Consider the following 72,089-nt stretch of genomic DNA (forward strand, 5'->3'; position numbering starts at 1 on the left):
AGTATCAGACAGGGGGGTGCACATGCCAGATGAAGGGGAAACTCGTTGGCTGCAGATGGACTAAAAAAAAACGTCTTTTTATATTATACTCAGTATTGTTTTTTGCTAGGTCAGAAACAGTCATATTAAAACACACCACATGGTGGTCTGATAGCTCAAGCCTATCAATAATCCTGTCAACAGTGATGCATTTAGCACACACTCTTAATCCAGAGCGACTTAAGCAGTAAGCAAGGTAAACACGAGGTAATACATTAAATGCATAGAAATAGTAATCTAGTATCATAGGTAAACCAACTAGAAAGTACTGTTCCTGAAGAAACAGTGTGGGATCGCTAAGAATGTTGATGGTATTGAGTACTGATATTGTTAGTAGAGTTGAAAGGTTTAAAGTTCTAAAAGTTTGAAAAGTTTTAAAGGTTCTAAAGGTTCTAAAGGTTTGAAAGGTGTGAAAGGTTTGAAAGGTTCTAAAGGTTTAAGAGGTTCTAAAGGTTTAAGAGGTTCTAAAGGTTTAAGAGGTTCCAAAGGTTTGAAAGGTTTGAAAGGTCTGAAAGGTCTGAAAGGTTCTAAAGGTTTGAAAGGTTTGAAAGGTTTGAAAGGTTCTAAAGGTTCAAAAGGTTCAAAAGGTTTTAAAGGTCTACGGTTCTAAAGGTTTTTCGGTGTTGACTAGTGTAAAATGTAGTTTTCTAGGGTAAACTGTGGTTGCTAGGGTCTGATAGCCGGTTGCTAGGTTCTAATAGGTGGTTGCTAGGGTCTAATTGGTGGTTGCTAGGGTAAAACACGTGGTTGCTAGGGTCTAATAAGCGGTTGCTAGGGTCCAATAGGGGGTTGCTAAGGTCTAATATGCAGTCTATGTGGTCTAATATGCGGTTACTATGGTAAAACAGGTGGTTGCTAGGGTAAAACGGTGGTCGCTAGGGTCTAATCGGTGGTTGCTAGGGTATAATAGGTGGTTGCTATGGTCTAATATGGTGTTGCTAGGGTCTAATAAGCAGTTGCTAGGCTCCACTGTAGCTAAATAGGATTTCCCCATTGAAATGAATGGGATTTTTTGCAGTAAAAAGTGAAATATCTCTAAAAGTACAAATTATTTCAAAAATTCAAATGGTAACTAATATGTCCTAAGTAGGCTGAACGTTATAGAGTTGGAACGGAGTTTCTAGCTAAAATTATGAATTTCCCCATTGAAATGAATGGGATTTTTTTTGCAGTAAAAAGTGAAATATCTCTAAAAGTACAAATTATTTCAAAAATAAAAATAATAGCCGACATGTCCTGAGTAGGCCGAACGTTGAAGAGTTGGAACGGAGTTTGTAGCTAAAAGTATGAAGGACTAGTTAGGTGCCAAAAAACGGGCGGAATAAATATATAACTAGAAAAAGTGCTCCTCGGAGCACAAGTCTCCGCCAGGTCAGGTAGGTTATTATGGCCTCCTGGTGGCGCTATAATAGGCCAATGTGAAAAGGGTGCCATTTCTTCTTAGGCCTTGCACGTTAATAGGACACTGCATTCATGAGTTGAGGCATTTTGTTCCAAAAATGTGGTTTGCTAAATTAGACCAGCTGGTGGCGCTATAACAGGCCAATGTGAAAAGGGTGGCATTTCTTCTCCGGCCTAGGGGGAATTTGTGTGCAAAATTTCACAGAAATCGCACACTGTGTTCATGATTTGAGGAATTTTGTTCAAAACGGACCTATCCTGCAAACTTTAGAAGCCAATGTTAGCCAAGTAGGATAGAATATGAAGTATCGGACACATCCATCTTGATTACATGACTATAGAGAGACTGTGTACTGATTTGGGTGATTTTTGAACAGAATCTGAAGGAGTAAGAGAAAAAAATGTGTTTTTCAAAACTCAGCCTCCTGGTGGCGCTCTAAAAGGCATATGTGAAAAATGCACGGCAAAGGTTTTTCCTTGGCCTCTAAGGAGTGTGCATGCGAAGTTGCACGCAGATCGGTGCTGTTATAGCTAAAAACGTGAATCGGCCTGTTATAGCGCCACCATGAGGCTGATTTGAAAGTTTTCAAGTGCCATTTCTTCCTGGGCCAAGTGGGAATGTATGTGGAAAATTGCACGGGAAGTGCATGCTGCGTTCATGATTTGAGGCATTTTGTTCAAAATGAACCAATCCTTTTAACTTTGGAAGCCAATCTTAGCCAATCAGGATGGAATATGGAAAATCGGACAGATCCGTGTTGATCACATGACTATAGAGATACTGTGTACCGATTTGTGTGTTATTTGGAGAAAATCTGTAGGAGTAACATAAAAAAATGTGTTTTGCAAAAGTCGGCCTCATGGTGGCGCTATGATAGGCTGATCTGAAAAATGTGGGGCAGAGGTTCTGCTGTGGCATCCAGGGAGTGTGTGTGTGCAGTTTCACAGCGACAGGGCCAACGGTGGCGGAGATTAGCTGTTAACAGACAGAAGGACGGACACACACACACACGGACGGACGGAGGGTAAAACATACTCTCTCGCCATGCCTATCGGCCTGGCGGAGACAATAATAATAAATAGTGGCAATAACATTAGTGTGATCGCTTTAGCGATCCCACAATAACCTATTATTTAGGGGAAGGGGGTAGTACTGGCAAGAACTTCCAATCTACTTTCACCACTGTATACATGTCCAGTACTGTTCAGCAGTGATGGAAGAAGTACTCACATGTTTTACTTAAGTAAATGTATCATTGACCTATAGTAGAAACACAAGTTACAAGTCGCGTATTAAAATTTACTTGCTTATAATTACAAAGGTATTGGCATCAAAATACACTTAAAGTACCAAAAGTAAAAGTACTCAACATGTAGAATGTCCATTCACAAGTTTTAAAATGCATAAAATGTATAAAAATCATTCGAAAATGGCAGATCTACAAGCTCACAACGTGTCGCCAAGCGATGCGTTGATGATATAGGTGGGTCTGAAGCGGTTTCATAATAATAATCAAAGTAACTAGTAACTAAAGTTTTCAAATAATTATAGTGGAGTAAAAGTACAATATTTGTCTTTGAGATGTAGTGGAGTAGAAGCAAAATTATTGAAAATTGGAAATACTCCAGTAAAGTGAAACTACCTCAAAATTGTATTTAAGTATAGTACTTGAGTAAATGCACTTACTACTTACTTACTTTCCACCACTGCTGTTCAGTACTCTGTTCACTAAAAAAATAGTGTACAGAGATGCATTTAGGAACCAAGTGGAATGTACCGCTGACCTGACCTGACCACTTAAGCATGAGACTGGAATGCTGCTCAGTCCAGCGTTGATGACATGGAGTCTGGAATCTAGATGGGTGACATTTGGAAGAATAGACTTTAGGTCAACATGTTTTTTAAGTTCCTTCCTTTTGTGTAAGATCAGAGTAAGAAAGTCAGTCTGTGAACTTAAAAAAGATCCAATACGGTTCAGTTAAGTTAAAAAGCCTTTATTTATCCATGGCTTACCGGTAGTTGCTACTGTATAAGCAAAGAACAAAAAAGGGAAACGCAGGTGACCTACGTGTTTCATCAGGGACCACAGGTTATGACAGACACATCACGTCATTTTATAGCAACCACAAACTGTCAATTATTAAATCATCTTTAGACTACACCAAGATCAAATTACAAAAAATACTAAGTATACACATATTCACATTTCAAATCCCTCATTGTCCACACTCATGTCCAAGTTTCTGGTAGTGTACGACAAATAACAATAAGAAGTAACTAGATGGCAATGAAATCTGAGCGAAAGGGGCATATAACAACCCCAAAATGGGAGATGACCACAATATACAGAGTCATTGCCATACAGTGGGAAATGACCACAATGCATATAGTGGATATATATAACACATGAGTCCATTAGAGAAAGGGAGAGAAATCTATCTCATCATCACTTATATTCAAATGGTGGGGGGATCACTGTACAGTTAAGACGAGTATGTGATGGTTGAATGAGGATCTACTTATACAACCTGTATATCTGGTCAAGAGGAATCTCCTGAAAGGCAGCTTAGAATATGATAAGCCAACTGAGAAATACCGTCTATATCCTTAGGCCACACGATTGATGACCACTATGGTTAAACTAATGGACCTCATGTGATAATGACACAGTTACATTGCAGGCCATTTTACCTGCTGGACCTGTGCTGATTAGCATAAACCAGTTATTTGGTATTCTAAATGTTCCGACACACTGCCCGCCCCTCCCTCCTTTTGCACTATAAAAGGTACTGGTGTCAAACCAGTGCTTCACTCAGCCTTCTCCTCTCCATCCAGAGCATAACCGCCACCAACCAGCTGAACTTCAGTCAACCATGTCTTCTTTCTGTGTGATCTGCAGCTCTCCCATGATGAAGTCTCTGCCATGTGGCATGTGCGGTCATGTTGGCTCCAAGAGAGCCGGCAGCATGTACGGCGGAGCAGGAGGTTTTGGCGTCCGCATCTCCCAGGCTGCATCCGGCTGCGTTGAGGTTTCTGACCAGTATGGCGTTGGCTACATCAACGACAACAAGAAGGCCACCATGAAGAACCTCAACAACCGCCTGGAGATCTACCTGGACACGGTGCGCAGCCTGAAGACGACCAATGACGAGCTGGAGAAGAAGATCAATGAGAAGAAGGTCAAGCGCACCGAGACGCACCTCAAGGCCTTCGAAGTTAAGATTCACGGCTATCAGAAAAAGGTGAGAACAGAGCTTCAATTGAGTTAGTGCTGTAGCAAGGTAGGTTTTCAGAACTGGTCACACTCGATTCTTTACTTTCAACCTGGCCATTCCCTATTTTGGGCATGTCGTTATAGGCAGATTTTTACAAACGTTTTCCAATCTTCTTAACCATTTTCAATCATTTTCAAAACACTTAACGTTTTTTTAAATCCTGAAAATAGCAGATTTACAAGCTCACAACACATTGCATGCTTACAACCCATAGCATCAGCTTGTAGATCTACTATTTTCACTATTCATCATACCACAAAGTATACCAGGGCTGTAAACAGAACTGGTCTACAGTTTCAGGAGATGTTGGATAGTGTTTGTACAAAAATATGTCTTTGCTTTTATGAGGAATTGCACAATAGTTTGAACAATTCACATATCCACTGGGTATCAGGTGTTTCTATGAAATGGACTGGATGTGCATGCATACTATTCATATGATATGCCAAATCATTTTTGGTTCTATTTGTGTGACTTAGTGTGACACATTCTGAGCTTGTAGAACGGCTATTTACACAGGATAAAAACAGGGCTTAAGTGGTTGAGTTTAAATTCCGTAGCTGTAGGCTACTACTACGGTGGGCAACAACCTCTTTTTGATCTACTGTCTATCGAGTTGATAAAAAAAACTACCATTATTAACCATTATTTTTGATGTGCATAAAACATGTCTCCCCTTACAGTTGGACTTTATCTTAACTGTAATAATTAATATTACATTATTGACATTTTTTTTTGTGTTTTATCAAATTACTGAAATGTTTTCCAGAACATTGACATGAGTAGACTATTTTGAAACCTTTTGGAATGTTAAATTATATGCTTGTTGATCAGGTTAGGTCCATATGTCACCAATACAGAGACACTACTAGCCTAAAATATTCCCCCCCTAAAGTACAACTGACTTAATGGGAGCCAAGAGGTCCCACTAACAGGATACTGGTTATGTAGGTAATGAGGCATTGTGCTAGCTTCCCTAGGAATGTGGAATACTAAAACCTTCGCCAAAAACTAGTTGCAATGCCAAATAAAACAAGACATACCAAGTCACCAGCTAAGGAACATTTCTCTCTAGCTCTGTGGTTCTCAAAGTGTGGTCTGGGAACCCCCATGGGTCCTTGAGGTGGTAACAGAAAATAGCACTTTAGCCCTATTGTATACATCACAAGCTCACGACGTGTCTGCTATTATAAATAAATAAATAAATCAACATTTTGAAAGATGTGGGCTCATTTTGGACATTTTTAACAACACAAATGGCCTCTTATGGCCTCTTCAACCAAATACATATCAATCTGAGGGTGCCTGACATGAACATGTTTCACTGATCTAGCTGTTCAGCTGTTGACACTTCTACTGCTTCCTCACTTTAGATTTCCGAAGAGGTCCTTATCAACACTAAAGTCCAACTGAGGAATGACAATGTAAAGCTGTACGACTGGAAAGTCAAGTAAGTATGGGGAGGAAACAGATGTCCAAAAAAATGTAACCATTTTAAGCTGAAGACACATTATTATAAATGTCTTGTAGTTTTGGTTGTATTTCCATTGGGTGAATGACAGAGAACAAGTAAAGTGGTATAGTATGTTTGAGGCTGCATTTAGGCCTCATTTTGATTGCTAGCTAGATAGAAATATGCTGTGCAATTGTACATTCTATCACAAATAAAACTGCTCATAGATGGACTTACAAATGTATTTATTTACCAGGGACAGTGCTAATTAATCAACATTTCAGTTTTCACATCCATGTAAATGAGCCAGCTAGAGTTTGCTGCTGAAATAACTATCAAAACAAAACAAACATACAGTATCAATACAATACAAGCCAAGTAAACAGAGTGCAGTTGACTAGAGAAGCTAAAGATTGACCTGGATATCGGCACCTGGACTGACTGGGTTACTATAGGCTAATCCAGGTCGCCTATTTTCCAATACTGAAAGTATAAAATAAGGCTAAAGTGGTAAAAACTTGACTTTGAGGCTAGAACAAATAATTTAGCTGGGGACCCCCTGGAACCCCCTCAAGGACCCCACTTTGATAACCATTGATATACTGTACTCTCTCCTTCTCCCAGGTATGAGAGTGAGCTGTCCATGCGTCAGTGTGTGGAGGCAGACATCGCTGCTCTGAAGATAGTTCAGGAAGAGCTGGCTGTGGGGAGATCCAGTGAGGAGCTACAGGATCTGGAGGAGGAGCTGAAGATACTGCACAAGCACCATGATGAGGTAAATGTTTGGAGGTTGAAGATCACGCATGAATACTCAAAGCCATGGGTCCTCAACGTTTTTCAGGCCAAGGACTCCTCAGCTGAGAGAGGAAGCAGTGACCTCCACTACATTGTCTACAATTGTGTTGCAAATTAAACCTTTTCATAGATTTCATAGATAGCTTCATTGATTATCATCAGTGTTGTGTAAATTAATGTATTTTGTTCATTTCAGACATTTAACCACATAAACCTTCAATACTTAGTTCTTCATTTGCTCCTTCCCCCCCTACACCAAACCTCTTTGCCGAAATCTTTTACAAGCTCACAATGCGAGACGTTGTGGGCTTGTAGATCTGCTATTTTTGGCTAATGTTCCCCTCAGAAGAGGGATGTACAAGTGGTGAAAGTAAAAAAGAAATAACATCCTAACACACAAAGATTTGGCGAACCCCTATAGTAGCTCTGAGGACCCCCTAGGGGTCCGGACCCCTGTTGAAGACCCCTGCTTAAAGCTGTTAGTTCTTATTCTCCTCTGATATTATGAACCATTGTACTTGACACTGGCCTGTCTCTGGCTCTTTTGACCCACAACAGTTTTCTTCTCTGTACAAAATGTCTATCCAATTGATGCAATATACTCGGGCATTATTAAAGGGATTGGTGTATCCCTATATTTTGGACATGTCATCATAGGCTAAATATGAAAAGGAAACATCCAAGTTGCTTTAAAGATATTGTAAAAAATATATCTTTTTTTAAAGTAATAAAAAAGAACAAAGAAATAGAGGCTTAAGTTTTAAGGCTTTTCACTATTTGTAGTATGACAAAGTCTATGGGGCTTAAGGGGGCACATTAACCTGCAGGCCTTTCCTTTCCTTTTTGCCATTTTGGTTGATATGGTGTCATTTATTTTTAAATAATCAATTAAACCAATTAATTTGGTTAACTTTTGCACCCCTACAATACTGTAAATCGTGTATGGTTCTCCAGGACATGCAGAGGCAGGGTGAGCTGGGATCCCAGGTGAAAGTGGACGTTCATGCTGCCCCTCAGGATGACCTGGCCAAGGTCATGGTATCAATGAGAGCACACTACGAGAAGGTCATCGACCAGAACCGCCTGGAAGTGGAGGCATGGTTCAAGACTAAGGTAGGCTACACTACACCAGTGGTTCCCTAACATCTTCATGTCAGGGACCCCCAAATGCATATGTATTTGGCCGCAAACCATCTGAAAATATTTTGTCCCAGGGACCCTCATAAAAGATTTGCGTTGTGAAAATAGCAGATCTGCAAGCTTGTAGATCGGCTATTTTTGAATAGCCAAAGTACAAAATAGGGTTAAAGCGGTTAAACCGTTTTTGCTGGGGACCCCCTGGAACCTACTCAAGGACCCCTGGGGTTCATCGGACCCCACATTGAGAACCAGGGCACTACACCACCACATTAAATCCTATTTCACTTTGTTAAAAGTCATCAGATCCTCCTGTTTGTCATAACGTGTGTTAAGCATCGTATTAACGTTGGTTTTCATCCACAGACCGACAAGCTGAACCAGGAAGTTGCTCAAAGAACTGTGATCCTCGATTTGTCTAAGAGTGAGATCATCACGGTCAGCCGTGAACTGCACAGTCTGGAGATCAAACTCCAGGCCGAGATCAGCAAGGTAAGACCCGGTTACAGGAGAATGGCTTGGTTCAATATCTCATGTCCTTCAACACAGCCATTTTGTTCATGTTTTTCATATGCATTTCGATTGCACAAGGAAAAAAACTATAACTATCTCATATCGGGTGCTCGTTACGGTTTTTGTTTCCACTGACTTCAGGGGAAACAGTTACCGTTGTGATGATGACAGGAAAAGGCGACTGACATTATCTGCTGACATTAATCCTGTTCCCGCCTCCCAGTAATGTTTTACAATCCATTTTATGATTCGTTTAATTATTGAAAAGGCCTTGCCAGGCCGAACCGTAAGCCTGAAAGGTACCAAAATTGAACGAGAACTCAGAACTGGACCCTTGGCAAATTGAAAGTCCTAAGTGCATGTTTTTCAACATTTGGCACCTAGAAAAGTGCTCTTATACAGTAACTTCCAATAATCCAGCCCCCTCTCTCCATCTATGAAACAGAAAGCTTGTCAGGTAAACGTCCTGGAAGAGACCAAGTGCGGATTTGCCAACCTGCTGACAGGTTACCAGAGACAGGTGTGTATCCTGGAGGAACAGCTAACCCTGCTCAGAGCTGACATGGAGAACCAGGCACAGGACAAGACCAAGCTGGAGATGGAGATCATTGAGTACAGGAGACTGCTCAACGCATACCTTGGAAACATGGTGGACAGGTACAAAATGGCAGCGGATTTATCTTCAACAAACAAATGCTGGCGTTAGTGAGCTTGGACTCAAGCGTTTGTATCAAGTTTCAATTTGAAGTTAATTAATATATATATATATATATATATATATATATATATATATATATATATATATATATATATATATATATATATATATATATATATATATATATATATATATATACATACATACATATATATATGGGGGGCCAGAGACTATGACTATTTGGGGGACTTGGCATGGAAAAGTCTGGGAAACCCTGATGTCTTGTACCCATCCTTTGTTCCATTTGGTCTCTCTCGCTACAGAAACAAGAAAATCACGACCACCAAGACCACCGAGACCACCGAGACCATAGACAAGAAGGACGAGGATGGAAACCTAATCTCCACCGACAGCAAGACCAGCCGCAAAACCGTGGACATTCCTGATCAATAATTTTCTTAATCATTTGACCAGTGATGTGTCTGCATTATGTGGGCCCATTGGAAGCCTGATGTACTGCATTGTGTGTAAGCCTGATTCCTCAATAAAATCCACAGTGCCAGTGCTTCTTTCTTTCGTCTGAATTTGTTTATGAATGACCCTCAATAACGTATTGCAGTGGTTTTCAAACCTTTTTCGCCGAAGGCACATAAAAGGGCAAATTAAAATCTCAATACTGTAATCATATCTCTGCAAAACAGCTTATATACTGTATGTTGTCGCTCTTGGCACATTTATTAATGGCAATTAAAAAGTCTAACAAATTAAAGCAGCTCTATTATAACTTTCCCCTTCTACCCTAGATATATGAGTGCGTTATTTTAATATGTCTGGTATCCTCCCAGTCAAAACGAGTGCAAACTTCGCCCAGCCGGTACATCAGTAAGCCTCTTAAATGAGTGCAACCACTCATTGAAATACTAATTATGTCAATAACAATAACTGATGTATGGAATAAATGCATGAAGGCAAATGTTACGCAGATTTCGCACAAGAAGAAAGAGACGCAGAGAAGTAAAACTTAAGTAAAAGTATCAACACCCTATAGTAGAAATAGTCTGTTACAAGTACAAGTGGTTCTACCGAACTCTGCACTGCACACTTTACGGCTCATCAGCAACACTTACGCCAAGTTTGATGTCGATTGGTCGGACGGTGCCCGAGTTATGGCCGGGACACACAGACAGACAGACTAACAGTCACACACAAGCACACACGCACGCATGCACGCACACACACACAGACTTTGTTAATGTATAGATGCTGTGAAGTTCCAGAGAGAGGAGGTGGTAGTGGGGTGTTGAGGTTAAGCAGGTTTCCATGTACTGTATAGAATGTGTGTCAGCAGTGTTTAGCTGGGAGGGAATTCGTCAAAAATCATCAAGATTGTGCAATTGGTGACAAGCTTTAGATTGTTGGCATGGTGTTAGGTATGGGCATAAGGTTTGCTAAATAACATACAAACAATGATGGCACATATTCCCTCTCAGCTTCACGCATTTTAAGCTCCCGCCATCTTGAAAATGATGCCTTTCCAGAAGTTCAATTTTCCTAAATTTTAGTTGGTTATTTAGCATACCCAATAATAATAATAATAATAATAAACGTTATTTATATAGCACCTTTCATGACATAAATGCAGCGCAAAGTGCTTTACAGAACAAAACAAAAACAAACAAAAAAAAGTATAAAATACACAATAAAACAGTGACAAAAAACACTGGCATAAAATTAATGGCTAAAACAATACATACCAGGCAGTGAGGCAGTGAGCAAAATAGTAAAGACATGAATAACAACACAGAGATTTAGAAGAGAAAAAACTAAAACTAAAAGCAAGAGTGAAGAAATATGTCTTGAGCTGTGCTTTAAAACTGTCCACAGAGGGTGACTGTCTTATGTGTAATGGGAGTTTATTCCAAGCCGTCGGACCGTAGAAGCAGAATGCTGCTTCACCGCGTTTTTTATATGACATTTCAGGCACTTCGAGTAGGCCTGCGCTAGAAGACCTGAGGGGGCGGTTTGGAGCGTATTTAGGGAGGAGGTCATAGAGGTAAGAAGGTGCCAGACCATTGAGAGCTTTATAAACAAGTAAAATAATTGTAAAATCGATCCTAAAAACAACTGGGAGCCAATGTGCTGCTAAAACAGGAGTAATATGTTCTCTCATCTTAGTTTTAGTTAAAACTCTGGCTGCCGCATTTTAGTGCAACTAGTTTTTTTTAACTAGTTGTAGTCTGTCGGTTGTTTTCTTTGGCATGCCAGAAAAAACTGCATTACAGTAATCAAGTCGAGAGAACACAAAAGCGTGGATCAACGTTTTTGCATCGTCCAACGACAGATAGGCTCTAATTCGTGCAATATTTCTCAGATGGAAGAAGGCAATCTTGATAACAAGACAAATATGTGTATTAAAATTCAAAATCGGAATCAATAATAACCCCCAGGTTCTTGACTGTAGTGTCACTTCCTACAGTCATGTTACCAAGCCTACTTGTTATTACTACTCTGCTCGCTAGAGCCAATTATGAGAATTTCTGTTTTATCCTCATTTAGTTTGAGAAAGTTCTCACTCATCCAGCATTTGATGCTGGACAGACAGGTCAACAACGGGTCCAGAGCACTGGGGTCATCTGGGGCTACAGAAAGGTACAGCTGGGTATCGTCAGCATTGAAATGGAAATTCACTCCGTGTTTGGAAATAAGTTCTCCCAGCGGCAGTATATACAGGGAAAATAATAGTGGACCAAGAATTGAGCCCTGCGGAACACCAGAGCAGATGTCGTGCTTGTCCGAGACAGAGTCAGCTAAGTTGACAAAATAGCTTCTGCCTGTTAAGTAAGAATGAAACCATGACAGGGCAGTGCCCGACAGACCTATCCAGTACTCCAGACGTTGTATTATAATGGTGTGATCGATCGTATCTGTTCTGCCCCCACATGTTTATTTTCTATGACACCTAGTGGTGAAATGTTGTATTGCATTTAGTGCTTTGCTTTTTGTGTAAGTCCCTTTTGGCCCTCCTGTCTTGCCATAGCTAGCTCAGAGTGTGTGTGTTTCAGACAACACATGCCAAACAATTGAGAGCACAAAAATACAAGCTGCAGCCTCCAAGCTTTCTTCCTTTGTTTTGTGGACTTTGAAGGTCTAATCCTGTAAGTTTACTTTGAAAATAATATGCAAATGTATACTTTGATTTATTATTTGTGCATTTTCAGTTTTAGACTGCTTTACTGTGATTTTCATGTTTACTGTTGGAAGCTAATTACTAGAAGCATAACACTAACAATGTTAGCCTAGATGTCAAGTAGGTCTCTTAACAGGCTACAAATGTTTTCATTTTGTCTTATGCAGTAGATATGTGCAAAATGTATGCTGAATGTAAGTTGTATTTTTTTGTTTTATGTTCACAGTTTTACAAATATATTGGATCCTTCACTAAAAGGACTAAACTGCACTCCAGTCTCCTGGGTCTGTCTTTTTCATGGATTAATATAATGTTAGCTATCTGCTAAGCTGACAAACAGAAAGCAAGAGCAGAATAGTAAAAAGGATTAACATTCAGTCTGCTTTCAACGGAAAGTGAGCCATTAACACTGCAGACCAGAAAGGCATCTCATCTTAGATTCAACAATCTATCATGGATGAACAAAAACATAAACCAGACAATCGACAAGCACATTCTGAACACTCCAGTCGTTCCAGTCGCTCTGGCAGCTCTAGCCATGCCTCATCACACAGTTCTGCTGCTATCAGAGCAAGAGCCAAAGCGGAAGCTGCAAGAGTCAAGGCTACTTTTGCTCAAAGACAAGCAGACATGCTAATCCAGCAGGCACGGATTCAAGCTGAAGAATCAAAGAAAAGAGCGGAGTTTGAAGCGGAACAGCAATGTAGAGCAGTTGAATTACAGGCTAACCTTGATGCGCTGAAGGTTCAGGGTGATGCTGAAGCAGCATGCGCAGAGGCTGAAATCTTAGAAGCTTATGAAGGAGAGTGTGGAGAACCTACAAAGCAAAATGTGACAAGATTGGCTTCATACCCCTCACAGCAACGCACTAGTGAATATGTGCAACAACATTCTGTAGACCATGGTCAGCAACAACTCCAACACCAGGAGCAAGAACCTGTTTCTTCACCAAAGCACCAGCAGAACATGGACAACGGTGATACGGATAATTGCGGTGACTCGTTCCACTCGTTGCATGAATTGCCAGCTGAACGCCAGAGCAAGCCCAAAGCCTACAGCCAGCCAAACCCTGTGAACCCTTTGAACGTAAGGCGTACCCAGCAGCTCCACTTCGCACCCTCTCAAGGTGCAACCAACTTCACACCTTCTCAAGGTGCAACCAACTTCATGCCCGCTAGATTGCCCTCACATGATCAATCAGGAACGTCAGACTTAGCCAAATACCTTATTCGCAAAGAAATGGTTAGCTCTGGACTCCTGAAGTTTGACGATAGACCAGAGAACTACTGGGCATGGAAGGCTTCCTTTATCAACTCCACTAGTGACTTGAACCTCAGCTCCAGAGAGGAGCTAGATTTACTGTCCAAGTGGCTGGGACCAAAGTCTGCAGAGCTGGCCAAACGAATCCGTTCAGTCCACATCAATGACGCCACAGAAGGGCTCCTAATGGTGTGGAAGAGGCTGGAGGAATGCTACGGATCAGCTGAAATGATTGAAAATGCCTTGTTGATGAGGTTAGAGGAGTTTCCAAAGATTGCAAATAAAGATAACCAAAAGCTGCAGGAACTAGGAGACCTATTGCTAGAGCTCGAGGCAGCCAGAAAAGATGGATTCTTACCTGGACTTTCTTACCTCAACACACCCCGGGGAGTCAATCCCATCGCACAGAAGCTCCCTTATAACCTTGTGGAGAAATGGATCTCAGTTGGCTCGAGGTATAAGGAAGACTTTCGGGTTCAATATCCTCCTTTTCACATCTTTGTACAGTTCATCCAAGACCAAGCAAGGATACGAAATGACCCCAGCTTTTCTGAACTTACCATGAGTGGTTCAAACAGGACAGATAAAACAGAGAAACAATCTGTCTTCACCAGGAAAACTGAGGTTTCCACAGACGGTGCAGACAAACAAAACAAGGACGAGAAAAGGGTTGAGGATCCAGACAGAATGTGTCCTTTACATAATAAGCCCCATCCTCTAAGAAAATGCCATGGCTTCCGCAGAAAGACCTTAGAGGAGCGGAAAGCTTACCTCAGAGAGAAACACATCTGTTTCAAGTGTTGCGCCTCATCAAGTCACATCGCCAAGGACTGTGCTAAAACTGTGCAGTGCAAAGAATGCAACAGTAATGGACACCCAACTGCGCTACACCCAGGGCCAGCAGTATGGAATACAGTCAGCTCTGTCATAAGCGAAGATCAAGGCGGGGAGCAAGAGGAGAATGAGACTACAGAGGTCATGTCGAAGTGCACAGAGGTCTGTGGGAATTCAGTTGGCTCCCGATCATGCTCCAAAATATGCTTGGTCAGGGTATACCCTGCAGGTCACCGAGAGAAGGCTGTTAAAGCATACGCTGTCCTCGATGAACAGAGTAATAGGTCGCTGGCCAAGACTGAGCTATTTGACCTGTTTGGAATTGGAGCAGGTGCCGCTCCTTACACCCTTAAAACATGTGCAGGGGTCATGGAGACGTCAGGAAGACGTGCAAGCAATCTCATAGTTGAGTCAATAGATAGCAGTGTACAGATCCCACTTCCAACATTAATTGAGTGTGACATGATGCCCGATGACCGTGCAGAGATCCCCTCAGCAGAGATAGCGAGTCATTATCCCCACCTCAAGCCAGTGGTAGACAAAATACCAGTCATTGATCCTGACGCAGACATTCTCCTGCTCCTCGGCAGAGACATACTACGTGTACACAAAGTACGTAAACAGTTCAATGGACCCAACAATGCACCGTATGCTCAGCAACTTGACCTCGGCTGGGTCATTGTTGGAGATGTATGTCTGAGGGGAGTCCATAAGCCAAGCCACATTAATGTCTATAGGACCAATGTCCTACCTAATGGACGAACATCTTTCATGAGTCCATGTACAAGTGTTATCCATGTCAAAGAAAAGTTTGACAAGAACACATCAATGTGGCGTAATCAAGGCTCCAGAGAGACAGGCCTCCTGGAAGATTACGCTGATGACCTTGGAAGTAATGTATTTGAGAGGACAAAGGAGGACGATAACATAGCATTGTCTATAGATGATAAAGCCTTCCTTGAGATCATGGACAAACATGTCTACATGAATGATGCCAACACCTGGGTAGCACCCTTACCATTCCGTTCCCCAAGACACCGTCTTCCGAACAATCGAGGGCAAGCGGCAAAACGACTCTCATCTCTGTGTCGCACACTGGAAAGAAAGCCAGTCATGAAAAAACAATACACAGATTTCATGCAGAAAATCTTCGAGTCAGGCCAAGCCGAACTAGCTCCACCGTTGAGGGAGAAGCAAGAGTGCTGGTACTTACCAACTTTTGGCGTTTACCACCCACAGAAGCCTGATCAAATACGTGTGGTGTTTGATTCTAGTGCCAAGCACGAAGGTATTTCCCTCAACGACATCCTCTTGAAGGGACCAGACCTTAATAATACTCTTCTTGGAGTCCTTATTCGCTTCCGTAGGGAGCTGGTTGCTGTATCTACAGACATACAGCAGATGTTTTACTGTTTCACGGTCTTTGAGGAACACCGTGACTTCCTGAGGTTTTTGTGGTTCGAAGACAACGACTTCACAAAACCAGTGACTGAGTACCGAATGACGGTGCATGTGTTCGGCAACAGCCCTTCGCCAGCAGTGGCCATTTATGGCTTGAGAAGGGCTGCAGAAGAAGGAGAGAGAGAACATGGTACAGATGCCAAGCGGTTCATAATGAGGAACTTTTATGTTGATGATGGGCTTGCCTCATACTGCAATGCAGATGAAGCCATCACCTTACTGACAAGTGCAAGGGAGATGTTGGCGGAGTCAAGCATCAGACTACATAAGATAGCATCTAACAGCAGCACTGTTATGGATGCTTTCCCCCCTGAAGATCTTGCCAAAGGTCTTAAAGATCTGGACTTGTCATCGGATCCACTACCTCTTCAACGCAGTCTAGGCCTCAGATGGGACCTGCAAACAGACAGTTTCTCCTTCTGCGTGTCTGATAAGGAAAAGCCGTTTACAAGAAGGGGCATCCTTTCAGTGGTCAACAGTCTCTACGATCCCTTGGGATTCGTGGCACCAATCACAGTTCAGGGCAAAGCACTTGTGAGAGATGTCTCCACAGAAGAGTATGATTGGGACACTCCATTACCAAAAGAGAAAGCAATCCAGTGGAATGTCTGGAAAGATTCCCTAAAAGAACTTATGCAGCTCCAGATCCAGAGAACCTACATTCCTGTTTCTCTACTCTCCACAGTATACAGAGAGATTTGTGTATTCTCCGATGCTTCGACTATGGCTATATCAGCTGTAGCATACCTCAGGGCAATCGACACAGAAGGATGCATTCATGTCGGGTTCATCATGGGGAAATCCAAGCTGGCGCCACGTCCTGCGCACACTGTCCCTCGTTTGGAACTGTGTGCAGCCGTCTTGGGAGTTGAAATTGCAGACATGATAATGGATGACATCGATGTAGAGATTCACAAAATCAAGTTCTACACGGACAGCAAGATCGTACTGGGCTACATTCATAATGCATCCAGGAACTTCTATGTCTATGTGGCAAACAGAGTGACAAGAATCAGAAGGTCCTCTAACCCAGATCAGTGGCACTACATAAGCACCAAACATAATCCTGCGGATCACGGATCTAGGGGTGTCCCAGCGGCTCTCCTAACAGATACCAACTGGTTGACAGGTCCAGCTTGTCTGACAAGACCCGAGATGGATGAGGTTCCACAGCCAGAAACATTTGATCTTCTGCTTCCTGAGACGGATGTAGAAGTCCGCCCTCAAGTTTCAACCTATGCTACGAAAGCTACAGGCGGACTTCTCGGCTCTCACCGGTTTGAAAGATTCTCCAGCTGGAAATCTCTTACCCGTGCAACAGCCAAGCTCATTCAAAAAGCCAGAGTCTTCTCGAAAACTTCAGACTGTAACCAGAGAAAGGATGAACTCAGTCAAGCAAGACTGATCATACTGAAAAACGCACAACAAGACGTGTACAAGGAAGAATTGAAAAGCCTAGCAAAAGGTGAAGAAGTGTCAAGGCACAGTACACTCAAGAGTTTGGATCCCATCCTTGATGAAGAAGGCTTACTGAGAGTCGGAGGTCGGACTTCATTAGCAGACATGACTTGGGAAGAAAAGCATCCAATCATCCTTCCCAAAAACAATCACGTATCTACATTGTTGATACGATACTACCACGAACAAGTGGCCCATCAAGGTAGACACTTCACTGAAGGCGCAGTTCGGACAGCTGGACTGTGGATAACAGGAAGTAAGAGACTGGTGTCAAGTGTGATAAACAAATGTGTCACCTGCAAAAGAATGAGAGGAAAACATGAAGAACAAAAGATGTCTAACTTACCTGCAGATAGACTTACCTTGGATCCTCCTTTCACAAACGTTGGACTTGACGTCTTCGGGCCTTGGACCATCTCAGCGCGCAAGACCAGAGGTGGCTATGCAGAGAATAAACGCTGGGCAGTCATGTTCACGTGTCTGAGTACACGAGCGGTACACATCGAGCTCATAGAGACAATGTCAACCTCCAGTTTCATTAATGCCTTGAGGAGGTTCACCGCCATCAGAGGGCCTGTGAGACTCCTGCGTTCCGATAGGGGCACAAACTTCATTGGAGCTTGCAGAGAACTGCAGATAAACTCTGAAGACCCGGAGTTGAAAGCTCACCTGCAAGACAAAGGCTGCACCTGGATATTCAATCCGCCACACTCCTCTCACATGGGAGGTGTGTGGGAAAGGATGATCGGCGTTGCACGCCGCATTTTGGATGCCATGTTGTTGAAGGACAACTGTCGCCTCTCTCACGAAGTACTTGTGACACTTATGAGTGAAGTCATGGCAATCATGAACGCAAGGCCTCTAGTTCCAGTATCGTCCGATCCTGACATGCCAGCAGTTTTCACACCCGCAATGTTGCTCACTCAGAAGATTGACCCAGTATCTGCTCCTCTAGGGAACATAGATCTGAAGGATCTCTATAACAAGCAATGGAGGCAAGTCCAAAGTCTTGCCGAAACTTTCTGGAGACGTTGGAGACAAGAGTACTTGACGACCCTCCAGGCCCGCAAGAAGTGGAAGTCAGACAGACCAAACTTGCAAGTAGGAGATGTGGTACTCCTCAAAGACACTCAAGTAAAGAGGAATGAGTGGCCCACAGGCATAATTGAGGAAACCATCCCCAGCCATGATGGCAGGATTCGAAAAGTGAATGTAAAGATCATCAGACAGGGTACCCCTAAGGTTTATTCCAGACCTGTTTCAGAGGTCGTACTGCTCCTCAGTAAAGGGACATAGTGGCATGTTATAATGCCATGGCGGGGAGTGTTCTGCCCCCACATGTTTATTTTCTATGACACCTAGTGGTGAAATGTTGTATTGCATTTAGTGCTTTGCTTTTTGTGTAAGTCCCTTTTGGCCCTCCTGTCTTGCCATAGCTAGCTCAGAGTGTGTGTGTTTCAGACAACACATGCCAAACAATTGAGAGCACAAAAATACAAGCTGCAGCCTCCAAGCTTTCTTCCTTTGTTTTGTGGACTTTGAAGGTCTAATCCTGTAAGTTTACTTTGAAAATAATATGCAAATGTATACTTTGATTTATTATTTGTGCATTTTCAGTTTTAGACTGCTTTACTGTGATTTTCATGTTTACTGTTGGAAGCTAATTACTAGAAGCATAACACTAACAATGTTAGCCTAGATGTCAAGTAGGTCTCTTAACAGGCTACAAATGTTTTCATTTTGTCTTATGCAGTAGATATGTGCAAAATGTATGCTGAATGTAAGTTGTATTTTTTTGTTTTATGTTCACAGTTTTACAAATATATTGGATCCTTCACTAAAAGGACTAAACTGCACTCCAGTCTCCTGGGTCTGTCTTTTTCATGGATTAATATAATGTTAGCTATCTGCTAAGCTGACAAACAGAAAGCAAGAGCAGAATCGCAGTGGCTAGATCAAGGAGTAAGAGTACGGATACGTTATTATTGTCAGCGGACACCCTAAGATCGTTGATAACTTTTACTAGTGCTGTTTCTGTACTGTGCCCTTTCCTAAAGCCGGATTGGAATTTGTTATGGATCCTGTTGTTCTGTAGAAATACCTCTAACTGATGGAAGAACATTTTTTCTAGGACCTTGCCCAGAAAAGGCAGATTAGAAATGTGTCTATAGTTACCCAGCACAGAGGGATCGAGGTTGTGCTTCTTGAGCAAGGGCCTAACTACAGCTGTTTTAAGTAAGTCTGGAAAGACACCTGATTGTAAGGAGCTGTTGACAATTTTTAGGATGTCACCAATCACACTGTCCAGGACTTCTTTAAGAAAGGGGGTGGGGATTGCATCCAGAGAACAGGAGGATGATGTCATCTGTGATATTGTTTTGCGGAGTTCCTCATCACCGATTTCACAAAATGAGGTCAGGCTACCCCTGCTGTGATTTACGCTACTACACCTGGCAGTATTAGCCGCATTTGTAGTTAGGGAGTTCATAATACTAGCTCGAATGCCAATCATTTTGTTGTCAAAAAAGGATGCAAACTCATTACACTTATCCTTAGACACGGGGAGCGACTGCTTATAGGACTGGGGGGGGTCAAGAGACGATCAATGGTAGAAAATAAAACTCTGGCATTGTTTTTGTTCTCATTGATAACGCCAGAAAAGTATGCCTGCCTAGCCAAACACAGGGCTTTGTTATACACAGCTGTTGATTTTTTGAAAATATCCAGGTGGATAGTGAGTTTATTTTTCCTCCAGACTCGCTCGGCTCTACGACATTCTTTTTTTAGTGACCGCATATGCTCGTTGATCCAGGGTGTTACTCTGGAGTTATGTTTCTTTTTGGACTTCAAAGGGGCCACTATATTGAGAGTTGACTCTAATTTATGATTAAAATGTTGAATCATAACATTCACTGAGGGCAGTATCAGACAGGGGGGTGCACATGCCAGATGAAGGGGAAACTCGTTGGCTGCAGATGGACTAAAAAAAAACGTCTTTTTATATTATACTCAGTATTGTTTTTTGCTAGGTCAGAAACAGTCATATTAAAACACACCACATGGTGGTCTGATAGCTCAAGCCTATCAATAATCCTGTCAACAGTGATGCATTTAGCACACACTCTTAATCCAGAGCGACTTAAGCAGTAAGCAAGGTAAACACGAGGTAATACATTAAATGCATAGAAATAGTAATCTAGTATCATAGGTAAACCAACTAGAAAGTACTGTTCCTGAAGAAACAGTGTGGGATCGCTAAGAATGTTGATGGTATTGAGTACTGATATTGTTAGTAGAGTTGAAAGGTTTAAAGTTCTAAAAGTTTGAAAAGTTTTAAAGGTTCTAAAGGTTCTAAAGGTTTGAAAGGTGTGAAAGGTTTGAAAGGTTCTAAAGGTTTAAGAGGTTCTAAAGGTTTAAGAGGTTCCAAAGGTTTGAAAGGTTTGAAAGGTCTGAAAGGTCTGAAAGGTTCTAAAGGTTTGAAAGGTTTGAAAGGTTTGAAAGGTTCTAAAGGTTCAAAAGGTTCAAAAGGTTTTAAAGGTCTACGGTTCTAAAGGTTCTTCGGTGTTGACTAGTGTAAAATGTAGTTTTCTAGGGTAAACTGTGGTTGCTAGGGTCTGATAGCCGGTTGCTAGGTTCTAATAGGTGGTTGCTAGGGTCTAATTGGTGGTTGCTAGGGTAAAACAGGTGGTTGCTAGGGTCTAATAAGCGGTTGCTAGGGTCCAATAGGGGGTTGCTAAGGTCTAATATGCAGTCTATGTGGTCTAATATGCGGTTACTATGGTAAAACAGGTGGTTGCTAGGGTAAAACGGTGGTCGCTAGGGTCTAATCGGTGGTTGCTAGGGTATAATAGGTGGTTGCTATGGTCTAATATGGTGTTGCTAGGGTCTAATAAGCAGTTGCTAGGCTCCACTGTAGCTAAATAGGATTTCCCCATTGAAATGAATGGGATTTTTTGCAGTAAAAAGTGAAATATCTCTAAAAGTACAAATTATTTCAAAAATTCAAATGGTAACTAATATGTCCTAAGTAGGCTGAACGTTATAGAGTTGGAACGGAGTTTCTAGCTAAAATTATGAATTTCCCCATTGAAATGAATGGGATTTTTTTTGCAGTAAAAAGTGAAATATCTCTAAAAGTACAAATTATTTCAAAAATAAAAATAATAGCCGACATGTCCTGAGTAGGCCGAACGTTGAAGAGTTGGAACGGAGTTTGTAGCTAAAAGTATGAAGGACTAGTTAGGTGCCAAAAAACGGGCGGAATAAATATATAACTAGAAAAAGTGCTCCTCGGAGCACAAGTCTCCGCCAGGTCAGGTAGGTTATTATGGCCTCCTGGTGGCGCTATAATAGGCCAATGTGAAAAGGGTGCCATTTCTTCTTAGGCCTTGCACGTTAATAGGACACTGCATTCATGAGTTGAGGCATTTTGTTCCAAAAATGTGGTTTGCTAAATTAGACCAGCTGGTGGCGCTATAACAGGCCAATGTGAAAAGGGTGGCATTTCTTCTCCGGCCTAGGGGGAATTTGTGTGCAAAATTTCACAGAAATCGCACACTGTGTTCATGATTTGAGGAATTTTGTTCAAAACGGACCTATCCTGCAAACTTTAGAAGCCAATGTTAGCCAAGTAGGATAGAATATGAAGTATCGGACACATCCATCTTGATTACATGACTATAGAGAGACTGTGTACTGATTTGGGTGATTTTTGAACAGAATCTGAAGGAGTAAGAGAAAAAAATGTGTTTTTCAAAACTCAGCCTCCTGGTGGCGCTCTAAAAGGCATATGTGAAAAATGCACGGCAAAGGTTTTTCCTTGGCCTCTAAGGAGTGTGCATGCGAAGTTGCACGCAGATCGGTGCTGTTATAGCTAAAAACGTGAATCGGCCTGTTATAGCGCCACCATGAGGCTGATTTGAAAGTTTTCAAGTGCCATTTCTTCCTGGGCCAAGTGGGAATGTATGTGGAAAATTGCACGGGAAGTGCATGCTGCGTTCATGATTTGAGGCATTTTGTTCAAAATGAACCAATCCTTTTAACTTTGGAAGCCAATCTTAGCCAATCAGGATGGAATATGGAAAATCGGACAGATCCGTGTTGATCACATGACTATAGAGATACTGTGTACCGATTTGTGTGTTATTTGGAGAAAATCTGTAGGAGTAACATAAAAAAATGTGTTTTGCAAAAGTCGGCCTCATGGTGGCGCTATGACAGGCTGATCTGAAAAATGTGGGGCAGAGGTTCTGCTGTGGCATCCAGGGAGTGTGTGTGTGCAGTTTCACAGCGACAGGGCCAACGGTGGCGGAGATTAGCTGTTAACAGACAGAAGGACGGACACACACACACACGGACGGACGGAGGGTAAAACATACTCTCTCGCCATGCCTATCGGCCTGGCGGAGACAATAATAATAAATAGTGGCAATAACATTAGTGTGATCGCTTTAGCGATCCCACAATAACCTATTATTTAGGGGAAGGGGGTAGTACTGGCAAGAACTTCCAATCTACTTTCACCACTGTATACATGTCCAGTACTGTTCAGCAGTGATGGAAGAAGTACTCACATGTTTTACTTAAGTAAATGTATCATTGACCTATAGTAGAAACACAAGTTACAAGTCGCGTATTAAAATTTACTTGCTTATAATTACAAAGGTATTGGCATCAAAATACACTTAAAGTACCAAAAGTAAAAGTACTCAACATGTAGAATGTCCATTCACAAGTTTTAAAATGCATAAAATGTATAAAAATCATTCGAAAATGGCAGATCTACAAGCTCACAACGTGTCGCCAAGCGATGCGTTGATGATATAGGTGGGTCTGAAGCGGTTTCATAATAATAATCAAAGTAACTAGTAACTAAAGTTTTCAAATAATTATAGTGGAGTAAAAGTACAATATTTGTCTTTGAGATGTAGTGGAGTAGAAGCAAAATTATTGAAAATTGGAAATACTCCAGTAAAGTGAAACTACCTCAAAATTGTATTTAAGTATAGTACTTGAGTAAATGCACTTACTACTTACTTACTTTCCACCACTGCTGTTCAGTACTCTGTTCACTAAAAAAATAGTGTACAGAGATGCATTTAGGAACCAAGTGGAATGTACCGCTGACCTGACCTGACCACTTAAGCATGAGACTGGAATGCTGCTCAGTCCAGCGTTGATGACATGGAGTCTGGAATCTAGATGGGTGACATTTGGAAGAATAGACTTTAGGTCAACATGTTTTTTAAGTTCCTTCCTTTTGTGTAAGATCAGAGTAAGAAAGTCAGTCTGTGAACTTAAAAAAGATCCAATACGGTTCAGTTAAGTTAAAAAGCCTTTATTTATCCATGGCTTACCGGTAGTTGCTACTGTATAAGCAAAGAACAAAAAAGGGAAACGCAGGTGACCTACGTGTTTCATCAGGGACCACAGGTTATGACAGACACATCACGTCATTTTATAGCAACCACAAACTGTCAATTATTAAATCATCTTTAGACTACACCAAGATCAAATTACAAAAAATACTAAGTATACACATATTCACATTTCAAATCCCTCATTGTCCACACTCATGTCCAAGTTTCTGGTAGTGTACGACAAATAACAATAAGAAGTAACTAGATGGCAATGAAATCTGAGCGAAAGGGGCATATAACAACCCCAAAATGGGAGATGACCACAATATACAGAGTCATTGCCATACAGTGGGAAATGACCACAATGCATATAGTGGATATATATAACACATGAGTCCATTAGAGAAAGGGAGAGAAATCTATCTCATCATCACTTATATTCAAATGGTGGGGGGATCACTGCACAGTTAAGACGAGTATGTGATGGTTGAATGAGGATCTACTTATACAACCTGTATATCTGGTCAAGAGGAATCTCCTGAAAGGCAGCTTAGAATATGATAAGCCAACTGAGAAATACCGTCTATATCCTTAGGCCACACGATTGATGACCACTATGGTTAAACTAATGGACCTCATGTGATAATGACACAGTTACATTGCAGGCCATTTTACCTGCTGGACCTGTGCTGATTAGCATAAACCAGTTATTTGGTATTCTAAATGTTCCGACACACTGCCCGCCCCTCCCTCCTTTTGCACTATAAAAGGTACTGGTGTCAAACCAGTGCTTCACTCAGCCTTCTCCTCTCCATCCAGAGCATAACCGCCACCAACCAGCTGAACTTCAGTCAACCATGTCTTCTTTCTGTGTGATCTGCAGCTCTCCCATGATGAAGTCTCTGCCATGTGGCATGTGCGGTCATGTTGGCTCCAAGAGAGCCGGCAGCATGTACGGCGGAGCAGGAGGTTTTGGCGTCCGCATCTCCCAGGCTGCATCCGGCTGCGTTGAGGTTTCTGACCAGTATGGCGTTGGCTACATCAACGACAACAAGAAGGCCACCATGAAGAACCTCAACAACCGCCTGGAGATCTACCTGGACACGGTGCGCAGCCTGAAGACGACCAATGACGAGCTGGAGAAGAAGATCAATGCGAAGAAGGTCAAGCGCACCGAGACGCACCTCAAGGCCTTCGTAGTTACGATTCACGACTATCAGAAAGAGGTGAGAACAGAGCTTCAATTGAGTTAGTGCTGTAGCAACGGTATCAATCTCATAAACTCATATTATCCTCGTTTTCAGAACTGGTCACACTCGATTCTTTACTTTCAACCTGGCCATTCCCTATTTTGGGCATGTCGTTATAGGCAGATTTTTACGAACGTTTTCCAATCTTCTTAACCATTTTCAATCATTTTCAAAACACTTAACGTTTTTTTAAATCCTGAAAATAGCAGATTTACAAGCTCACAACACATTGCATGCTTACAACCCATAGCATCAGCTTGTAGATCTACTATTTTCACTATTCATCATACCACAAAGTATACCAGGGCTGTAAACAGAACTGGTCTACAGTTTCAGGAGATGTTGGATAGTGTTTGTACAAAAATATGTCTTTGCTTTTATGAGGAATTGCACAATAGTTTGAACAATTCACATATCCACTGGGTATCAGGTGTTTCTATGAAATGGACTGGATGTGCATGCATACTATTCATATGATATGCCAAATCATTTTTGGTTCTATTTGTGTGACTTAGTGTGACACATTCTGAGCTTGTAGAACGGCTATTTACACAGGATAAAAACAGGGCTTAAGTGGTTGAGTTTAAATTCCGTAGCTGTAGGCTACTACTACGGTGGGCAACAACCTCTTTTTGATCTACTGTCTATCGAGTTGATAAAAAAAACTACCATTATTAACCATTATTTTTGATGTGCATAAAACATGTCTCCCCTTACAGTTGGACTTTATCTTAACTGTAATAATTAATATTACATTATTGACATTTTTTTTTGTGTTTTATCAAATTACTGAAATGTTTTCCAGAACATTGACATGAGTAGACTATTTTGAAACCTTTTGGAATGTTAAATTATATGCTTGTTGATCAGGTTAGGTCCATATGTCACCAATACAGAGACACTACTAGCCTAAAATATTCCCCCCCTAAAGTACAACTGACTTAATGGGAGCCAAGAGGTCCCACTAACAGGATACTGGTTATGTAGGTAATGAGGCATTGTGCTAGCTTCCCTAGGAATGTGGAATACTAAAACCTTCGCCAAAAACTAGTTGCGTTGCCAAATAAAACAAGACATACCAAGTCACCAGCTAAGGAACATTTCTCTCTAGCTCTGTGGTTCTCAAAGTGTGGTCTGGGAACCCCCATGGGTCCTTGAGGTGGTAACAGAAAATAGCACTTTAGCCCTATTGTATACATCACAAGCTCACGACGTGTCTGCTATTATAAATAAATAAATAAATCAACATTTTGAAAGATGTGGGCTCATTTTGGACATTTTTAACAACACAAATGGCCTCTTATGGCCTCTTCAACCAAATACATATCAATCTGAGGGTGCCTGACATGAACATGTTTCACTGATCTAGCTGTTCAGCTGTTGACACTTCTACTGCTTCCTCACTTTAGATTTCCGAAGAGGTCCTTATCAACACTAAAGTCCAACTGAGGAATGACAATGTAAAGCTGCATGACTGGAAAGTCAAGTAAGTATGGGGAGGAAACAGATGTCCAAAAAAATGTAACCATTTTAAGCTGTGGGTGAAGACACATTATTATAAATGTCTTGTAGTTTTGGTTGTATTTCCATTGGGTGAATGACAGAGAACAAGTAAAGTGGTATAGTATGTTTGAGGCTGCATTTAGGCCTCATTTTGATTGCTAGCTAGATAGAAATATGCTGTGCAATTGTACATTCTATCACAAATAAAACTGCTCATAGATGGACTTACAAATGTATTTATTTACCAGGGACAGTGCTAATTAATCAACATTTCAGTTTTCACATCCATGTAAATGAGCCAGCTAGAGTTTGCTGCTGAAATAACTATCAAAACAAAACAAACATACAGTATCAATACAATACAAGCCAAGTAAACAGAGTGCAGTTGACTAGAGAAGCTAAAGATTGACCTGGATATCGGCACCTGGACTGACTGGGTTACTATAGGCTAATCCAGGTCGCCTATTTTCCAATACTGAAAGTATAAAATAAGGCTAAAGTGGTAAAAACTTGACTTTGAGGCTAGAACAAATAATTTAGCTGGGGACCCCCTGGAACCCCCTCAAGGACCCCACTTTGATAACCATTGATATACTGTACTCTCTCCTTCTCCCAGGTATGAGAGTGAGCTGTCCATGCGTCAGTGTGTGGAGGCAGACATCGCTGCTCTGAAGATAGTTCAGGAAGAGCTGGCTGTGGGGAGATCCAGTGAGGAGCTGCAGGATCTGGAGGAGGAGCTGAAGATACTGCACAAGCACCATGATGAGGTAAATGTTTGGAGGTTGAAGATCACGCATGAATACTCAAAGCCATGGGTCCTCAACGTTTTTCAGGCCAAGGACTCCTCAGCTGAGAGAGGAAGCAGTGACCTCCACTACATTGTCTACAATTGTGTTGCAAATTAAACCTTTTCATAGATTTCATAGATAGCTTCATTGATTATCATCAGTGTTGTGTAAATTAATGTATTTTGTTCATTTCAGACATTTAACCACATAAACCTTCAATACTTAGTTCTTCATTTGCTCCTTCCCCCCCTACACCAAACCTCTTTGCCGAAATCTTTTACAAGCTCACAATGCGAGACGTTGTGGGCTTGTAGATCTGCTATTTTTGGCTAATGTTCCCCTCAGAAGAGGGATGTACAAGTGGTTAAAGTAAAAAAGAAATAACATCCTAACACACAAAGATTTGGCGGACCCCCTATAGTAGCTCTGAGGACCCCCTAGGGGTCCGGACCCCTGTTGAAGACCCCTGCTTAAAGCTGTTAGTTCTTATTCTCCTCTGATATTATGAACCATTGTACTTGACACTGGCCTGTCTCTGGCTCTTTTGACCCACAACAGTTTTCTTCTCTGTACAAAATGTCTATCCAATTGATGCAATATACTCGGGCATTATTAAAGGGATTGGTGTATCCCTATATTTTGGACATGTCATCATAGGCTAAATATGAAAAGGAAACATCCAAGTTGCTTTAAAGATATTGTAAAAAATATATCTTTTTTTTAAAGTAATAAAAAAGAACAAAGAAATAGAGGCTTAAGTTTTAAGGCTTTTCACTATTTGTAGTATGACAAAGTCTATGGGGCTTAAGGGGGCACATTAACCTGCAGGCCTTTCCTTTCCTTTTTGCCATTTTGGTTGATATGGTGTCATTTATTTTTAAATAATCAATTAAACCAATTAATTTGGTTAACTTTTGCACCCCTACAATACTGTAAATCGTGTATGGTTCTCCAGGACATGCAGAGGCAGGGTGAGCTGGGATCCCAGGTGAAAGTGGACGTTCATGCTGCCCCTCAGGATGACCTGGCCAAGGTCATGGTATCAATGAGAGCACACTACGAGAAGGTCATCGACCAGAACCGCCTGGAAGTGGAGGCATGGTTCAAGACTAAGGTAGGCTACACTACACCAGTGGTTCCCTAACATCTTCATGTCAGGGACCCCCAAATGCATATGTATTTGGCCGCAAACCATCTGAAAATATTTTGTCCCAGGGACCCTCATAAAAGATTTGCGTTGTGAAAATAGCAGATCTGCAAGCTTGTAGATCGGCTATTTTTGAATAGCCAAAGTACAAAATAGGGTTAAAGCGGTTAAACCGTTTTTGCTGGGGACCCCCTGGAACCTACTCAAGGACCCCTGGGGTTCATCGGACCCCACATTGAGAACCAGGGCACTACACCACCACATTAAATCCTATTTCACTTTGTTAAAAGTCATCAGATCCTCCTGTTTGTCATAACGTGTGTTAAGCATCGTATTAACGTTGGTTTTCATCCACAGACCGACAAGCTGAACCAGGAAGTTGCTCAAAGAACTGTGATCCTCGATTTGTCTAAGAGTGAGATCATCACGGTCAGCCGTGAACTGCACAGTCTGGAGATCAAACTCCAGGCCGAGATCAGCAAGGTAAGACCCGGTTACAGGAGAATGGCTTGGTTCAATATCTCATGTCCTTCAACACAGCCATTTTGTTCATGTTTTTCATATGCATTTCGATTGCACAAGGAAAAAAACTATAACTATCTCATATCGGGTGCTCGTTACGGTTTTTGTTTCCACTGACTTCAGGGGAAACAGTTACCGTTGTGATGATGACAGGAAAAGGCGACTGACATTATCTGCTGACATTAATCCTGTTCCCGCCTCCCAGTAATGTTTTACAATCCATTTTATGATTCGTTTAATTATTGAAAAGGCCTTGCCAGGCCGAACCGTAAGCCTGAAAGGTACCAAAATTGAACGAGAACTCAGAACTGGACCCTTGGCAAATTGAAAGTCCTAAGTGCATGTTTTTCAACATTTGGCAACTTCCAATAATCCAGCCCCCTCTCTCCATCTATGAAACAGAAAGCTTGTCAGGTAAACGTCCTGGAAGAGACCAAGTGCGGATTTGCCAACCTGCTGACAGGTTACCAGAGACAGGTGTGTATCCTGGAGGAACAGCTAACCCTGCTCAGAGCTGACATGGAGAACCAGGCACAGGACAAGACCAAGCTGGAGATGGAGATCATTGAGTACAGGAGACTGATCAACGCATACCTTGGAAAAATCACGACCACCAAGACCACCGAGACCACCGAGACCATAGACAAGAAGGACGAGGATGGAAAGCTAATCTCCACCGACACCAAGACCAGCCGCAAAACCGAGGACATTCCTGATCAATGATTTTCTTAATCATTTGACCAGTGATGTGTCTGCATTATGTGGGCCCATTGGAAGCCTGATGTACTGCATTGTGTGTAAGCCTGATTCCTCAATAAAATCCACAGTGCCAGTGCTTCTTTCTTTCGTCTGAATTTGTTTATGAATGACCCTCAATAACGTATTGCAGTGGTTTTCAAACCTTTTTCGCCGAAGGCACATAAAAGGGCAAATTAAAATCTCAATACTGTAATCATATCTCTGCAAAACAGCTTATATACTGTATGTTGTCGCTCTTGGCACATTTATTAATGGCAATTAAAAAGTCTAACAAATTAAAGCAGCTCTATTATAACTTTCCCCTTCTACCCTAGATATATGAGTGCATTATTTTAATATGTCTGGTATCCTCCCAGTCAAAACGAGTGCAAACTTCGCCCAGCCGGTACATCAGTAAGCCTCTTAAATGAGTGCAACCACTCATTGAAATACTAATTATGTCAATAACAATAACGTATGGAATAAATGCATGAAGGAAAATGTTACGCAGATTTCGCACAAGAAGAAAGAGACGCAGAGAAGTAAAACTTAAGTAAAAGTATCAACACCCTATAGTAGAAATAGTCTGTTACAAGTACAAGTGGTTCTACCGAACTCTGCACTGCACACTTTACGGCTCATCAGCAACACTTGCGCCAAGTTTGATGTCGATTGGTCGGACGGTGCCCGAGTTATGGCCGGGACACACAGACAGACAGACTAACAGTCACACACAAGCACACACGCACGCATGCACGCACACACACACAGACTTTGTTAATGTATAGATGCTGTGAAGTTCCAGAGAGGAGGTGGTAGTGGGGTGTTGAGGTTAAGCAGGTTTCCATGTACTGTATAGAATGTGTGTCAGCAGTGTTTAGCTGGGAGGGAATTCGTCAAAAATCATCAAGATTGTGCAATTGGTGACAAGCTTTAGATTGTTTGCATGGTGTTAGGTATGGGCATAAGGTTTGCTAAATAACATACAAACAATGATGGCACATATTCCCTCTCAGCTTCACGCATTTTAAGCTCCCGCCATCTTGAAAATGATGCCTTTCCAGAAGTTAAATTTTCCTAAATTTTAGTTGGTTATTTAGCATACCCAATAATAATAATAATAATAATAAACGTTATTTATATAGCACCTTTCATGACATAAATGCAGCGCAAAGTGCTTTACAGAACAAAACAAAAACAAAACAAAAAAAGTATAAAATACACAATAAAACAGTGACAAAAAACACTGGCATAAAATTAATGGCTAAAACAATACATACCAGGCAGTGAGGCAGTGAGCAAAATAGTAAAGACATGAATAACAACACAGAGATTTAGAAGAGAAAAAACTAAAACTAAAAGCAAGAGTGAATAAATATGTCTTGAGCTGTGCTTTAAAACTGTCCACAGAGGGTGACTGTCTTATGTGTAACTAGAGTTTCTGGGGGCTACGCCCCCCTCAACCCCAGCCGCGCACGGGGCCCAGCGTGGCCGTGTGTATATTGGGGGACCCAAATGCTTCACCGCGTTTTTTATATGACATTTCAGGCACTTCGAGTAGGCCTGCACTAGAAGACCTGAGGGGGCGGTTTGGAGCGTATTTAGGGAGGAGGTCATAGAGGTAAGAAGGTGCCAGACCATTGAGAGCTTTATAAACAAGTAAAATAATTGTAAAATCGATCCTAAAAACAACTGGGAGCCAATGTGCTGCTAAAACAGGAGTAATATGTTCTCTCATCTTAGTTTTAGTTAAAACTCTGGCTGCCGCATTTTAGTGCAACTAGTTTTTTTTAACTAGTTGTAGTCTGTCGGTTGTTTTCTTTGGCATGCCAGAAAAAACTGCATTACAGTAATCAAGTCGAGAGAACACAAAAGCGTGGATCAACGTTTTTGCATCGTCCAACGACAGATAGGCTCTAATTCGTGCAATATTTCTCAGATGGAAGAAGGCAATCTTGATAACAAGACAAATATGTGTATTAAAATTCAAAATCGGAATCAATAATAACCCCCAGGTTCTTGACTGTAGTGTCACTTCCTACAGTCATGTTACCAAGCCTACTTGTTATTACTACTCTGCTCGCTAGAGCCAATTATGAGAATTTCTGTTTTATCCTCATTTAGTTTGAGAAAGTTCTCACTCATCCAGCATTTGATGCTGGACAGACAGGTCAACAACGGGTCCAGAGCACTGGGGTCATCTGGGGCTACAGAAAGGTACAGCTGGGTATCGTCAGCATTGAAATGGAAATTCACTCCGTGTTTGGAAATAAGTTCTCCCAGCGGCAGTATATACAGGGAAAATAATAGTGGACCAAGAATTGAGCCCTGCGGAACACCAGAGCAGATGTCGTGCTTGTCCGAGACAGAGTCAGCTAAGTTGACAAAATAGCTTCTGCCTGTTAAGTAAGAATGAAACCATGACAGGGCAGTGCCCGACAGACCTATCCAGTACTCCAGACGTTGTATTATAATGGTGTGATCGATCGTATCAAACGCAGTGGCTAGATCAAGGAGTAAGAGTACGGATACGTTTTTATTGTCAGCGGACACCCTAAGATCGTTGATAACTTTTACTAGTGCTGTTTCTGTACTGTGCCCTTTCCTAAAGCCGGATTGGAATTTGTTATGGATCCTGTTGTTCTGTAGAAATACCTCTAACTGATGGAAGATAATTTTTTCTAGGACCTTGCCCAGAAAAGGCAGATTAGAAATGGGTCTATAGTTACCCAGCACAGAGGGATCGAGGTTGTGCTTCTTGAGCAAGGGCCTAACTACAGCTGTTTTAAGTAAGTCTGGAAAGACACCTGATTGTAAGGAGCTGTTGACAATTTTTAGGATGTCACCAATCACACTGTCCAGGACTTCTTTAAGAAAGGGGGTGGGGATTGCATCCAGAGAACAGGAGGATGATGTCATCTGTGATATTGTTTTGCGGAGTTCCTCATCACCGATTTCACAAAATGAGGTCAGGCTACCCCTGCTGTGATTTACGCTACTACACCTGGCAGTATTAGCCGCATTTGTAGTTAGGGAGTTCATAATACTAGCTCGAATGCCAATCATTTTGTTGTCAAAAAAGGATGCAAACTCATTACACTTATCCTTAGACACGGGGAGCGACTGCTTATAGGACTGGGGGGGGTCAAGAGACGATCAATGGTAGAAAATAAAACTCTGGCATTGTTTTTGTTCTCATTGATAACGCCAGAAAAGTATGCCTGCCTAGCCAAACACAGGGCTTTGTTATACACAGCTGTTGATTTTTTGAAAATATCCAGGTGGATAGTGAGTTTATTTTTCCTCCAGACTCGCTCGGCTCTACGACATTCTTTTTTTAGTGACCGCATATGCTCGTTGATCCAGGGTGTTACTCTGGAGTTATGTTTCTTTTTGGACTTCAAAGGGGCCACTATATTGAGAGTTGACTCTAATTTATGATTAAAATGTTGAATCATAACATTCACTGAGGGCAGTATCAGACAGGGGGGTGCACATGCCAGATGAAGGGGAAACTCGTTGGCTGCAGATGGACTAAAAAAAAACGTCTTTTTATATTATACTCAGTATTGTTTTTTGCTAGGTCAGAAACAGTCATATTAAAACACACCACATGGTGGTCTGATAGCTCAAGCCTATCAATAATCCTGTCAACAGTGATGCATTTAGCACACACTCTTAATCCAGAGCGACTTAAGCAGTAAGCAAGGTAAACACGAGGTAATACATTAAATGCATAGAAATAGTAATCTAGTATCATAGGTAAACCAACTAGAAAGTACTGTTCCTGAAGAAACAGTGTGGGATCGCTAAGAATGTTGATGGTATTGAGCATTGATATTGTTAGTAGGGTTGAAAGGTTTAAAGTTCTAAAAGTTTGAAAAGTTTTAAAGGTTCTAAAGGTTCTAAAGGTTTGAAAGGTGTGAAAGGTTTGAAAGGTTCTAAAGGTTTAAGAGGTTCTAAAGGTTTAAGAGGTTCTAAAGGTTTAAGAGGTTCCAAAGGTTTGAAAGGTTTGAAAGGTTTGAAAGGTCTGAAAGGTCTGAAAGGTTCTAAAGGTTTGAAAGGTTTGAAAGGTTGTAAAGGTTCTAAAGGTTCTAAAGGTTCAAAAGGTTTTAAAGGTTCAAAAGGTTTTAAAGGTCTACGGTTCTAAAGGTTTTTCGGTGTTGACTAGTGTAAAATGTAGTTTTCTAGGGTAAAACTGTGGTTGCTAGGGTCTGATAGCCGGTTGCTAGGTTCTAAGAGGTGGTTGCTAGGGTCTAATTGGTGGTTGCTAGGGTAAAACAGGTGGTTGCTATGGTAAAACAGGTGGTTGCTAGGGTCTAATAAGCGGTTGCTAGGGTCCAATAGGGGGTTGCTAAGGTCTAATATGCAGTCTATGTGGTCTAATATGCGGTTACTATGGTAAAACAGGTGGTTGCTAGGGTAAAACGGTGGTCGCTAGGGTCTAATCGGTGGTTGCTAGGGTATGATACGTGGTTGCTATGGTCTAATATGGTGTTGCTAGGGTCTAATAAGCAGTTGCTAGGCTCCACTGTAGCTAAATAGGATTTCCCCATTGAAATGAATGGGATTTTTTGCAGTAAAAAGTGAAATATCTCTAAAAGTACAAATTATTTCAAAAAATTCAAATGGTAGCTAATATGTCCTAAGTAGGCTGAACGTTATAGAGTTGGAACGGAGTTTCTAGCTAAAATTATGAATTTCCCCATTGAAATGAATGGGATTTTTTTTGCAGTAAAAAGTGAAATTTCTCTAAAAGTACAAATTATTTCAAAAATAAAAATAATAGCCGACATGTCCTGAGTAGGCCGAACGTTGAAGAGTTGGAACGGAGTTTGTAGCTAAAAGTATGAAGGACTAGTTAGGTGCCAAAAAACGGGCGGAATAAATATATAATAATAGTAAATAGTGGCAATAACATTAGTGTGATCGCTTTAGCGATCCCACAATAACCTATTATTTAGGGGAAGGGGGTAGTACTGGCAAGAACTTCCAATCTACTTTCACCACTGTATACATGTCCAGTACTGTTACTTACTACTTACTTACTTTCCACCACTGCTGTTCAGTACTCTGTTCACTAAAAAAATAGTGTACAGAGATGCATTTAGGAACCAAGTGGAATGTACCGCTGACCTGACCTGACCACTTAAGCATGAGACTGGAATGCTGCTCAGTCCAGCGTTGATGACATGGAGTCTGGAATCTAGATGGGTGACATTTGGAAGAATAGACTTTAGGTCAACACGTTTTTTAAGTTCCTTCCTTTTGTGTAAGATCAGAGTAAGTCAGTCTGTGAACTTAAAAAAGATCCAATACGGTTCAGTTAAGTTAAAAGCCTTTATTTATCCATGGCTTACCGGTAGTTGCTACTGTATAAGCAAAGAACAAAAAAGGGAAACGCAGGTGACCTACGTGTTTCATCAGGGACCACAGGTTATGACAGACACTCACGTCATTTTATAGCAACCACAAACTGTCAATTATTAAATCATCTTTAGACTACACCAAGATCAAATTACAAAAAATACTAAGTATACACATATTCACATTTCAAATCCCTCATTGTCCACACTCATGTCCAACTTTCTGGTAGTGTACGACAAATAACAATAAGAAGTAACTAGATGGCAATAAAATCTGAGCGAAAGGGGCATATAACAACCCCAAAATGGGAGATGACCACAATATACAGAGTCATTGCCATACAGTGGGAAATGACCACAATGCATATAGTGGATATATATAACACATGAGTCCATTAGAGAAAGGGAGAGAAATCTATCTCATCATCACTTATATTCAAATGGTGGGGGGATGACTGCACAGTTAAGACGAGTATGTGATGGTTGAATGAGGATCTACTTATACAACCTGTATATCTGGTCAAGAGGAATCTCCTGAAAGGCAGCTTAGAATATGATAAGCCAACTGAGAAATACCGTCTATATCCTTAGGCCACACGATTGATGACCACTATGGTTAAACTAATGGACCTCATGTGATAATGACACAGTTACATTGCAGGCCTTTTACCTGCTGGACCTGTGCTGATTAGCATAAACCAGTTATTTGGTATTCTAAATGTTCCGACACACTGCCCGCCCCTCCCTCCTTTTGCACTATAAAAGGTACTGGTGTCAAACCAGTGCTTCACTCAGCCTTCTCCTCTCCATCCAGAGCATAACCGCCACCAACCAGCTGAACTTCAGTCAACCATGTCTTCTTTCTGTGTGATCTGCAGCTCTCCCATGATGAAGTCTCTGCCATGTGGCATGTGCGGTCATGTTGGCTCCAAGAGAGCCGGCAGCATGTACGGCGGAGCAGGAGGTTTTGGCGTCCGCATCTCCCAGGCTGCATCCGGCTGCGTTGAGGTTTCTGACCAGTATGGCATTGGCTACATCAACGACAACAAGAAGGCCACCATGAAGAACCTCAACAACCGCCTGGAGATCTACCTGGACACGGTGCGCAGCCTGAAGACGACCAATGACGAGCTGGAGAAGAAGATCAATGCGAAGAAGGTCAAGCGCACCGAGACGCACCTCAAGGCCTTCGTAGTTACGATTCACGACTATCAGAAAGAGGTGAGAACAGAGCTTCAATTGAGTTAGTGCTGTAGCAACGGTATCAATCTCATAAACTCATATTATCCTCGTTTTCAGAACTGGTCACACTCGATTCTTTACTTTCAACCTGGCCATTCCCTATTTTGGGCATGTCGTTATAGGCAGATTTTTACGAACGTTTTCCAATCTTCTTAACCATTTTCAATCATTTTCAAAACACTTAACGTTTTTTTAAATCCTGAAAATAGCAGATTTACAAGCTCACAACACATTGCATGCTTACAACCCATAGCATCAGCTTGTAGATCTACTATTTTCACTATTCATCATACCACAAAGTATACCAGGGCTGTAAACAGAACTGGTCTACAGTTTCAGGAGATGTTGGATAGTGTTTGTACAAAAATATGTCTTTGCTTTTATGAGGAATTGCACAATAGTTTGAACAATTCACATATCCACTGGGTATCAGGTGTTTCTATGAAATGGACTGGATGTGCATGCATACTATTCATATGATATGCCAAATCATTTTTGGTTCTATTTGTGTGACTTAGTGTGACACATTCTGAGCTTGTAGAACGGCTATTTACACAGGATAAAAACAGGGCTTAAGTGGTTGAGTTTAAATTCCGTAGCTGTAGGCTACTACTACGGTGGGCAACAACCTCTTTTTGATCTACTGTCTATCGAGTTGATAAAAAAAACTACCATTATTAACCATTATTTTTGATGTGCATAAAACATGTCTCCCCTTACAGTTGGACTTTATCTTAACTGTAATAATTAATATTACATTATTGACATTTTTTTTTGTGTTTTATCAAATTACTGAAATGTTTTCCAGAACATTGACATGAGTAGACTATTTTGAAACCTTTTGGAATGTTAAATTATATGCTTGTTGATCAGGTTAGGTCCATATGTCACCAATACAGAGACACTACTAGCCTAAAATATTCCCCCCCTAAAGTACAACTGACTTAATGGGAGCCAAGAGGTCCCACTAACAGGATACTGGTTATGTAGGTAATGAGGCATTGTGCTAGCTTCCCTAGGAATGTGGAATACTAAAACCTTCGCCAAAAACTAGTTGCGTTGCCAAATAAAACAAGACATACCAAGTCACCAGCTAAGGAACATTTCTCTCTAGCTCTGTGGTTCTCAAAGTGTGGTCTGGGAACCCCCATGGGTCCTTGAGGTGGTAACAGAAAATAGCACTTTAGCCCTATTGTATACATCACAAGCTCACGACGTGTCTGCTATTATAAATAAATAAATAAATCAACATTTTGAAAGATGTGGGCTCATTTTGGACATTTTTAACAACACAAATGGCCTCTTATGGCCTCTTCAACCAAATACATATCAATCTGAGGGTGCCTGACATGAACATGTTTCACTGATCTAGCTGTTCAGCTGTTGACACTTCTACTGCTTCCTCACTTTAGATTTCCGAAGAGGTCCTTATCAACACTAAAGTCCAACTGAGGAATGACAATGTAAAGCTGCATGACTGGAAAGTCAAGTAAGTATGGGGAGGAAACAGATGTCCAAAAAAATGTAACCATTTTAAGCTGTGGGTGAAGACACATTATTATAAATGTCTTGTAGTTTTGGTTGTATTTCCATTGGGTGAATGACAGAGAACAAGTAAAGTGGTATAGTATGTTTGAGGCTGCATTTAGGCCTCATTTTGATTGCTAGCTAGATAGAAATATGCTGTGCAATTGTACATTCTATCACAAATAAAACTGCTCATAGATGGACTTACAAATGTATTTATTTACCAGGGACAGTGCTAATTAATCAACATTTCAGTTTTCACATCCATGTAAATGAGCCAGCTAGAGTTTGCTGCTGAAATAACTATCAAAACAAAACAAACATACAGTATCAATACAATACAAGCCAAGTAAACAGAGTGCAGTTGACTAGAGAAGCTAAAGATTGACCTGGATATCGGCACCTGGACTGACTGGGTTACTATAGGCTAATCCAGGTCGCCTATTTTCCAATACTGAAAGTATAAAATAAGGCTAAAGTGGTAAAAACTTGACTTTGAGGCTAGAACAAATAATTTAGCTGGGGACCCCCTGGAACCCCCTCAAGGACCCCACTTTGATAACCATTGATATACTGTACTCTCTCCTTCTCCCAGGTATGAGAGTGAGCTGTCCATGCGTCAGTGTGTGGAGGCAGACATCGCTGCTCTGAAGATAGTTCAGGAAGAGCTGGCTGTGGGGAGATCCAGTGAGGAGCTGCAGGATCTGGAGGAGGAGCTGAAGATACTGCACAAGCACCATGATGAGGTAAATGTTTGGAGGTTGAAGATCACGCATGAATACTCAAAGCCATGGGTCCTCAACGTTTTTCAGGCCAAGGACTCCTCAGCTGAGAGAGGAAGCAGTGACCTCCACTACATTGTCTACAATTGTGTTGCAAATTAAACCTTTTCATAGATTTCATAGATAGCTTCATTGATTATCATCAGTGTTGTGTAAATTAATGTATTTTGTTCATTTCAGACATTTAACCACATAAACCTTCAATACTTAGTTCTTCATTTGCTCCTTCCCCCCCTACACCAAACCTCTTTGCCGAAATCTTTTACAAGCTCACAATGCGAGACGTTGTGGGCTTGTAGATCTGCTATTTTTGGCTAATGTTCCCCTCAGAAGAGGGATGTACAAGTGGTTAAAGTAAAAAAGAAATAACATCCTAACACACAAAGATTTGGCGGACCCCCTATAGTAGCTCTGAGGACCCCCTAGGGGTCCGGACCCCTGTTGAAGACCCCTGCTTAAAGCTGTTAGTTCTTATTCTCCTCTGATATTATGAACCATTGTACTTGACACTGGCCTGTCTCTGGCTCTTTTGACCCACAACAGTTTTCTTCTCTGTACAAAATGTCTATCCAATTGATGCAATATACTCGGGCATTATTAAAGGGATTGGTGTATCCCTATATTTTGGACATGTCATCATAGGCTAAATATGAAAAGGAAACATCCAAGTTGCTTTAAAGATATTGTAAAAAATATATCTTTTTTTTAAAGTAATAAAAAAGAACAAAGAAATAGAGGCTTAAGTTTTAAGGCTTTTCACTATTTGTAGTATGACAAAGTCTATGGGGCTTAAGGGGGCACATTAACCTGCAGGCCTTTCCTTTCCTTTTTGCCATTTTGGTTGATATGGTGACATTTATTTTTAAATAATCAATTAAACCAATTAATTTGGTTAACTTTTGCACCCCTACAATACTGTAAATCGTGTATGGTTCTCCAGGACATGCAGAGGCAGGGTGAGCTGGGATCCCAGGTGAAAGTGGACGTTCATGCTGCCCCTCAGGATGACCTGGCCAAGGTCATGGTATCAATGAGAGCACACTACGAGAAGGTCATCGACCAGAACCGCCTGGAAGTGGAGGCATGGTTCAAGACTAAGGTAGGCTACACTACACCAGTGGTTCCCTAACATCTTCATGTCAGGGACCCCCAAATGCATATGTATTTGGCCGCAAACCATCTGAAAATATTTTGTCCCAGGGACCCTCATAAAAGATTTGCGTTGTGAAAATAGCAGATCTGCAAGCTTGTAGATCGGCTATTTTTGAATAGCCAAAGTACAAAATAGGGTTAAAGCGGTTAAACCGTTTTTGCTGGGGACCCCCTGGAACCTACTCAAGGACCCCTGGGGTTCATCGGACCCCACATTGAGAACCAGGGCACTACACCACCACATTAAATCCTATTTCACTTTGTTAAAAGTCATCAGATCCTCCTGTTTGTCATAACGTGTGTTAAGCATCGTATTAACGTTGGTTTTCATCCACAGACCGACAAGCTGAACCAGGAAGTTGCTCAAAGAACTGTGATCCTCGATTTGTCTAAGAGTGAGATCATCACGGTCAGCCGTGAACTGCACAGTCTGGAGATCAAACTCCAGGCCGAGATCAGCAAGGTAAGACCCGGTTACAGGAGAATGGCTTGGTTCAATATCTCATGTCCTTCAACACAGCCATTTTGTTCATGTTTTTCATATGCATTTCGATTGCACAAGGAAAAAAACTATAACTATCTCATATCGGGTGCTCGTTACGGTTTTTGTTTCCACTGACTTCAGGGGAAACAGTTACCGTTGTGATGATGACAGGAAAAGGCGACTGACATTATCTGCTGACATTAATCCTGTTCCCGCCTCCCAGTAATGTTTTACAATCCATTTTATGATTCGTTTAATTATTGAAAAGGCCTTGCCAGGCCGAACCGTAAGCCTGAAAGGTACCAAAATTGAACGAGAACTCAGAACTGGACCCTTGGCAAATTGAAAGTCCTAAGTGCATGTTTTTCAACATTTGGCAACTTCCAATAATCCAGCCCCCTCTCTCCATCTATGAAACAGAAAGCTTGTCAGGTAAACGTCCTGGAAGAGACCAAGTGCGGATTTGCCAACCTGCTGACAGGTTACCAGAGACAGGTGTGTATCCTGGAGGAACAGCTAACCCTGCTCAGAGCTGACATGGAGAACCAGGCACAGGACAAGACCAAGCTGGAGATGGAGATCATTGAGTACAGGAGACTGATCAACGCATACCTTGGAAAAATCACGACCACCAAGACCACCGAGACCACCGAGACCATAGACAAGAAGGACGAGGATGGAAAGCTAATCTCCACCGACACCAAGACCAGCCGCAAAACCGAGGACATTCCTGATCAATGATTTTCTTAATCATTTGACCAGTGATGTGTCTGCATTATGTGGGCCCATTGGAAGCCTGATGTACTGCATTGTGTGTAAGCCTGATTCCTCAATAAAATCCACAGTGCCAGTGCTTCTTTCTTTCGTCTGAATTTGTTTATGAATGACCCTCAATAACGTATTGCAGTGGTTTTCAAACCTTTTTCGCCGAAGGCACATAAAAGGGCAAATTAAAATCTCAATACTGTAATCATATCTCTGCAAAACAGCTTATATACTGTATGTTGTCGCTCTTGGCACATTTATTAATGGCAATTAAAAAGTCTAACAAATTAAAGCAGCTCTATTATAACTTTCCCCTTCTACCCTAGATATATGAGTGCATTATTTTAATATGTCTGGTATCCTCCCAGTCAAAACGAGTGCAAACTTCGCCCAGCCGGTACATCAGTAAGCCTCTTAAATGAGTGCAACCACTCATTGAAATACTAATTATGTCAATAACAATAACGTATGGAATAAATGCATGAAGGAAAATGTTACGCAGATTTCGCACAAGAAGAAAGAGACGCAGAGAAGTAAAACTTAAGTAAAAGTATCAACACCCTATAGTAGAAATAGTCTGTTACAAGTACAAGTGGTTCTACCGAACTCTGCACTGCACACTTTACGGCTCATCAGCAACACTTGCGCCAAGTTTGATGTCGATTGGTCGGACGGTGCCCGAGTTATGGCCGGGACACACAGACAGACAGACTAACAGTCACACACAAGCACACACGCACGCATGCACGCACACACACACAGACTTTGTTAATGTATAGATGCTGTGAAGTTCCAGAGAGGAGGTGGTAGTGGGGTGTTGAGGTTAAGCAGGTTTCCATGTACTGTATAGAATGTGTGTCAGCAGTGTTTAGCTGGGAGGGAATTCGTCAAAAATCATCAAGATTGTGCAATTGGTGACAAGCTTTAGATTGTTTGCATGGTGTTAGGTATGGGCATAAGGTTTGCTAAATAACATACAAACAATGATGGCACATATTCCCTCTCAGCTTCACGCATTTTAAGCTCCCGCCATCTTGAAAATGATGCCTTTCCAGAAGTTCAATTTTCCTAAATTTTAGTTGGTTATTTAGCATACCCAATAATAATAATAATAATAATAAACGTTATTTATATAGCACCTTTCATGACATAAATGCAGCGCAAAGTGCTTTACAGAACAAAACAAAAACAAAACAAAAAAAGTATAAAATACACAATAAAACAGTGACAAAAAACACTGGCATAAAATTAATGGCTAAAACAATACATACCAGGCAGTGAGGCAGTGAGCAAAATAGTAAAGACATGAATAACAACACAGAGATTTAGAAGAGAAAAAACTAAAACTAAAAGCAAGAGTGAATAAATATGTCTTGAGCTGTGCTTTAAAACTGTCCACAGAGGGTGACTGTCTTATGTGTAACTAGAGTTTCTGGGGGCTACGCCCCCCTCAACCCCAGCCGCGCACGGGGCCCAGCGTGGCCGTGTGTATATTGGGGGACCCAAATGCTTCACCGCGTTTTTTATATGACATTTCAGGCACTTCGAGTAGGCCTGCACTAGAAGACCTGAGGGGGCGGTTTGGAGCGTATTTAGGGAGGAGGTCATAGAGGTAAGAAGGTGCCAGACCATTGAGAGCTTTATAAACAAGTAAAATAATTGTAAAATCGATCCTAAAAACAACTGGGAGCCAATGTGCTGCTAAAACAGGAGTAATATGTTCTCTCATCTTAGTTTTAGTTAAAACTCTGGCTGCCGCATTTTAGTGCAACTAGTTTTTTTTAACTAGTTGTAGTCTGTCGGTTGTTTTCTTTGGCATGCCAGAAAAAACTGCATTACAGTAATCAAGTCGAGAGAACACAAAAGCGTGGATCAACGTTTTTGCATCGTCCAACGACAGATAGGCTCTAATTCGTGCAATATTTCTCAGATGGAAGAAGGCAATCTTGATAACAAGACAAATATGTGTATTAAAATTCAAAATCGGAATCAATAATAACCCCCAGGTTCTTGACTGTAGTGTCACTTCCTACAGTCATGTTACCAAGCCTACTTGTTATTACTACTCTGCTCGCTAGAGCCAATTATGAGAATTTCTGTTTTATCCTCATTTAGTTTGAGAAAGTTCTCACTCATCCAGCATTTGATGCTGGACAGACAGGTCAACAACGGGTCCAGAGCACTGGGGTCATCTGGGGCTACAGAAAGGTACAGCTGGGTATCGTCAGCATTGAAATGGAAATTCACTCCGTGTTTGGAAATAAGTTCTCCCAGCGGCAGTATATACAGGGAAAATAATAGTGGACCAAGAATTGAGCCCTGCGGAACACCAGAGCAGATGTCGTGCTTGTCCGAGACAGAGTCAGCTAAGTTGACAAAATAGCTTCTGCCTGTTAAGTAAGAATGAAACCATGACAGGGCAGTGCCCGACAGACCTATCCAGTACTCCAGACGTTGTATTATAATGGTGTGATCGATCGTATCAAACGCAGTGGCTAGATCAAGGAGTAAGAGTACGGATACGTTTTTATTGTCAGCGGACACCCTAAGATCGTTGATAACTTTTACTAGTGCTGTTTCTGTACTGTGCCCTTTCCTAAAGCCGGATTGGAATTTGTTATGGATCCTGTTGTTCTGTAGAAATACCTCTAACTGATGGAAGATAATTTTTTCTAGGACCTTGCCCAGAAAAGGCAGATTAGAAATGGGTCTATAGTTACCCAGCACAGAGGGATCGAGGTTGTGCTTCTTGAGCAAGGGCCTAACTACAGCTGTTTTAAGTAAGTCTGGAAAGACACCTGATTGTAAGGAGCTGTTGACAATTTTTAGGATGTCACCAATCACACTGTCCAGGACTTCTTTAAGAAAGGGGGTGGGGATTGCATCCAGAGAACAGGAGGATGATGTCATCTGTGATATTGTTTTGCGGAGTTCCTCATCACCGATTTCACAAAATGAGGTCAGGCTACCCCTGCTGTGATTTACGCTACTACACCTGGCAGTATTAGCCGCATTTGTAGTTAGGGAGTTCATAATACTAGCTCGAATGCCAATCATTTTGTTGTCAAAAAAGGATGCAAACTCATTACACTTATCCTTAGACACGGGGAGCGACTGCTTATAGGACTGGGGGGGGTCAAGAGACGATCAATGGTAGAAAATAAAACTCTGGCATTGTTTTTGTTCTCATTGATAACGCCAGAAAAGTATGCCTGCCTAGCCAAACACAGGGCTTTGTTATACACAGCTGTTGATTTTTTGAAAATATCCAGGTGGATAGTGAGTTTATTTTTCCTCCAGACTCGCTCGGCTCTACGACATTCTTTTTTTAGTGACCGCATATGCTCGTTGATCCAGGGTGTTACTCTGGAGTTATGTTTCTTTTTGGACTTCAAAGGGGCCACTATATTGAGAGTTGACTCTAATTTATGATTAAAATGTTGAATCATAACATTCACTGAGGGCAGTATCAGACAGGGGGGTGCACATGCCAGATGAAGGGGAAACTCGTTGGCTGCAGATGGACTAAAAAAAAACGTCTTTTTATATTATACTCAGTATTGTTTTTTGCTAGGTCAGAAACAGTCATATTAAAACACACCACATGGTGGTCTGATAGCTCAAGCCTATCAATAATCCTGTCAACAGTGATGCATTTAGCACACACTCTTAATCCAGAGCGACTTAAGCAGTAAGCAAGGTAAACACGAGGTAATACATTAAATGCATAGAAATAGTAATCTAGTATCATAGGTAAACCAACTAGAAAGTACTGTTCCTGAAGAAACAGTGTGGGATCGCTAAGAATGTTGATGGTATTGAGCATTGATATTGTTAGTAGGGTTGAAAGGTTTAAAGTTCTAAAAGTTTGAAAAGTTTTAAAGGTTCTAAAGGTTCTAAAGGTTTGAAAGGTGTGAAAGGTTTGAAAGGTTCTAAAGGTTTAAGAGGTTCTAAAGGTTTAAGAGGTTCTAAAGGTTTAAGAGGTTCCAAAGGTTTGAAAGGTTTGAAAGGTTTGAAAGGTCTGAAAGGTCTGAAAGGTTCTAAAGGTTTGAAAGGTTTGAAAGGTTGTAAAGGTTCTAAAGGTTCTAAAGGTTCAAAAGGTTTTAAAGGTTCAAAAGGTTTTAAAGGTCTACGGTTCTAAAGGTTTTTCGGTGTTGACTAGTGTAAAATGTAGTTTTCTAGGGTAAAACTGTGGTTGCTAGGGTCTGATAGCCGGTTGCTAGGTTCTAAGAGGTGGTTGCTAGGGTCTAATTGGTGGTTGCTAGGGTAAAACAGGTGGTTGCTATGGTAAAACAGGTGGTTGCTAGGGTCTAATAAGCGGTTGCTAGGGTCCAATAGGGGGTTGCTAAGGTCTAATATGCAGTCTATGTGGTCTAATATGCGGTTACTATGGTAAAACAGGTGGTTGCTAGGGTAAAACGGTGGTCGCTAGGGTCTAATCGGTGGTTGCTAGGGTATGATAGGTGGTTGCTATGGTCTAATATGGTGTTGCTAGGGTCTAATAAGCAGTTGCTAGGCTCCACTGTAGCTAAATAGGATTTCCCCATTGAAATGAATGGGATTTTTTGCAGTAAAAAGTGAAATATCTCTAAAAGTACAAATTATTTCAAAAAATTCAAATGGTAGCTAATATGTCCTAAGTAGGCTGAACGTTATAGAGTTGGAACGGAGTTTCTAGCTAAAATTATGAATTTCCCCATTGAAATGAATGGGATTTTTTTTGCAGTAAAAAGTGAAATTTCTCTAAAAGTACAAATTATATCAAAAATAAAAATAATAGCCGACATGTCCTGAGTAGGCCGAACGTTGAAGAGTTGGAACGGAGTTTGTAGCTAAAAGTATGAAGGACTAGTTAGGTGCCAAAAAACGGGCGGAATAAATATATAATAATAGTAAATAGTGGCAATAACATTAGTGTGATCGCTTTAGCGATCCCACAATAACCTATTATTTAGGGGAAGGGGGTAGTACTGGCAAGAACTTCCAATCTACTTTCACCACTGTATACATGTCCAGTACTGTTACTTACTACTTACTTACTTTCCACCACTGCTGTTCAGTACTCTGTTCACTAAAAAAATAGTGTACAGAGATGCATTTAGGAACCAAGTGGAATGTACCGCTGACCTGACCTGACCACTTAAGCATGAGACTGGAATGCTGCTCAGTCCAGCGTTGATGACATGGAGTCTGGAATCTAGATGGGTGACATTTGGAAGAATAGACTTTAGGTCAACACGTTTTTTAAGTTCCTTCCTTTTGTGTAAGATCAGAGTAAGTCAGTCTGTGAACTTAAAAAAGATCCAATACGGTTCAGTTAAGTTAAAAGCCTTTATTTATCCATGGCTTACCGGTAGTTGCTACTGTATAAGCAAAGAACAAAAAAGGGAAACGCAGGTGACCTACGTGTTTCATCAGGGACCACAGGTTATGACAGACACTCACGTCATTTTATAGCAACCACAAACTGTCAATTATTAAATCATCTTTAGACTACACCAAGATCAAATTACAAAAAATACTAAGTATACACATATTCACATTTCAAATCCCTCATTGTCCACACTCATGTCCAACTTTCTGGTAGTGTACGACAAATAACAATAAGAAGTAACTAGATGGCAATAAAATCTGAGCGAAAGGGGCATATAACAACCCCAAAATGGGAGATGACCACAATATACAGAGTCATTGCCATACAGTGGGAAATGACCACAATGCATATAGTGGATATATATAACACATGAGTCCATTAGAGAAAGGGAGAGAAATCTATCTCATCATCACTTATATTCAAATGGTGGGGGGATGACTGCACAGTTAAGACGAGTATGTGATGGTTGAATGAGGATCTACTTATACAACCTGTATATCTGGTCAAGAGGAATCTCCTGAAAGGCAGCTTAGAATATGATAAGCCAACTGAGAAATACCGTCTATATCCTTAGGCCACACGATTGATGACCACTATGGTTAAACTAATGGACCTCATGTGATAATGACACAGTTACATTGCAGGCCTTTTACCTGCTGGACCTGTGCTGATTAGCATAAACCAGTTATTTGGTATTCTAAATGTTCCGACACACTGCCCGCCCCTCCCTCCTTTTGCACTATAAAAGGTACTGGTGTCAAACCAGTGCTTCACTCAGCCTTCTCCTCTCCATCCAGAGCATAACCGCCACCAACCAGCTGAACTTCAGTCAACCATGTCTTCTTTCTGTGTGATCTGCAGCTCTCCCATGATGAAGTCTCTGCCATGTGGCATGTGCGGTCATGTTGGCTCCAAGAGAGCCGGCAGCATGTACGGCGGAGCAGGAGGTTTTGGCGTCCGCATCTCCCAGGCTGCATCCGGCTGCGTTGAGGTTTCTGACCAGTATGGCATTGGCTACATCAACGACAACAAGAAGGCCACCATGAAGAACCTCAACAACCGCCTGGAGATCTACCTGGACACGGTGCGCAGCCTGAAGACGACCAATGACGAGCTGGAGAAGAAGATCAATGCGAAGAAGGTCAAGCGCACCGAGACGCACCTCAAGGCCTTCGTAGTTACGATTCACGACTATCAGAAAGAGGTGAGAACAGAGCTTCAATTGAGTTAGTGCTGTAGCAACGGTATCAATCTCATAAACTCATATTATCCTCGTTTTCAGAACTGGTCACACTCGATTCTTTACTTTCAACCTGGCCATTCCCTATTTTGGGCATGTCGTTATAGGCAGATTTTTACGAACGTTTTCCAATCTTCTTAACCATTTTCAATCATTTTCAAAACACTTAACGTTTTTTTAAATCCTGAAAATAGCAGATTTACAAGCTCACAACACATTGCATGCTTACAACCCATAGCATCAGCTTGTAGATCTACTATTTTCACTATTCATCATACCACAAAGTATACCAGGGCTGTAAACAGAACTGGTCTACAGTTTCAGGAGATGTTGGATAGTGTTTGTACAAAAATATGTCTTTGCTTTTATGAGGAATTGCACAATAGTTTGAACAATTCACATATCCACTGGGTATCAGGTGTTTCTATGAAATGGACTGGATGTGCATGCATACTATTCATATGATATGCCAAATCATTTTTGGTTCTATTTGTGTGACTTAGTGTGACACATTCTGAGCTTGTAGAACGGCTATTTACACAGGATAAAAACAGGGCTTAAGTGGTTGAGTTTAAATTCCGTAGCTGTAGGCTACTACTACGGTGGGCAACAACCTCTTTTTGATCTACTGTCTATCGAGTTGATAAAAAAAACTACCATTATTAACCATTATTTTTGATGTGCATAAAACATGTCTCCCCTTACAGTTGGACTTTATCTTAACTGTAATAATTAATATTACATTATTGACATTTTTTTTTGTGTTTTATCAAATTACTGAAATGTTTTCCAGAACATTGACATGAGTAGACTATTTTGAAACCTTTTGGAATGTTAAATTATATGCTTGTTGATCAGGTTAGGTCCATATGTCACCAATACAGAGACACTACTAGCCTAAAATATTCCCCCCCTAAAGTACAACTGACTTAATGGGAGCCAAGAGGTCCCACTAACAGGATACTGGTTATGTAGGTAATGAGGCATTGTGCTAGCTTCCCTAGGAATGTGGAATACTAAAACCTTCGCCAAAAACTAGTTGCGTTGCCAAATAAAACAAGACATACCAAGTCACCAGCTAAGGAACATTTCTCTCTAGCTCTGTGGTTCTCAAAGTGTGGTCTGGGAACCCCCATGGGTCCTTGAGGTGGTAACAGAAAATAGCACTTTAGCCCTAATGTATACATCACAAGCTCACGACGTGTCTGCTATTATAAATAAATAAATAAATCAACATTTTGAAAGATGTGGGCTCATTTTGGACATTTTTAACAACACAAATGGCCTCTTATGGCCTCTTCAACCAAATACATATCAATCTGAGGGTGCCTGACATGAACATGTTTCACTGATCTAGCTGTTCAGCTGTTGACACTTCTACTGCTTCCTCACTTTAGATTTCCGAAGAGGTCCTTATCAACACTAAAGTCCAACTGAGGAATGACAATGTAAAGCTGCATGACTGGAAAGTCAAGTAAGTATGGGGAGGAAACAGATGTCCAAAAAATGTAACCATTTTAAGCTGTGGGTGAAGACACATTATTATAAATGTCTTGTAGTTTTGGTTGTATTTCCATTGGGTGAATGACAGAGAACAAGTAAAGTGGTATAGTATGTTTGAGGCTGCATTTAGGCCTCATTTTGATTGCTAGCTAGATAGAAATATGCTGTGCAATTGTACATTCTATCACAAATAAAACTGCTCATAGATGGACTTACAAATGTATTTATTTACCAGGGACAGTGCTAATTAATCAACATTTCAGTTTTCACATCCATGTAAATGAGCCAGCTAGAGTTTGCTGCTGAAATAACTATCAAAACAAAACAAACATACAGTATCAATACAATACAAGCCAAGTAAACAGAGTGCAGTTGACTAGAGAAGCTAAAGATTGACCTGGATATCGGCACCTGGACTGACTGGGTTACTATAGGCTAATCCAGGTCGCCTATTTTCCAATACTGAAAGTATAAAATAAGGCTAAAGTGGTAAAAACTTGACTTTGAGGCTAGAACAAATAATTTAGCTGGGGACCCCCTGGAACCCCCTCAAGGACCCCACTTTGATAACCATTGATATACTGTACTCTCTCCTTCTCCCAGGTATGAGAGTGAGCTGTCCATGCGTCAGTGTGTGGAGGCAGACATCGCTGCTCTGAAGATAGTTCAGGAAGAGCTGGCTGTGGGGAGATCCAGTGAGGAGCTGCAGGATCTGGAGGAGGAGCTGAAGATACTGCACAAGCACCATGATGAGGTAAATGTTTGGAGGTTGAAGATCACGCATGAATACTCAAAGCCATGGGTCCTCAACGTTTTTCAGGCCAAGGACTCCTCAGCTGAGAGAGGAAGCAGTGACCTCCACTACATTGTCTACAATTGTGTTGCAAATTAAACCTTTTCATAGATTTCATAGATAGCTTCATTGATTATCATCAGTGTTGTGTAAATTAATGTATTTTGTTCATTTCAGACATTTAACCACATAAACCTTCAATACTTAGTTCTTCATTTGCTCCTTCCCCCCCTACACCAAACCTCTTTGCCGAAATCTTTTACAAGCTCACAATGCGAGACGTTGTGGGCTTGTAGATCTGCTATTTTTGGCTAATGTTCCCCTCAGAAGAGGGATGTACAAGTGGTTAAAGTAAAAAAGAAATAACATCCTAACACACAAAGATTTGGCGGACCCCCTATAGTAGCTCTGAGGACCCCCTAGGGGTCCGGACCCCTGTTGAAGACCCCTGCTTAAAGCTGTTAGTTCTTATTCTCCTCTGATATTATGAACCATTGTACTTGACACTGGCCTGTCTCTGGCTCTTTTGACCCACAACAGTTTTCTTCTCTGTACAAAATGTCTATCCAATTGATGCAATATACTCGGGCATTATTAAAGGGATTGGTGTATCCCTATATTTTGGACATGTCATCATAGGCTAAATATGAAAAGGAAACATCCAAGTTGCTTTAAAGATATTGTAAAAAATATATCTTTTTTTTAAAGTAATAAAAAAGAACAAAGAAATAGAGGCTTAAGTTTTAAGGCTTTTCACTATTTGTAGTATGACAAAGTCTATGGGGCTTAAGGGGGCACATTAACCTGCAGGCCTTTCCTTTCCTTTTTGCCATTTTGGTTGATATGGTGTCATTTATTTTTAAATAATCAATTAAACCAATTAATTTGGTTAACTTTTGCACCCCTACAATACTGTAAATCGTGTATGGTTCTCCAGGACATACAGAGGCAGGGTGAGCTGGGATCCCAGGTGAAAGTGGACGTTCATGCTGCCCCTCAGGATGACCTGGCCAAGGTCATGGTATCAATGAGAGCACACTACGAGAAGGTCATCGACCAGAACCGCCTGGAAGTGGAGGCATGGTTCAAGACTAAGGTAGGCTACACTACACCAGTGGTTCCCTAACATCTTCATGTCAGGGACCCCCAAATGCATATGTATTTGGCCGCAAACCATCTGAAAATATTTTGTCCCAGGGACCCTCATAAAAGATTTGCGTTGTGAAAATAGCAGATCTGCAAGCTTGTAGATCGGCTATTTTTGAATAGCCAAAGTACAAAATAGGGTTAAAGCGGTTAAACAGTTTTTGCTGGGGACCCCCTGGAACCTACTCAAGGACCCATGGGGTTCATCGGACCCCACATTGAGAACCAGGGCACTACACCACCACATTAAATCCTATTTCACTTTGTTAAAAGTCATCAGATCCTCCTGTTTGTCATAACGTGTGTTAAGCATCGTATTAACGTTGGTTTTCATCCACAGACCGACAAGCTGAACCAGGAAGTTGCTCAAAGAACTGTGATCCTCGATTTGTCTAAGAGTGAGATCATCACGGTCAGCCGTGAACTGCACAGTCTGGAGATCAAACTCCAGGCCGAGATCAGCAAGGTAAGACCCGGTTACAGGAGAATGGCTTGGTTCAATATCTCATGTCCTTCAACACAGCCATTTTGTTCATGTTTTTCATATGCATTTCGATTGCACAAGGAAAAAAACTATAACTATCTCATATCGGGTGCTCGTTACGGTTTTTGTTTCCACTGACTTCAGGGGAAACAGTTACCGTTGTGATGATGACAGGAAAAGGCGACTGACATTATCTGCTGACATTAATCCTGTTCCCGCCTCCCAGTAATGTTTTACAATCCATTTTATGATTCGTTTAATTATTGAAAAGGCCTTGCCAGGCCGAACCGTAAGCCTGAAAGGTACCAAAATTGAACGAGAACTCAGAACTGGACCCTTGGCAAATTGAAAGTCCTAAGTGCATGTTTTTCAACATTTGGCAACTTCCAATAATCCAGCCCCCTCTCTCCATCTATGAAACAGAAAGCTTGTCAGGTAAACGTCCTGGAAGAGACCAAGTGCGGATTTGCCAACCTGCTGACAGGTTACCAGAGACAGGTGTGTATCCTGGAGGAACAGCTAACCCTGCTCAGAGCTGACATGGAGAACCAGGCACAGGACAAGACCAAGCTGGAGATGGAGATCATTGAGTACAGGAGACTGATCAACGCATACCTTGGAAACATGGTGGACAGGTACAAAATGGCAGCGGATTTATCTTCAACAAACAAATGCTGGCGTTAGTGAGCTTGGACTCAAGCGTTTGTATCAAGTTTCAATTTGAAGTTAATTAATATATATATATATATATACATACATACATATATATATGGGGGGCCAGAGACTATGACTATTTGGGGGACTTGGCATGGAAAAGTCTGGGAAACCCTGATGTCTTGTACCCATCCTTTGTTCCATTTGGTCTCTCTCGCTACAGAAACAAGAAAATCACGACCACCAAGACCACCGAGACCACCGAGACCATAGACAAGAAGGACGAGGATGGAAAGCTAATCTCCACCGACACCAAGACCAGCCGCAAAACCGAGGACATTCCTGATCAATGATTTTCTTAATCATTTGACCAGTGATGTGTCTGCATTATGTGGGCCCATTGGAAGCCTGATGTACTGCATTGTGTGTAAGCCTGATTCCTCAATAAAATCCACAGTGCCAGTGCTTCTTTCTTTCGTCTGAATTTGTTTATGAATGACCCTCAATAACGTATTGCAGTGGTTTTCAAACCTTTTTCGCCGAAGGCACATAAAAGGGCAAATTAAAATCTCAATACACACCTGTAATCATATCTCTGCAAAACAGCTTATATAATGTGTGTTGTCGCTCTTGGCACATTTTATTAATGGCAAATTAAAGCAGCTCTATTATAACTTTCCTCTTTCCTCGCAAACTTCACCCAGCCGGTACATCAATAAGCCTCTTAAATGAGTGCACCCGCTCATTGAAATAGTAATTATGTCAATAACAATAACTGATGTGTGGAATAAATGCATGAAGGAAAATGTTACGTACATTTCGCACAAGAAGAAAGAGACGCAGAGAAGTAAAACTTAAGTAAAAGTATCAACACCCTATAGTAGAAATAGTCTGTTACAAGTACAAGTGTTTCGACCGAACTCTGCACTGCACACTTTACGGCTCATCTCAGCAACACTTACGCCAAGTTTGATGTCGATTGGTCGGACGGTGCCCGAGTTATGGCCGGGACACACAGACAGACAAACTGACAGTCACACACACGCACGCATGCACGCACGCACGCACGCACGCACAGACTTTGTTAATGTATAGATGCTCCACTCAGAGAGGAGGTGGTAGTGGGGTGTTGTGGTTAAGCAGGTTTCCATGTACTGTATGGAATGTGTGTCAGCAGTGTTTAGCTAGAAGGGAATTTGTCAAAAATCATCAAGATTGTGCAATTGGTGACAAGCTTTAGATTGTTGGCATGGTGTTAGGTATGGGCATATGGTTTGCTAAATAACATACAAACAATGATGGCACATATTCCCTCTCAGCTTCACGCATTTTAAGCTCCCGCCATCTTGAAAATGATGCCTTTCCAGAAGTTCAATTTTCCTAAATTTTAGTTGGTTATTTAGCATACCCAATAGTAACAGAATACATTATTTGGGGTTTCAACCATACCTATACCTATCTGATATTGGATTCATTGCAAACGGACCACTAGGGGGCGAGCCCAACTAGTTTGTGATGTTTTTTGAAAACCTTATGCCCATGCCTAACACCATGCCAAAAATGTAAAACCTGTGCATGATTTTTATGAATTCCCTCCCAGCTAGTTAACACATCGGGTGCCAGAGGTTTATTAAAATATTATAGGTTCAGTGCCTGCATTTCTTCCATCCACTTACGTTGATACGTTTCGTGCTGTAGAAGCCCCGACGCGGAAGTGCATGTAAAAAGCGTGCGTGTGAGACGGCAGAGGGTCCCAACTAACGCCTGGAACAATAATATTTCTAACACGATCCTCCATTGCAGAGTGATCGGCGATCGAAAACGGCTCGCTTCCACCACGTTAAAAAGAAATGGAGATATTAACCTTTTAGTCAAGGAGTTAACATTGGAAAGGCCGACCGGAAGGATTTTTGACATGGATCCAATGGGTTACCTGCAAGCCTCCATTAGCTCTAATTAACCTTATTATTACCATAACTACATTGAATTGTAACTTAAGCAAATTATGAGAATGTCAGTGATTTGTTTTCGTGTAGGCCTTTTCTTTTCACAGCTTAGTCCAGTGGAATTATCCATGGGAGGTTTTATCCCATAGACATATAAAGGTAGACGCCTCCTCCGGTCCTGAGAAGTCTGTATCTCGGGCTCCATTTTGGAGAAGGCAAGCTTCCTGACTACTGGCCAATCACAGAGGGTCTTTTCCAGGACGTGGCAGAATCTACTGTAGTTGTATAAAAATATAACAAAATATTTTTATACAGTTTATTTTTGAAACATGGAATAATCATTTGGAAAATGGTTATGCTGGGAGACATGCGTTGAATACAAATAGGAGGGAGAATCCATGGTTAGTGCAGGAAGGTTAGAAGGACTCAAAATTCTAATGTAGATTCTTATCACAGCAGAGAAGGAAGGAAGAAGAAGAGCACCTGGACTTGGAAGAAGAGTCAGGGGTTTCAAGGGTAACAGGAGTTGTGCATGAGGGGGGTGTCACCAAGCAGCGAGATTTATGCACCCTCCTGTTCTCAACTTGATTCTTGGATTGTAGATCGGCTACTTTCGGACAGCTAATTTCTGCATCAGCTTGTGTAGATCAGCTATTTTCATCATTTGGGATATGGATGTAGTGGAAATGGTGTTCGGATACATGCCGTGGAGCAACAAGTTGAGGTCAAAGATCAAGCAGGCCTGAAGCAGGCCTTAGAGGGATTGAGAAGGAAGGAGTTGTGAGTGCCGTAGAAGGAGAAGAGAAGACTGCAGCCTGCACATCAGACACCAGAGGTAGCCAGAGAGGAGAAGCTGGGAGAAGACCCGAGTCTACGAAGTTAAGCGAAGCACAGCGCTACGCTGAAGGGTTGAGAACTGATAAACACTATATGAGAGAGCTATTCTGATGTGTATGAAATATAATCTAAGCTATTCAATGCAATGTTATCTTTGTGATGTATTATTGTGCATGACAAAGGTACAAGGTCATGGGGTCTGCGTCATAGCAATCTGGGAACCCATCGTCAAATAAAAAAGGAAAAACAGCGCCCTCTGCTGTTTTTCACTTTTCCATTTGACTCTGGGCGGAGCTGTACTGAGGACCCATGCTCACGGGAAACTGCCCTCAGCCCTCCACTTCCGGTGGTGCACCTATGTTTTCATTCCCACTAAAACCATTTCTCCCAAAGAACATGGATCGTTTTGGTTATAAGCCCACTTGTTTCTATGATGAAAGAGCAAGTTAAAATGTTACTAACTTTCTGTGGTTTTGTCGGCTCCGAGGACGCTATTGTTAAATGAGTTTCGGTTTCCAGTGGGAAGCGAGCCGCTCACATGTAAATCCTGCCCACTACATTTTATTGGGTAAAGCGCGGCCTGTTTCCTGATCTGTAGCCAATGTGCATGGGTTGTCAACACGGCTCCCGACAGATCCAAGCGCAGCTATGGATCTGTTCTTGAGAGATTAGCGTCGTAGTAACCTTGAGTATTGTCACCTTCACATTGGAGACACTGACGCAACCCAGTGACTCAGAGGTCAGGAGACGGGGGGAGAAAGCTGTTTTGAGATGATGCAATGGTTATTGAGGATGACTAAGAGGCAGGTGATAGGTAGAAGGATTAAGGTGGGTTGTACTATTGACAAGGTCATCAGGGGGTAGAAAAGGTGCTGCACAACGGCGCACAACAGGATTCCAACCCCAAGGACGGACGGGGCACGCCTGCCCCGAGGAGGATGAGACTTTAGGAGGAGGATGTGTTTAGTGCCATACTTAGAATACTTGCAGATTCACTTTCAACAAAACATTCTGGCATTGTCTGTCTTTTAGCTTGAATTGCTGTCTCTGGCAATATTCACGTAGAGAAAGGCTTATCAACACAACATGTTAAGAACATGAAATCCATCGGGAGCAAAGGACCCAAAGTCGGCCAAACCACCTTTGGGAAGATTAGTAGGCACAGACTCTCAGACTATTCGGCCGAATATCGGGAGGCTGTCAAGGCCGAGAAGGGCCTTTACAGTACAACCCTTTATTCACATATAATCTAAATTATATTATGTTATCAAGATACAGACTGGTAGGGAGATTACTGCCAGGGAATTTCTTTTAATATTTTCAATTTGTAACAATTATTATACTGTCTGATATATCTTTACCCTGTATCGCAAAATCATTTTAGTGTAGTGTTTTACTTAAGTAAATGTATCATTAACCTATAGTAGAAATAGTCTGTTACAAGTACAAGTCCCGTATTACAATTTACTTGCCTAAAATTACAAACGTATTGGCATCAACTTAAAGTACCAAAAGTAAAAGTACTCATCATGCAGAATGTCCATTTCACAAGTTTTCAAACGCATAAAATGTATAAAATCCTTGGAAAATGGTATCTACAAGCTCACACCGCGTCGCCAAGCGATGCGTTGTGAGCTTGTAGATTGGCCATTTTCAAATTGCCCAAGTATAAATATAGGTGGGTCTGAAGCGGTTTCATAATAATAATCAAAGTAACTAGTAACTAAAGTTTTCAAATAATTATAGTGGAGTAAAAGTACAATATTTGTCTTTGAGATGTAGTGGAGTAGAAGTAAAATGATTGAAAATTGGTAATACTCCAGTAAAGTAAAAAATACCTAAAAATTGTACAGTACTTGAGTAAATGTACTAACTACTTACTTTCCACCACTGCTGTTCAGTACTCTGTTCACTAAAACATTAGTGTACAAAGATACATTTAGGAACCAAGTGGAATGTACCGCTGACATTACATTACATTACATTACAGTCATTTAGCAGACGCTTTTATCCAAAGCGACTTACAATAAGTGCATTCAACATAGGTAGGGAACGAAACTACTAATCACCAGAGGTCTTAAGTGCATTTCCTGTAAAAACAAGCAACCAAGAGTATACCTAGCGCTAAGGTAAAAGTGCAATATATCAGCTGACCTGACCTGACCACGTGAGCATGAGACTGGAATGCTGCTCAGTCCAGCGTTGGTGACAGGGTGTCTGGAATCTAGATGGGTGACATTTGGAAGACTAGACTTTCACGTATAGGTCAACAAGGTTTTTAAGTTCCTTCCTTTTGTGTAAGATCAGCGTAAGAAAGTCAGTCTGTGAACTTAAAAAGGATCCCATACGGTTCAGTTAAGTTAAAAAGCCTTTATTTTTCCGTGGCTTAGTTGCTACTGTATAAGCAAAGAACAAAAAAAGGGAAACGCAGGTGACCTACGTGTTTTGGCCCTACTGGCCTTCATCAGTGGTCCACTGGTTATGACAGACACATCACATCTATAGCAACCACAGACTGTCAATTATTAAATCATCCTTAGACTACACATTGCATATCCCCCATTGTCCACACTCATGTCCTTTCTGGTAGTGTATGACAAATAACAATACTAGATGTCAATAAAATCTGAGGGAAAGGAGCATATAACAACCCCAAAATGGGAGATGACCACAATATACAGAGTCATTGCCATACAGTGGGAAATTACCACAATGATTATAGTCCATAGATATTATAACACAAGCTATAGAAAATAAAACTTGAGGAGTCCATTAGAGAAAGGGAGAGAAAGCTATCTCATCAAAATGGTGGGGATGACGGCACCGTTAAGACCTTAGTATGTGATGGTTGAATGAGGATCTACTTATACAACCTGTATATCTGGTCAAGAGTAATCTCCTATAAGACAGATTAGAATACGAAAAGCCACCTGAGAACTACCGTCCATATCCTCAGGCGGCAAGACTAATGACCACTATTGTTAAACTAATGGACCTCGTGTGATAATGACACAGTTACATTATAGGCCATTTTACCAAATGTTTTTTTTACCAAAAATCTAAATGTTCCGACACGGCGACACCCTGCCCGCCCCTCCCTCATTTTTCACAACAAAACGTACTGGTGTCAAACCAGTGCTTCACTCAGCCCTCTCCTCTCCATTCAGAGCATAACCGGCACCAACCAGCTGAATTTCAGTCAACCATGTCTTCTTTCTGTGTGATCTGCAGCTCTCCCATGATGAAGTCTCTGCCATGTGGTATGTGCGGTCATGTTGGCTCCAAGAGAGCCGGCAGCATGTACGGCGGAGCAGGAGGTTTTGGCGTCCGCATCTCCCAGGCCACGTCCACACTCCGTACTACATCCGGCTGTGTTGCGGTTTCTGACCTGTATGGCATTGGCTACATCACCGACAACAAGAAGGCCACCATGAAGAACCTCAACAACCGCCTGGAGACCTACCTGGACACGGTGCACAGCCTGAAGACGGACAATAATGAGCTGGAGCTGAAGATCAATGAGTTCCTGAAGCAGAGGGCCATGCCTGAGACGCACTGCACCGCCTTCAAAGTCAAGATTCACCAAATTCAGGACCAGGTGAGAACAGAGCTTCTATTGAGTTAGTGCTGTAGCAACGGTATCAATCTCATAAACTCATATTATGCTGGTTTTCAGAACTGATTCTCTACTTTCAACCTGGCTATTCTATTTTGGACATGTCGTTATAGGCAGATTTTTACAAACGTTTTCCAACATTTTTAACAATTTTCAATCATTTTCAAAACACTTAAAAAAAAGAAAAATCCTGAAAATAGCATATTTACAAACTCACAACACATTGCATGCTCACAACCCATAGCAGCTTGTAGATCTACTATTTCCACTATTCATCACACGACAAAGTATACTAGGGCTGTAAACAGAACTGGTCTACAGTGTCAAGTGATGTTGAATAGTGTTTGTACAAAGATATGGCTTTGCTTTTTTACAGAATTGCACAATAGTTTGAACAATTCACATATCCACTGGGTATCAGGTTTTTCTATGCAATGGACTGGAAGTGCATGCATACCATGCATATGATATGCCAAAACATTTTTGGTTCTATTAAAGTTACAGTTTCAGGTAGAATACATAGATGACAGCCGAGCTCTGGATCAAAGATATTTTCTTTCTGGTGGCAGTTTTAACACCACAAAATGCCTCTTATGGCACACTATATTTTCAGATGGGGGTCTTTGACCAAATACACATCAATTTTGGGGTCCCTTATATGAATACATGTTTCACTGATCTAGTTGTTCAGCTGTTGACATGTCTACTGCTTCCTCACTTTAGATTTCCAATGAGGTCCTTGGCAACACTGCAATCTACCTGGCAAATGACATTGCAAAGCTGGATTCAGATGACTTTAAAGTCAAGTTAGTATGGGGGAGGAAACAGATGTCCAAACAAACAACTAAATACTGCTTTGTTTTCTTAAAATAATTAAACCATTTTCAGCTGTGAAGACACATTATTATAAATGTCTTGTGGTTTTGGTTATATTTCCATTCAGTGAATGACAACATAGGAACCGAGACAGAGAACAAGTAATAGTACGTTTGAGGCTGCATTTAGGCCTCTTTGTGATTGCTAGCTATATTAGTAGATATAAATATGCTGTGCAATTGTGCATTCTAATCACAAATAAAACTGCTTATAGATAGACTTACTAATGTATTTATTTACCAGGGACAGTGCTAATTAATCAACATTTCAGTTTTGGGTATGTAAATGAGCCAGAGTTAGCAACGAGTACAATGTTCATCTGCAGCCCCTGACCAGGCTGTTAAAAGAGGTGATATAACTATCAAAACAAAACATACATACATACAGTATCAATACAATACAAGACAAGTAAACAGTGCAGAGTGCAGTTGACTAGAGAACCTAAAGATTGACCTGGATATCGGCACCTGGACTGACTGGGTTACTAGGCTAATCCAGGTCGCCTATTTTCCAATACTGAAAGTATAAAATAAGACTAAAGTGGTAAAAACTTGACTTTGAGGCTAGAATAAATCATTTAGCTGGAGACCCCCTGGAACCCGCTCAAGGACCCCACTTTGATAACCATTGATATACTGTACTGACTCCTTCTCCCAGGTATGAGAGTGAGCTGTCCATGCGTCAGTGTGTGGAGGCAGACATCGCTGCTCTGAAGATAGTTCAGGAAGAGCTGGCTGTGGGGAGATCCAGTGAGGAGCTACAGGATCTGGAGGAGGAGCTGAAGAGGCTGCATAAGAACCATGATGAGGTAAATGTTTGGAGGCTGAAGATCACGCAAGAATACTCAAAGCCAGGGGTCCTCAACGTTTTTCAGGCCAAGGACCCCTCAGCTGAGAGAGAGATGAAGCAGGGGCCCCCACTACATCCATATATACAATTGGCAAGTGGCAAGTGCGGCTGTTTGTCTGTTTGTCTGGGTCTCCAAAAAGTTAAGTTTCGGTTTAAGTTTGCGATTTAGCTCTGAGGACCCCCTAAGGGTCCGGACCCCTGTTGAAGACCCCTGTTCAAAGCTGTTAGTTCTTATGGGTGTCCTTGTCTACCGGGGTGAACATTCTCCTCTGATATTATGAACCATTGTTCTTACACTGGCCTGTCTCTGGCTCTTTTGACCCACAACAGTTTTCTTCTCTGTAAAAAATGTCTATCCAATTGATGCAATATACCTGGGCATTATTAAAGGGATTGGTGTATCCCTATATTTTGGACACGTCATCATAGGCTAAATATAAAAAGGAAACATCCAGTTACTTTAAAGATAGGGATTCTTTTTCTTTTAAGTAATAAAAAAGAACAAAGAAATAGAGGCTTAAGTCTTCAGGCTTTTCACTGTCGTATAACAAAGTCTATGGGGCTTAAGGGGGCACATTAACCTGCAGGTTTTTCTTTTCCTTTTTGGTTGATATGGAGTACCGGACAGTACCGATAAGCTGTCATTTCATCTAAATTTAACATTTATTTTTAAATAATCAATTGAACCGATTAATTTGGTTAACTTTTGCACCCTTACAATTCAATACTGTAAATCGTGTGTGGTTCTCCAGGACATGCTGAGGCAGCATTCTAAGGCTAAGCTGGGATCCCAGGTGAAAGTGGACGTTCATGCTGCCCCTCAGGATGACCTGGCCAAGGTCATGGAATCAATGAGAGCAAACTACGAGAAGGTCATCACCCAGAACCGCCTGGAAGTGGAGGCATGGTTCCAGAAGAAGGTAGGCTACACTACACCAGTGGTTCCCAAATATCTTCATGTCAGGGACCCCCAAATGCATATGTATTTGGCCGCAAACCATCTGAAAATATTTTGTCCCACGGACCCTCATAAAAGATTTGTGTTGTGAAAATAGCAGATCTGCAAGCTTGTAGATCGGCTATTTTTGAATAGCCAAAGTACAAAATAGGGTTAACCCCTGGGGTTCCTCGGACCCCACATTGAGAACCAGGGCACTACACCACACTACATCCTATTTCACTTTGTTAAAAGTCATCAGATCCTCCTGTTTGTCATAACGTGTATTAAGCTTCATATTAACGTTGGTTTTCATCCACAGACTGACAAGCTGAACCAGGAAGTTGCTCAAAGAACTGTGATCCTCGATTTGTCTAAGAGTGAGATCATCGAGGTCAGACTAAAACTGCACAGTCTGGAGATCGACCTCCAGGCCGAGATCAGCAAGGTAAGACCCGTTTACAGGAGAATGGCTTGGTTCAATATCTCATGTCCTTCAACACTGCCATTTTCTTAGCATTTTGCATTTTGATTGCACAAAGAAAAAAACTAACTGTTCCATATCGGGTGCTCCTTACGGTTTTTGTTTCCACTGAGTTACCGTTGTGGTGATGACAGGAAAAGGCAACTGACATTATCTTAGATGGTCGTCTGACATTAATCCTGTTCCCGCCTCCCAGTAATGTTTTACAATGCATATTATGATTCGTTTAATTATTAAAAAGGCCTTGCCAGGCCGAACCGTAAGCCTCAAAGGTACCTAAATTGAATGAGAACTCAGAACTGGACCCGTGGCAAATTGAAAGTCCTAAGTGCCTGTTTTCCAACATTTGGCACCTAGAAAAGTGCTCTTATACAGTAACTTCCAATAATCCAGCCCCCTCTCTCCATCTATGAAACAGAAAGCATGTCAGGTAAACGTCCTGAAAGAGACCAAGTGCGGATTTGCCAACAAGCTGGCATGTTACCAGAGACAGGTGTGTATCCTGGAGGAACAGCTAACCCTGCTCAGAGCTGACATGGAGAACCAGGCACAGGACAAGACAAGGCTGGAGGAGGAGATCGCTGAGTACAGGAGACTGCTCAACGCATACCTTAAAAACATTAACAGGTACAAAATGGCAGCAGATTTAGCCTCTACAAACAAATGCTGATGTTAGTGAGCTTGGATTCCAACGTTTGTATCAAGTTTAAATACACACCTGTAATTAAAATTTCATTTGTAGTTAATTTGATATAGGCAGAAACTACAGTATGACTATTTGGGGGTTTTGGCATGGAAATGTCTGGGAAGCCCTGATGTATTGTACTCATCCTTTGCTCCATTTGGTCTCTCTCTCTTTGCAGGAAAACCAAGCCCATCGAAAAGAAGCCGGAGAAGAAAGACCCTGACAGGTACAAAATGGCAGCAGATTTAGCCTCTGCAAACAAATGCTGGCGTTAGTGAGCTTGGATTCAAATGTTTGTATGAGTTTCAATTTCAAGTTAATTTGTAGTTAATTTTTTTAATTTGTTTCTATATAAATACAAATATATTTGGGGTCCCAGTTAGAGAGTATGACTATTTGGGGGACTTGGCACGGAAAAGTCTGCGAAGCCCTGGTGTCTTGTACCCATCCTTTTGTTCCATTTTGTCTCTTTCTCTGTAGTAAGACCCCCAAGGTAGAGATCATCATACAGGAGTTGGACGGGGATGGAAACGTACTCTGCAGTGACCACCAGACCAGAACCAACAACAAGGTTGTGGAGTGATGTGTCTGCATTGTGTGGGCCCATTGGAAGCCTGATACTGCATTGTGTGTAAGCCTGATTCCACAATAAAATCCACAGTGCCAGTGCTTCTTTGTTTCGTCTAAGTTTGTTTATGAATGACCCTCAATAACGTATTGCAGTGGTTTTCAAACTTTTTGTGCCGAAGGCACATGAAAGGGCAAGTTAAAATGTCAATACACCTGTAATCATATCTGTGCAAAACAGCTTCTATAACGTGTGTTATCGCTCTTGGCACATTTATTAATGGCAATTAAAAAGTTTAACAAATTAAAGCAGCACTATAACTTTCCTCTTCTACCCTGGTTAAAACAATTTAGGATTTGAACCTGGTTTCATGCATTCATTCATTCAAGATGTATTTATTCTCGATATTACACCGAGTAATTAAACTAATTTGCAGTGTCGTCGAGTACTACAATACGGTGCAATTCAACAACATCACAGTTTAAAAATACATTACATCTGGGAATTGGAAAATAAAAGGCATACAGTACATGTGAGATATAGAAGTTACAAATAGAAATCAAGGCAGCATTTTTCAAAATTCTAAAAACATTTACACATTGTGGTGACCTGTTTGGTCACCAGAGTTCTAAAACGACTCAAGGGTACTAGAGTGGTTCATTTCAATGTAGTCTGCAGGTCATTCCATGTGGTAGGACCACAGAAGCTAAAAGCAGATCTACCAAATTCAGAGTTGACCTTGGGCACCTTAAATGTGAGAAAACTACTTGAGCGGGTGTGATAGGGTCCAGCGGGGCCCATTCCAAAAATTATGAGATGTAGCTAGGACAATATCCAAGTATGGCTTTATACAATAACAGATGCCAGTGCAGTTCTCCTCTCTCTGCCAAGGAGAGCCATCCAACCTTGTTATATAAACAAGTGCTGACATTTTTACCATTGAGCTGATAGCATACATTGATATATATACATATACATTGAATCTTGACTACTGACATTGTTACCATTGAGCTGATAGCATACATTGATATATATACATATACATTGAATCTTGACTATCAGGTAAAGATTTGTGTCAGATCCTGTATCTAGGTGAGACACAGTGGCATAGCGTAGTGACGGCGGGCCCTGATGCAGGCTGTTTAGGACAATTGAGTTTAGGAATATCGAGTTATATTGTATAATGCATTGGTTCTCAAGGGGTCCTTGGGGGGGTTCCAGGGTAACCTGACACCGTCAAATGGAAGAAGCTTGCGACACACATTTGTTTCACAGCCTACTTCCATCTGAGACTCCGTAAGCAGAATCGATGACAGAGAGGTTTTTCTTTTATTCAAGCTACTAGGCAGGTGATTGGATGATCCCGCCCCTAGCAGCCGCTGATTGGTTCGAATACACAGCGTTGCGGGCAGCTTTACTCCCTGCGCGATCCCAGACCTCCTTCCTGAAATCAAATGCAAATGAGATTTCCGGAGGGAGGGGGGTTTACAAGGCTAGTTCCAGGGGGTCCCCAGCAAAATGTGTTAATATAGCATCACAATAGTTTTAACCTTTTATACTTTGGCTATTCAAAAATAGCAGATCTACAAGCTCATAGCGTGGCACTAAATGGTGATTTTTGAATATATATATTTTTTTTTAAAGCCAACATTTGTAACTCAAATCTTTGCTTCTGGGGGTCCCTGGAACAACATATTTTGAGATGGGGGTCCGCGGCCAAATACATATAATTTTGGGGGTCCTTGACATGAAAAAGTTTGAGAACCACTGGTATAACGGACAAAATTTACATTTACATTTTCATTTAAAAACAATTTTAACTTAGAGGCAAGAAAACTGGGGAGAAAATACATAAAAAGTGAAAATAGAGGCTACAAACCCACATTCTTAAACATGTGTGTGTGTGTGTGTGTGTGTGTGTGTGTGGGGGGGGGGGGGGGGGTTATAAAAAAAAAAACATGTGCAACCCACGAGACTTGGGTAAATAAAATGTGCAGGCTCGCTCGCCTCATTGCATTCTCTGTTAATGCAACCAAAAACTATTGATAATCATAGGTTCCCCCAAAGTTATAGACCACACTGTATATGAACTGTGAGTCAAGAGTGCCTTCTTCTGTCAAAATGGAGAAACTGCAGTTCCATTCCCTTGTGCAGTATGATATGTTCACCCATAAGGGGTGCTAATGACTAGTAATATGAAAAGAACGCAACCACCTTTATGATTTCCTCTGTATGACATCCCCCTGCCTTGTTAAGAACACATTTCACAAAAGGGAAATTGGAGATTGCAGATATCAATATTTGCGGCATCGCTGGTATTCTTATCACCTTATGTTTTATTATTGTTACACTTATTATTATTATTATTATTATTATTATTACCCCTATTATCGCTGCCTTTGGCCATAAGTAAAAAAGTAAATAAAATAGATTGGCAGTCATTTCAAGTGTAAATACCGGTATGGATTTTTAATCATTGATACAGTATTAATTATAATTTCTCATTAATACTGTATTAATGATAAACTATTGGAATATTGATAATATTCAGTAAACAATGAACATAATAGGCCTACTTTAACCTCTGGGCTCTAAATATCATCTTCACAATGGTAACGGTTACTTTGAATAGGCTACACATACACGTCTTTGAATGGCACACTAGTGTTTGTAGGGAGATTGGGGGAACTATAAGTACACTCAAATAATAGGTCGTTTTTTTTAATAAATACAAATGTCACTGATTCAGAGTTCCTGTATATTGATGGAGTAAAGACTTATGAGTTGGATTCTAAAAACTGGGGAAGTAAGGGCATGCAGCTTTCTTTCCGTGCTTAGCCCCCATGTTCCACTTATGCCTAAATGCCTATGAAATGAAAATAACACATTTACATGGCAGCTACAGTAGCTCACCAGCACAGTGGCCTTGTGGTTAGAGTGTAAGTCCTGGGATTGGGAGGCCAGGGTTCCGAGTCAGACGAAAGACTAATGGGCGTAGTGCATGGTGCATGACTAGAGCAAGTTCTGTCAGGCAGTTGCTGCTGGCCGACCATTGGTCGGTCTCAGCTCCATGCTTCTATTCTCAACCAATCACGTACTCACTTCATAACAGAGCACCCTATTTTAATCAAGGAAGCTTATGTAAGGCAGGGGCGAGCTGGACGCCGTCGCCGGGGATGCACCATGACGCTCATGGGTGGCAAACCGCGCAGCGGCGGTTCGGTGAACCACCAGATCATGAACAAACACTATTTCTGAATATGATTGTGACCTTTGTCATATAATCGGTTCAGGAATATAAAAGAAGACATATCAAAGGTTGTTTTCTAATCACTTGCTTTTCGATGTGCACAGTACATAGTTTTATTGAGGCATCTAAACAGCGGCAGGTATCGTTTCTGGCTCGAGGCAACGCAAGATTTGGTTGGCAGACAGGAAATGGTTGACAGTCTCAAGATACTTGGCACGTTCAGAAACGTATTTTGTGATCTTTAGATACCTCTATATATATATATTGTCTCCGCAGGCCAAAAGGCATGGCCGAGACTATGTTTTGCACCCTGTCCGTCCCGTCCGTCCGTCCGTGTGTGTCCGTCGCCCCCTCCGTCTGTGAACAGAGCAGAACCTCTGCTCCCAAAAAAAATCCATCACGCAATTCGATACACAGTATCTCTATAGTCATTAAACGAAACGGGTCTTTCAGATTTTTCATACTCCACCCTGATTGGCTAAGAATGCCTTCCAAAGATTGCAGGAATGCTCCGATTCATGTTTTAACCTATAACTGGACCGAGCTGTGTAAAACTGTGTATGCACACTCCCTAGAGGCCAAGGAAAAACCTTTGCCCTGCATTTGTCACATCTACTTTTTATAGCGCCACCAGGAGGCCGACTTATGTAAAACACATTTTTGGATATTACTCCTTCAGATTTAATCCAAATGTCACGCAAATCGGTACACATGATCTCTATTAGTCATGTGATCAAGACGGATCTGTTTGATTTTTCATATTCCTACCTGGTTTGCTAAGATGGCCATCTAAAGTTTGCAGGAGTGCCACAAATCATGAACGCAGCGTCCGATTGCGGTGAAACTTTGCACGCACATTCGCTGAGGAACAAATGCCACCTTTTCAACATTGCATTATTATTTTGTATAGATTACTCCTACAAGTGTAGTCCAAACATCACACAAATCGGTACACATTATCTCTATAGTCAAGAGATCACGACGGATCCGTCCATTTTTTTATATTCCATCCTGATTGGCGAATTCAGAACATTGCTGGCCCACACTAAACTACCTGGCCTGGCGGAGACCTGTGCTCCGAGGAGCACTTTTTCTAGTTTTGGATCTACTTTTATATAGGGGATTTGGAGTCCCTATTGGTAGGGAGATGTGCTTTCTCAGTACCTAAAAGCAGATCCAATTTAATCGCCAAACGAAAATAAATATATTGCTCATTTTATATTCAATAAAAATATTTTATCCTTTTGAGTTTTCCTGACTTTATAAAATAAATGGTATCCAGTGCCTTCCTGCTTGGCACTCAACATCAAAGGTTAGATTGAGGGTGTCCCTGTGACATACTAGCATAATGTCGAGAGGGTGTACTTACACATCAAGCTTCCTACGGGAACAGGAGATATAGGCACCTGAACTATGGGCCGAACGGCTCGGGAGCCTTTTGCTTCCCAAGGCTTACTTACTTACAAGGCTCACAACGCAATGCGACGTGTTATGCATGACACCGTCGTGCGTCAAAGTATAAATCAACCATTAATATGACACAGTTCAGTGCAGGCCTGCCAACTTTTCACCGCCAATCTGAGCTTATAATATATAGATGAAACAGTGCCAAGAACTGACTCATCTGCTACAGCAACAGGAGCTGACATCTCCACTAGCCTAGCCTGCATCTCATTGCCTCACTTCTCTCCTTCATCCTTTTTATTGAAAATGTTTTCTTTTATATCCATATTAGTGAATTAGCTTATCGCTCACACAAAATGTGCATGTGTAGTCAGTGCCAAGTCTGAGAGCTTTTGGGAGGACCCAAAACATAGCCTAAGAGGTTTTGATCCACAAAACTATTATTTTTAGGGCCTTAATGCGTGGAATGACTGATGATGTATAACCCTGGATCTTTAAAAATAATGCAAATAAATTAAATTCATTATATGTTTCCCCCTTTTTTTTAGATCCTGGGGTCGGGGTTGTAAGATCCTGCTTAGTTCAGGGGCGTCATTTGGAGTCTCAGGAGATGGCAATGGCCAACCATATTTTGCAGGCGGCAAGCAATCTCCGCTGGATTTGAAGCCCATTTCCTGAATCTCCTGAAAGTGTGCAGTTCCCATTAATGGCCCAGCAGATGTCGCTAATTCACCTCCTGCAGGCTCCAGAAGGATTTGCTCTAAGTTCTTTTCGGGACCGGGAGTTCAAAGATGGCGGATTTGAATTCGCCAAAAAAGTGGCTTCAAAACGGGTCTGTAGAAACCACGGGGCCCCCTCCATCTATATCATTTTACAGTCCGCAACACCTTTTTGCTGATTAATCTGATTAATCTGCATCTCAATCCATGGCCGTCCATCTAAATGTGACATTATAGATATGTGTTTGCTTGTCTGCAACCACAGATTTATGTATCACTTTCAAGCTGGCATCCCTATTATGTCATTATTATAGAACATGTTCTCGGGCTTAAGTGGTAACTTATTTTTGCCACTCCCTTTCTGAAAGTTTGCCTCTGGCTTAGTTTGTGCCTCTTTTCCTTTTTCTGTTGGTAGTCATGGCTCCCAGTTCCCACCTAATGTCGTGTGGGAGATCCGACTGTTTCAAACCATACTTAATAACTGACAGCTTGCATAACGTCTTGAGACTAGGAGTTAAGTCTAAGATGTACAGGTCAAGGGGTGTGCACCCTCCAAAGATGATACGATCTCCCACCACGCAACTGCATATTCCAGACCTCCAAGACAGGCGTTTCCCCCTGTGTTTAAGTTTCTTCCAGGAGAAAGCCTCTGGATTGAATTTCCACAGATCATTCAAGCTCCCATGGAAAGTGTCACCACCAAATATATACATCTCTCCATTGTACACAATGGCTGAATGGCCCTCACGGCCTTGTGGAAGAATACGTGCAGAAGGCGTGCTCAGCCAGCGGTTGGTCTCTGTGTCAAACACAATTATGTTGTTGTTGTAGTGATCATCATCCTGGTCCCCTATGCCCCCAAATACAAACATCTTTGTCCCAATGATGGTGGCAGAGTGACATTCTGAAGCAGGTGCTGGAGTGCCTCTAGTGTTAATTAAAGACCAGATCATTGCGGTGGTGTCCAATTTGTAGATGTCATTGGTGCATCCAGCCAGCTTGACTCCTCCAAAGACATACATGACCTTCCCCAAGACACAGGCGGAGTGGCCACACCTTGCCTCTGGAACAGTCCCAGAAACGTTGGGCTTGAACCATCTGTGGGTGTCGACATCAAATGCATAAAGCACATTGCAGAAGTCCCCTGGGTCAGTAAACCCTCCCCAGATGTGGACGGTATCGTCTATCAGCACAGTTGTGTGGTAACGCAAGGAGGGAGCTCTTCCAGTCGTCACTGTGGGCAACATCCAGCGCAAAGCCACTGTGTTGAAGACATGCACGTGAATCTGATCCATGAATCTGTTCCACTTCTTTGGAGGGTCATATCCTCCAAAAAAGTAAACCTTTTTCCCCACTACCACGACAGCATGGATGTCTGAAACTCCCTTTGTTCCTTTCAGATAGACCGTCCAGCGGTACATTTTCCACCAGGTTACACCTCAGTAAATGTGAAGTAATTAAGCCTGACACTTTAAAGGAATGGATGTTGGATGGAGTCCCATTCTGCGTGCTATCACTTATTGGTACAAGAGCACAAATGTCACTTGAAGCTTAGCCAATCCACAAAAACGACAGGCTTAGTTTGCCAATCCGGGAAGACGATGCCTATTCCATAATGTGGCTTACTGATTGCCAGATCAACTGCAGCCCAGGCAGGCTCTGGAAATCCCCCATGCCACACAGCACACTCTGTTCAAGATGGTCACCGTGCATAAAGGTGACTCCACCAAACAGACTACTTCAGACTACAACAGACTGGTAGTCTGTTGGCAAAAGTTGGTATTTAGTTCAGCACAAACTGTCGGCCAATGCGCACATTGTTGTACTAATGCCTTCACTGGCCTGCCAGATCTTGCCAGTGTTGGCAGGTCTGCGTATTATAAGGGATTTTGGGCTTGTTTTTTGATAGTATTGATAGTTGCAAGTTGCTTATTTGGGCTCGCTTTCAAGATTCTTTTTGAAAATAGCTGATTTAATAGGGCTCAAGTGGTGAAACTGGTTGCTTCTTTTGGGCTTGTTTTCATAGACCTGGTCACTTGTTTCACTCATTGAATCTGGCAACACCAGAGCTTTTTCACTCGCACCAAAACAAAACTCACATAGCATTTTAGCATTAGTATAGTAGGGACCGACCGAGCAAGTTCGGTTTCTCATCGACGGGTCGATAGAGGTCCCGACCCGACGGAACGACAGCAGACGCTTTCCAATGCTGAGTCGGCCCGAAATCGGTGCAGTGGAGAGAGCTGCTTTTACAGTGATCTCAATTTCAATGACGCTCAGTTTTATAGGCATAAAATAAATACAAATAATGTACAGACTAAATATCTCTGGAATCAACACTGTAAAAAAAAAAATAATAATAACTGTGTAAATGGAACCAAATGGACTCGTAAGGCATAAGCAGATTTGCTTCGAGCAACCGTGCTCTTCATCATATTACCATACTGTAGCTGGTATGCATAATAATAATAATAACAATTGTAAACAAATACTGTACTGTACAAATACACGTATAAAGGTGTGCACTGGTTTTACATTGTTTTATTTTAATGTGCAGTGTTCTCCTCTTTGTTTATTGTATGTTTATATTGTGCACCTTGGTGAAAGCTGAAGTTTGATGCACGCCGTCTGACAGGGAATGTGGTTTTTAAGTGAAACCATAAGCTGTCATGCGGCCAAACCCCTGAGGGTTAGAAACTGCTTTCTGTGCAGCTCTGTCTGTGGACAGACGCCTTTATCCTTTCACTCTTCAAATGCAACGTCATGAAACAGCCAACATTAGGATTTGTCAGTCAACCGCTTGATGAACGTTCTGAGAACTCAAATTCTTTCACTTGTAAAAGACTGCACCTACTCTACTGTAAAAATGATTTATTAGTGTATGTATGGAATGCAGGTGAAGTGAGGTAACCCAGGGCAGGATGACTCATGCCTGATTTTTACTTCACTGAACGACTTGATATGCATATATCAATTCAAGTATTAATTGGCGATCGATGGATATTCATTTACTGGTGATTGACTGCACATAATTAACCATTCATGCAGAGACCCGGTGCAGATGTCTTGTCTCGGAAGCATTTCATTTAACGTTCACTAGTAAAGACTGCACTTTCAACAAAGTAGATTAAAAGGTTATTGAAAAGAGACATAGTATGGTCCATATGGATGCGTCACATGCATGGCATGGGGCGTGCAGCACGAACTTGAGAAATTCACATACAGTATGAGCATGCACGATTGTTTAAGAGCACTGTACGCAAGACTAGAGCGTGCAGCTTAAATGATGACACGAGGGAGACGACCAAGGCTGGAGGTTCCAGGGAGGGACGTGGACCTTGATGCTTTTGGCTTTGGGGCCCATGCATGGCATGAGCCTAAAGGCCAGTCCACAACGATGATTCGCGACGCAACTACTTGCAACATGCAACTAATTGCAACTACTTGCAACCATTATCCCAATCCATTGGTGTGGACTGTCCTTAAAGGGACATTTCACCCCTGGAAGAAACTGACCCAATGGTAATGAAGTTTAGGACTCAATTATTATTATTTTTGTGAATGATCTGTGTTTTGAGATATATAGTAATCTTCGAACATCTCGTGACGTTATTTACGTCACGAGAT

The 72,089-nt window shown here is 41.5% G+C and overlaps 5 protein-coding genes across 5 annotated transcripts; all 5 read left to right on the top strand.

Moving 5' to 3' along the window:
- Positions 1 to 4,314: 4,314 nt before the first annotated feature.
- Positions 4,315 to 9,725, top strand: LOC311054782 (keratin, type I cytoskeletal 50 kDa-like; the record flags this gene model as incomplete). Its single annotated transcript, XM_084070786.1, has 7 exons — positions 4,315 to 4,683; positions 6,090 to 6,166; positions 6,794 to 6,944; positions 7,919 to 8,077; positions 8,468 to 8,593; positions 9,060 to 9,271; positions 9,596 to 9,725. The coding sequence occupies 7 exons, from the start codon at positions 4,315 to 4,317 to the stop codon at positions 9,723 to 9,725; spliced, it is 1,224 nt and encodes a 407-aa protein (XP_083926912.1).
- Positions 9,726 to 24,688: 14,963 nt separating this feature from the next.
- On the top strand, positions 24,689 to 29,764 carry LOC311054783 (keratin, type I cytoskeletal 19-like; the record flags this gene model as incomplete). Its single annotated transcript, XM_084070787.1, has 6 exons — positions 24,689 to 25,057; positions 26,491 to 26,567; positions 27,201 to 27,351; positions 28,328 to 28,486; positions 28,877 to 29,002; positions 29,444 to 29,764. 6 exons carry the CDS (start codon positions 24,689 to 24,691, stop codon positions 29,762 to 29,764), a joined length of 1,203 nt encoding a protein of 400 aa, XP_083926913.1.
- Positions 29,765 to 35,997: 6,233 nt separating this feature from the next.
- Positions 35,998 to 41,073, top strand: LOC311054784 (keratin, type I cytoskeletal 19-like; the record flags this gene model as incomplete). The annotated part of the gene is made up of 6 exons (XM_084070788.1): positions 35,998 to 36,366; positions 37,800 to 37,876; positions 38,510 to 38,660; positions 39,637 to 39,795; positions 40,186 to 40,311; positions 40,753 to 41,073. The coding sequence occupies 6 exons, from the start codon at positions 35,998 to 36,000 to the stop codon at positions 41,071 to 41,073; spliced, it is 1,203 nt and encodes a 400-aa protein (XP_083926914.1).
- A 6,233-nt stretch (positions 41,074 to 47,306) lies between these two features.
- On the top strand, positions 47,307 to 52,644 carry LOC311054785 (keratin, type I cytoskeletal 19-like; the record flags this gene model as incomplete). The annotated part of the gene is made up of 7 exons (XM_084070789.1): positions 47,307 to 47,675; positions 49,109 to 49,185; positions 49,818 to 49,968; positions 50,945 to 51,103; positions 51,494 to 51,619; positions 52,061 to 52,272; positions 52,515 to 52,644. The coding sequence occupies 7 exons, from the start codon at positions 47,307 to 47,309 to the stop codon at positions 52,642 to 52,644; spliced, it is 1,224 nt and encodes a 407-aa protein (XP_083926915.1).
- A 5,635-nt stretch (positions 52,645 to 58,279) lies between these two features.
- On the top strand, positions 58,280 to 63,104 carry LOC311054786 (keratin, type I cytoskeletal 50 kDa-like; the record flags this gene model as incomplete). The annotated part of the gene is made up of 8 exons (XM_084070790.1): positions 58,280 to 58,672; positions 59,414 to 59,496; positions 60,224 to 60,374; positions 61,168 to 61,335; positions 61,675 to 61,800; positions 62,255 to 62,463; positions 62,700 to 62,747; positions 63,002 to 63,104. The coding sequence occupies 8 exons, from the start codon at positions 58,280 to 58,282 to the stop codon at positions 63,102 to 63,104; spliced, it is 1,281 nt and encodes a 426-aa protein (XP_083926916.1).
- Between the last annotated feature and the right edge of the window lie 8,985 nt (positions 63,105 to 72,089).

The sequence above is a fragment of the Gymnoscopelus microlampas genome, assembly GCF_963454915.1.
Source record: "Gymnoscopelus microlampas genome assembly, chromosome: 11".
In the NCBI taxonomy this organism is placed as follows: domain Eukaryota; kingdom Metazoa; phylum Chordata; class Actinopteri; order Myctophiformes; family Myctophidae; genus Gymnoscopelus; species Gymnoscopelus microlampas.